At 43.6% G+C, this 72,089-nt stretch overlaps 1 protein-coding gene across 1 annotated transcript; it reads right to left on the bottom strand.

Moving 5' to 3' along the window:
• Positions 1 to 20,951: 20,951 nt before the first annotated feature.
• On the bottom strand, positions 20,952 to 55,505 carry LOC144827823 (urokinase plasminogen activator surface receptor-like). The gene is made up of 4 exons (XM_078685989.1): positions 55,430 to 55,505; positions 48,397 to 48,552; positions 27,370 to 27,519; positions 20,952 to 21,946 (listed from the first exon to the last, which is right to left on the bottom strand). Exons 1-4 carry the CDS (start codon positions 55,503 to 55,505, stop codon positions 21,822 to 21,824), a joined length of 507 nt encoding a protein of 168 aa, XP_078542115.1. The 3' UTR covers positions 20,952 to 21,821.
• Between the last annotated feature and the right edge of the window lie 16,584 nt (positions 55,506 to 72,089).

Here is a 72,089-nt window from a genome sequence, read left to right on the forward strand (position 1 = left end):
GCCCCCGCTGCCAGTCCAAGAGGCTCCTGCTGCCCTATGTCCCGGTCCGAGCTGTTCCTCCGAGGTCCACATCAGCAGCTGCAGGTGTCAGTCCAGAAAATATCTTCATCTGCCACAGTGCTGGCCCCTGTGTTGTCTCTTGATAGACACTGCAAAAGCACTTGCACCCGCACCACACCAGACCCAGGTACAACCGGCGAACCACAGTCAGCCCGTTCCCTCTCTACCTTTAGCAGGAAAAACTATAGCAGGATCAAGGCAATGGATGGCAGTCCATAGTAGGGGTCTCACAGCTGTTCCACCACACAGTGCGGGGGCCTGCGCCACTCTACTAGGGGCCTCAATATGACTCAGATGCCCCGGGATGCCTCAGTCCAGTCACCACCCCACTGTGTCCACAAACTACGTCCACAAGCATGCAGTCAAACTCTGGGACCTCCTCGACACAACAGCACCAGACGTCGCCTTCCTCAGCCCCGACAATCCCATAGCCATCCTGGACGGCTACAAGATCACCCGAAAAGGACCGCATCAACTAAACCGGAGGAGGAATTACCATCATCTACAGGAACACCATCAACGTCAAGAACAACTCCGAAGATGCCCTCACCACCGCCGAACACCTACACTTCCAGATTCACACCGACCCCAAGACCACCTTCAGAGGACCACTCATCTACAAACCCCCAGGCCCACGCACACAATTCAGTGAAGCCATCGCCGACTTCATCAGCCCACATGCCCTCGCCTCATCAGTCTACATCCTCCTAGGGGACCTGAACTTCCACCCGGAGAACAACAATGACAACAACACCACCACCCTGCTCGAAACCCTCGCCAACTTCTGACTCAAGCAATTGGTGAATACCCCCACTCAGTACGCCGGCCACACGCTCGACCCCACCTACTCTGCCAGCAGCCACGTTGCCTTCAGCCACTCCACCGGACTACACTGGACCGACCACAGCTGCATCCACTTCACCTTTAAGAAGACCACATCCCACCACCACCAGCAACAGATCCCCCGTAGGTGCTGGAGCAAAATCACCGCAGACCAGCTAACCACTTCACTGAGCCAGAACCCACCCATCACCACCACTGACACTGACACCGATGACGCAGCCTACAACCTCACACAGTGGATAGTCAACTGTGCCAACGCCCTTGCACCACTGAAGAAGCCTCCATGCAATCCCGGCAACAGGAATACAATATGGTTCACCGACGACCTCAAAGAATCAAAGAAATCCTGCAGATTCCTTGCGAAAACCTGGCACCGCGACCAGACGACAGAAACATGACAGCCCTCAAGAACGCCACCTGCAAACACCACCAGCAGATCCACACCACCAAAAAGACATTGTTCAAAGAACGGCTGGACAACAACACACACAACAGCAAGGAACTCTTCAGCATCGTAAAAGAGCTCTCCAATCCCTGCGCCAACAGCAATGATATCACACAGTCGCAAGACCTCTGCAACTCCCTCGCCACGTTCTTCCACCGCAAGATCGGCGATATCCACAACAGCTTCGGCACCCAGACTCCGCCCCCAGCCACCGAACCAACGCCCCCTACAACCACCCTCAGCGCCTGGATCCCAGCAGCTCCGTAGACACGGCCCACTTTATGAACACCGTCCACTATGGCTCTCCTTCCGACCCATGCCCTCACCACATCTTCAACAAAGCCGACACCATCATCGCTCCCCACGTACGGACCGTCATAAACAACTCCCTCACGTCCTCCACCCTCCCAGTTAGCTGGAAGCACGCAGAGATCAACGCCCTACTGAAGAAAGCCACAGCAGACTCTAAAGACCTCAAAAACTTCCGCCCCATCTCCCTTCTTCCCTTCTCGGCGAAAGTGATCGAGAAGATCGTCAATAACCAACTGACCGCATTCCTCGAGGACAATGGATCCCTCGACCCATCCCAGTTCGGATTTTGAGCCAACGACAGCACCGAGACCGCCCTCATCGCAGCCACCAACGACATCAGGACCCTACTCGACAACGGGGAAACCACCGCCCTCATCCTCCTCGACCTCTCAGCCGCCTTTGATACAATCTGCCATCGCACCCAAATAACCCGCCTCCACAATGCCGGGATCCAAGGCAAAGACCTGGACTGGATCACCTCTTTCATCTCAGACAGAACCCAGCAATTTCGCCTCCCTCCATTTCGCTCCACGGCCACCGACACCCACTAACCACACACACAACTTGGGATTCATCCTGGACTCCTCTCTCACGATGACCAAGCAAGTCAAAGCCATCTCATCTTCATGCTTGAACACCCTGCGCATGCTCCGTAAGATCTTCCGGTGGATCCCAACGGGAACTAGAAAGACGGTCACCAAGGCCCTCGTCACCAGCCGACTGGACTATGGGAATGCCCTCTGGACTATGGGAACGCCCTATACGCAGGAACTCCAGAAAAGACTCCAACGCATACAGAACGCATCTGCACGACTCATCCTCGACATCCCCCGCCACAGTCACATCTCAGCCCACCTGAAAGACCTGCACTGGCTCCCCGTCAGTAAAAGGATTACGTTCAGGCTCCTCACCCACACACACAAAGCGCTCCACGACATAGGCCCCGAATACCTCAACAACCCCCTCACGTTCTACACTCTAACACGCAAACTCTGCTTCACCAGCCTCCCCCTCGCCACCGTCCCACAGATCCGCAGAACCACCGCCGGAGGAAGATCATTCTCCTACTTGGCGGCCAAGACGTGGAACTCCCTCCCCGCCCACCTACGTCTGACCCAGGACCACCTCACATTCAGGAAACACCTCAAGACCTGGATTTTCGAGCAGTAGCGGCATTCCCCCCCCCCCCCCGCGCCATGGGACCCTCACGGGTGAGTAGTGCGCTCTACAAGTGTATTGATTGATTGATTGATTGTGGTACAGGGCGCTCTTCTCAGTGGGACCCTCACAAATCGCCACACTCCCGATATAACCTGGCACCCAAACAGGCAGGCTCTCCCAAGCTCAGTACTGCATCACAGGCGTGCGCCTACCTGGCGTGATAGCTCCACTGTTGTTGAGCTTCTCATTCAGCCACAGTGATAATGTGCATTTTGTGATGCTTGAAGGTGGTACCAGAAGCAAAAGAACTGCGAGGGCAAAGTTCTTCCTCAGTGCAGTGCGCCCCTGCAGCCCTCCCCCCGCACTAGTGATCTATCCCGTGCGCATACAGTCAGAGGCAGCAATGGCGGGCAATTCTGGCGTGCACGCCTTCACAAGCGCCGCCCAGCCACTCCAGCCTGCAGTGCAGGGGTGCCGTCCAGACTCACTCCGGGGTCCTGAGCAAGACAAGGGCTGCAAGCGCTGTCACGCAGTCGGAGTTGCCCCAGAATCCCCCGAGGCGCTGGGGGTCACGATGCATGTCGGGAGATGAAGCTCCGCTCTCTGCCCCACTCCCGGTCGGGGATCACGGGCCCAGTCAGCCGCCGGCAACTCTCTCTGTAATAGCTCCTGCGCGGCTGTCCGGAGTGGCTCCGGGGAATGCTTCATGCTCAGCGGGTGAGCTCCGATGGCCAGTACTGCATCAGGAGGGGTTCGGAAGCGGCAAGGCTGTCAGATTATTGAAGGATTATTAGGTGTGGTTAGGAGCTCAAAGTTCAAGTGGCCATCAAGCTCTGCCCACTTTGTAAATGTAAATGTCCAGTATTTGTAAAGCGCGAACAATTACCCGAAGGTATCAAGGCATTGGGGGTCATCAGGAGGTGTGCGCTATTGCCCAGAGTCACAAGGTGCTGGGCAGACCCCTGCCACCGGAGCCGGGGACGAAACCATAATCCCCAGCGTCCAGCGTCAGTCGCCCTAGCCACTGCGTCACACCTCTTCCACTTGTACAAAGTTATGCAAAAGAAAAATGCATTTGAGTGATGGAGCAGCAGCAAACCGCATTTGAATTAGCAAAAGAGGCTATTTAGCATGCTTTAGATTTATGGCCAGTACGAGAGGGAGATGTTGATCTAAATGTGACAGTGCAAGGATCGTATGTTATTTGTAGTTTGTTGCTAAATCAGGGGCGAACGAGGGTCCAGTTAGGGTTCTCGACAAAGAAATGGCCAGATGCTGGAGAGCAGTGCACTCCCTTTGAAAAAATGTTACGTCCATGCTTTTGGCCACTAGTGGATACTTAACAATTGACCCTAGGGCATGATGTGATTTTGAGACCTGGGATTCCGATAATGCGGTGGGTCCCCTAAGACCCATTGAAAAGGACATGCACAGGAAGCCAGCATAATAAAATGGAAATGGTATATACAGGATAGGACCCGCGTAGGTCCCAAAGGCACCGCAGTGAGCAGGTGGCACAGATGAAATTGGAAGAGACAGAGGTGTTGCATGATGTACCTGAGATACAGGAATCTCCAAGTGGGGTAAGCCATTTGACAAATTGTCCATGGAGGACAGGAAGCATGTGTGGTTTACTGATGGTTCAGCCAAGTATATAGGAGCTAAGAGGCAATGGAAGGTGGTGTTATACAATCCTGGACCCAGAAATTGTTGACTACTACTGGAGAAGGAAAGAGTATCCAGTTTGCAGAACTTTACTCTGTGTATCAAGCTTTGAAACAAGAACTGCCAGAAAAATTTCATATTTACACTGATTCGTGGTCCACGGACAACAGGCTAGCAACTTGGCTTCCCACATTGCATGCTTATAGTTAAATGATAAATGCAAAAGAGGTGTGGGGCAAGGAAGTGTGGAAAGTGATCTGGACCATGTTGACAGAAAGTATAGTTACTGTGTACCATGCAGATACTCATTGTTCTACCGACTCACTTGACTTCTGGTTTAATTCCCTCACAGATGAAAAAGCGAACATTTCAGATGCAAAAGTGGCAATGCAGGATTCTGACCTGGTTGGGATTGTGATGTGGGCACATCAGAAGTGCGGACACTTTGGAGAGCAGATTACTAGCAGGTGGGCAGAAAATAGAGGGATACACATTCCCCTAGACTTGATTAAAACCGTGATTTTGCAGTGTCCTGTTTGTCAGCAATGCCCAACATTGATCAGTCTCACAGATAGTGAGAGGTCAGCTTGGTAGAGGAAAATTGCAAGCACAGATTTGGCAAACTGACTATATTGGGCCCCTGCCAACTACTCAAGGATGTCAATATGTGTGCATGGCTGTGGACACATACTCTGGATATTTGCTAGTTTTTCCAAGTAAACGTGCAACCCAGTTGAATACATTGAGGACTGATTTTGTATTATGGAATTCCATTACAGATTCAAAGTGACAACGGATCTCATCTCAATGGTAGATTGGTGCAGGACTATTGGGTACAGCACAATATTGAGTTGATTTTTCACATCCTGTATTACCCACAGGCTGCAGGTTTGATTGAGCAAATGAATGGACTTTTGAAAGATCAATTGAGGAAGTTGTCTGATGGTACCTTGAAATGTTGGCGAGATCATTTGAATGAAGCTTTACAAATTTGGAATAACAGACCTTTAGCAAATGCAGAAACACCTTTAATGCGAATGTTAACTCCAGTGTAGCAAATTCAACCTCTTGTGGCTACCAATAACATCCTTTATTGGGAGAAAGGAACTCCACAAGACTGGCCCAGCCTACCTCAACAGATGGCTCTCCTTCTACGTCCCCAATCTCCAGCAACGCTCCGCGGACCTCTCACTCGCCACCGTCCCGCGCATCCGAAGAACAACCACTGGTGGGAGATCCTTCTACCACCTCACCGCCAAGACATGGAACACCCTCCCACTGAGCCTACGACAGACCCAAGACCTGCTGACCTTCAGGAGGCTACTCAAGAGCTGGCTGTTCGATCACTAGCGCCCCCCCCCCCAGCGCCTTGAGACCCTCACGGGTATGTAGTGCGCTTTGCAAATGATTGATTAATTGATTGATTCAGATACATCAGAGCACTTTGATCGACTCTAAAGGGCATCCAAGTGCTGGGAGGTGCAATTGATGCAGATTTTCAAGGTGCAATTAAAGTCATCCTACTTAATAGTGGAGATGCTGATCTGATGATACAATCTGGAGACTGAGTTACTCAAATGGTGATCATGCCAGTGTACGGAGGGGTAGTTAAGAAGGGGACCGCCCCTGACCTCCTCACTGTATGTGGGGAAGGAGGGTTTGGCTCAACTGATAAAAATCCAAGAGCCAAAGTGTGGGTAGAGTTTCCAAATAGACCCCTCAAACAGGCAGAAATCATTGCAACAGGAAAAGACAATGTTCTGTTGATAATGAAGCCAGGACAAGGGAAATGGGAGCATGTACCTGCTGGCAAATGTAATTTGCGAGAATTAGTAATACCAGTTTTTTTCCTGTTCGTTTAGATCACAGTGTGGCGTGTCTGTGCTCTGTTTGCGCTCGCTGGACTCCATTTGAGTACATGCAGGTGGGGCCTGGGGGGACGAGGAGCCCCTCACCCATAAGTGGCCAGACGACAACGCAGACTGACAGCAATGCTGACTTAGAGGGATAACGTTTGGTCATACCTGGCTCAAACTGTGTACAACAGGCTATACTTCAGCATGTCAAAAGTTGGACCTCCAATCCACATGACTTGTAACTGTGCCTACCCCTGTTGAAGTTTTGCTGCAGACTATAAATGTCACGAATGCAGACGGGGCGGCAGAGGAACATGATGTGAGATTCCATTTATCACTTTACGAATTCTGCCGCTTTTGCCCAGAAGCTACTGTTAATGATAGGAAAAATATGACCCAGGTCAAAACTTTCAATGTTACTGGAGGCAACATTTGGTACAATTTAACTTGCGACCCAACTAACATTGGTAAATGTGTTCAAATTCGACTTGACAGAAATTCACCAGTTATGTCCTGGCAGGAAAAGGTTTTATGTCAACATAGACACGACAATGTTTGTGCATATGTGCAAACCGATATGGTGTGTAAAAATATAGTATCTGCTGCAATCATTTCAGGCATGTCAAGTTGCCGGTAGGGTGGTTATTTTCCTGTGGGAATGTGACTTATACATACATTCCAGCAAATATCCCAGGTGGACCATGTGCCTTTACTAGATTAACTCTGATGATGTTCCTGTTAGATACATCATCTCATGCTCGAACTATAAGAGAAGCTGTTCAGCTTAACGAATATTGTAACTCTGAATTGCATTTATTATCGATATCTGAATTCATTAGTTTGGCTGCATCTATAGTAGGCATTCCAGGCCTAGCAATTTACAACTCCAGAGCTGTTAGTAAATTAGCATATCTTATGGTGAAAAATATTAATCATACATCCATTGCTTTGACAGAATTTTTATTAGACATGTGCAGGGCACGGAAAGCAATATTGCAGAATAGTGCCACCATTGACTATTTCATTTTCATACATGATCATGGATGTTCAGATTTTGAGGGAATGTGTCGCTTTAACCTTTCAGATCATTCTAAATCAATTCAGTCCCACATTAATACATTATACAAGATGGCTAAAGATGTCAAGCAGGATGTCAACAAGGGGTGGTGGGATTGGTTGTTTGGGTGGTTGCCAGATTTTGGTAAACTTCGCTCTATTATAGGTGTTATAGCTTTAGCGATATGTATTCTAGTTTCATTATGTTGCTGTATTCATTGTGTGTCTAATCTCCTATCTACGCTCTGTCCCCAGGTAGTTGGTTTTAGACCAATGTTATAGTAGTCATTGGTCAAAGAATGGAACGTTATAAATCATTGCTATTACATTTCTTGATATATGCTGATGGTGATAGTCCATGGTCATGGAATGGAATGGAATGAATATGCCACTCTTGTGGTTGAGTACCCCATAATGACCATCAACTACCACCATCTCAAACTGACTTTAGCGTGTTATTTTATTCTGGCCTTAATATAGAACGGCCTTACATATGCCTACTTAGTGAGAGCTGTTATGGAGTAGAACAGTACATTTTGATATGAGTTCTTATTATTGGCTTTGACATAGTCTCATGTCAATATTGTTCTCTGACTTTATCTTGCTTCACGGCAATGCTTGCTGTTGGTTTTGACATGGTCTCATGGCATCTTGCTTTCTAACTTTGCTCTGCTTTAAGTTTCTCTTTGTGGATGGCAGCGTTTGCATAACTGACGCCATGTTCTGTGCTCGCACGTAGCTGCAAACTGGGGAAGGCATGTTTTTCGCTCCTCATGTGTTTTTTACTCTTCACTTGTTTTTTGCACCTCACTAATCAGAGTGAACTGGATATTATCAGCTTGAGCGGGCAAGTAAGTTGCAGAAGATTCAGTCGGTGAGGTGTCCCTAACCAGTTTTATTCTATTTCTATTCTATTCTTTGCTATTCTCTGCTATATGTATATACTGCATTCTATTTTGACAGTTTATTTCAATTGTCCTTTTGATACTTAGGAGTCTGTCATGACTGATATATTTAACCTGCCCTATGAAGTATTTCATTAATAAATGTGTATGTGTCATTTTGCCTACATTTGGGTGTGCTTTTCTTACCCTGCCATAGGGGAGTGCTGGGTCTTGCCTCAGCCCTAGTGGGTGTTTCAGTTAGGATCTGCAAAAAGCAGATTAATTACAATAGAGAACTGTGATCAGCAAAAAGATTTCTGAGCACTGTCCCTGCCAAGGAGAGCCACATACTGACCTCTACAATTCTTATAAATTAGACTGCCACTTCTCCTGCATCCTAGTTACCCATGAGGAAATGGGTATAACATGTGTATAACCTAATGCTGTGTGCAAAGGATGTGTGTGGAAACTCTGCAACTTATGTGATGTACATTTTTTATTATTCTACATCCAAATGGTACCACAACCAAATGTTAATGAAACAGTACTTTCAGCAAAATCATATCTAATGAATGGAAAATATATCATTTGTGAATAAAACACTGAGCTCAATATTTTCCCAAAATATTGCTTCTATTGCCAGAACTGAAAGTGAGGTTATAGTTTGCAAAATTACAAATGTAGAACTTTGAATAACTTGGTTTCTCAACCAACTGCAACCATGAAATATAAGAACCACATTAGTTTTCAGTGGTTAATGCAAACCAATATGAATTCACGCCAATGGATCTATCTATGAGAAAGTATAGGGAAAAGAGTAAAAGTTTATTAAACTTTTCATCATGTAGAAGACATTTGCTTTGTGAACACAGTTGAATGACATGGATATTTTTATGTGCTTGTGAGAGCTGCTGCAGACTGGGGTCTTTGTGTGATAGGCTGCACCAGCTGGGTGTCGGAGTGGTTTGTCCTTGATGGTGTAGTGTGGTCCTTTTGTGTGTTGCCTGCACAAGCTGGGTGGAGGTGGCGGTGTGCTATGTCTGTGATGGGCGGTACAGTGTGGTGCCTTTTTCCTGCTCTGTACAATCTGTGCTTTATTGTGCGGTCAACTCCACTGACACAAGTTGGGTGTCAGTGGATTTGAAGAGTAGTGGAGAAGTGTGGCTCACTGGTTAGTGGCGGCAGACCTGGTAGCAGAGGTCAGCCCGGGACCAGGGTACAATTCCCAGCTCGGCGGGGTCTTGAGTCCTAAAATGTCCATGGACTCGACAATTCTCGCTCCGGTGCCTACTGGATTCACGGGTTCACACTCTGCGACTCTGGACAATAGCTTGCTTAATCTCCACAACGGCCCCTCGCGGCGGGATGCCTGGCTTTCACCTTGCAGATACCCTGCCGGGGTTATCTCACAGGGGAATACCAGGCAGGTTCCCTAAGCAAGCGCTTAGAAACCGCTTGGTGATTTTGCGCTATATAAATTCCTGTACATTTACATTTGAAGAGTGTCTGTGCTTGGTGGTCAAGTGTGGTAGGGTGAATGTGCTGGGAGTCAGTGTTTGATGCATTAATACTCCCCATAGTTTCTATGTTTATTCATGAATATCCCGATCTCACTTACAGAACACTTATTGAAGTGCCTGTGCTCTTACCTGGAGTTCTTGGCCAGTAGGGTCAACCAGGCAAGGATGCCATGGGAAACCTTAACTTTGCTATTCCTCAAGGTTGCCTCAGCGTTCTTGATCTGTGCCTCTGTGCTTACTGTGCTCATGATCATTTTGTGAACTTGTGGGTCTATACTATCCTCTTCCAGCCACAAACAGCAGTGGGATTTGATTTGGTGGCTCAATGCCCCCTGGCCACTATGCTGTACAGTTTGTATACACCCATGCTCACTGCCTGGGATGGCCTGCAGAAAAATGCCTAGCTCTACTGCCTCTATACACCCGCAATGTCACTTATTCAGAACCCTCAGCTTCTTAAGCTGGAGGATGAGGAGTCCTGTCCACGTGCATGTCACATGGGGCTTCTCTTATTCAGTGACTTCTACCTCAATGAGCATTTAATTATGACTCAAGGAAAGTGAGATTTGCCCACTGAGCTTGATGCCTTTCTGCATCACCAACCCCACACCACCTGCCACACGCTGCATGATATATTCCAGGCGCACACCCACACTTCACACTCCAGACCTTATACTCACTTCCCCCAATCCTCGGAGGCTTATAACCCACCTGCATAATGTGAGGCAGGTAATGGCACCTATGTGCATCCCTGGTACTCAGACTGCCTGGAAATTGGAAACAACTCCCACCATTTCCAAAGTGCAATCTTTGGCACCCAATCTTTGGCCCCCTCTCCAAACTACTGACTTACACATATTCATCTTAAGTTATTATATAGACTATACCACACACCAGCTCAATTGTACAGAATGGGACTTGGAGAAGGTGCCCAATGTCTGTGATGTGCCATTCAGGAGGCGAGCTTTCTGGCCGACATCTTCAGTGAGGTAGCTCAGATCACTAGGCATCGCCTGTAGTACACACCATTGGTGGCCCTGTTGGGGTACATAAAGGGGATGCTTCAGAGACTCAGAGACTCATTGCCATGCCAAGAGGAGAGTGGACATCCACTGGTGAAGGCGACCAATGCAAAAAATCAATGGTTGCTACAATATGATGTGTACTGTGAGGAACAGCTTAAATGCTACTGGCAACTCATGCTGTTACAGTCCAGGCCAAGGGCTATCTGGGGCGTTTTGTCCTACACATAGGATAGTGGAGAGCAGGTGGGGCTCTGGATGACGTGGATGACATTTCAGTCATGGGCACTACCTACTGATTGAGGAAAACCATGCTGGGGCTTAGTGTTGTGTCCTGGCCTCAACTTCTCATCTTACCCCTTGTACAGGCCCTCTCCCACTGTCTGAGATGGGAAATGTTACTTAAGATGCTCACTGTCACCTTCAACTTGGTTCTATGCTCATCCTTTCTACTGTAGTATGTGATTACATGGCGTGTGAGGCATCCTCACCCCCTCTGTCATCTCTCTCTTTCTCTATCTTTTCATCCTCTTTTTTTGGATGTTGTTGTAAAAATTATAACTAAAATAAATAAACCAAAAGCAATGGACTGACCCCAAATCAACTATAAGCATTGGTATTTAACCCAATACATTTTCGACAACTGACTTCTAAAAGCTGTCTGATTTGATTTAATAGTGCACATCTTTTTCCAATGGGACGTTTTTGGTGCTGCTCATGACAGGTAACTAGAACCAGAAAATGAAGCAATGACTAGTGCTGCCTGAAAAGGCAGGTATTTAAACCTTTCCTGAACCTGAGTAGGGAGGTGGCTGTTTTTAACATCAGGGGCATGCAATTCCAGTTTTGAGTCACACAGAGGACAATGATCCTACCCCCCCAAGTGGCCAATCTGTGAGGGGGGATTTCAGAGTCCTTATTGGAACTCGAGCGAAGGGCCCTTTCAGGATGGACCGATCTGAACCTGTCTTTGAGGTAACCAAGGCCATGGCCGTGGAGTGCCTCGTATGTGAGACCAAAACATGCCTCATATCATAAGGAGCTTTGGTTCCACCCCTTTGTTGATTTTCTTTTCAATTATTTGAATGTCAGATACTGGTCACGACTAATGGAGCCAGTTTTAATAAAGATCATGGGGTGTTGTGGTAAAAACATAGGGATAGACTTTGCATAGGGCGTCAAATGCAATTGGTAGGGGATTTATGTTGTTCTCACAAAAATGTCTAGTTGTAGAAGTGATCGAGAGGTCTGGTTTTGAGAGCATAACATTTAAATGTTATACATAAAATGTGGTTGTTTGTGAATGAAAGTGCAATTCCTTTTGAGAAGTGAAAGCACAGGCTGGGCTTTAATGTATTATGTTTTATTGTGCTGTCGTGGAGTTTCCAATCCAAACACACTCCCTGAATAACCCTTGAACTGCTTCACTTTTCCGGCCTCAAGCTCAAGTCCTAATGGGTGTACTTGATGCTGAGTTTAGTTCCAATAGTAAGATGCTCACCTCAAGACACCACAGGGAACAGACTCCAACTGTCACAGCTTGTGCCCAGTAACCCCTGACTTCCCTGAGGCCTTCAGCAAAACCTGTTCTCACATTCTTATGGCCCCCTTCCCTAGAGAAAGCTAGCTCTGTTACTGTCAATCTCCTCAAGGATGTCCTGCAAATGAAAAAAAAGAACGGTAGAGCAGTATTCCATGTGTGGCTGGACCCACAGGGCTGGACCATTATTGCATACTGTGATGTTTTGCTATCTTATGTCATGTGTATCCTTACAGGGCACTATTAACCAGAAGGGTATGCTGTTGCTGAGCCGGTGTGTGTACCTGTCCCTGCATATCATTGGCTGGTCAATTGAACATATAGGTCTTCAGCTTCTTGCTGAATGTTCGGGTGGTGGGGAGTTGAGTTGAGGAGTGTAGTGCATTGAATCTGTAAGTGAGGAAATGAGCATGTTTTTGCATCAGAGGCTAATGTGTATCCCTGATGTGTGGTGTAATGTGAGAGTTGGGTGGGAAATTAAAGATGAGTCTGATTGCTGAGTTTTGGATGGTTTGTAGTCTTCTAGTGAGTTGGATGATGATCCTGGTACTAAGGGTGTTCCCATTGACAAATTTGCTGGTGACTAGTGCATTAGGGACGATTTTTCTAGTGTTTCTTTGGAGTCATTTGAAGATCTTCCTCTGCATTTTCAGGGTGTGAAAGCAGGATACAGTGATGATATTGAATTTTTGTATCATGTCCATTTGGTGCAGATTATACCAAAGTTCCTGTACTGGGTTCTGGGTGTGGATCTGAGTTCATATGGCCACCAGTGAGATTTCTATAGTGTGGTGTTCTTACTGAAAATCTCTACTTCTATATTATCAGTGTTGTGCTTCAGAGAGTAGGCTTTCATCCAGTTAGCAACTTCTGACATGTAGGCAGTGATTTTGTGTCTTGTGTTGGGGGTCTTGCCCGAGAGTGAGAGTATCCCTGTTACCATGAAGGGCACAGACCACATTCCTGTCCCAACAGCATGTAGTGTGAACTTCCGATGTACACTACCCACCACGTTTGATAGATAATAACACATTGTACAGAAGGTAGCATCAGAGCATTATTTTTTAATTATATCAGATTGCACAGACTGTTTGACTCTTGGCTCTTTTTAACCTCAGTTATAGTTGGAAGGTTAAATAATGGGAACTATATTGGGGTGCATCAACAGTATATGCTTTAAAAGCATCTATTCACAAATAATTGCTGAGGACAGGCTGTCTTAAGAAGGAACAGTATTTACAAAGAGGTAATATTCTGTTCTCATGCAAGGACATCTTTCGCAACTGACCTTCTAGGTGCAATTAGGAGGCACTCTTGTTATTCTTTAGAGAGTTTCATGCACCCAAGGCCAGGTGATGAAATATTATATTAGTGAGTGTCTGCGTCAAAGTGCGTCAGGACTACTGTCCGGGTACACGTCATCAGTGTGAATTGAATTGTGGGTATCCAGTGTGCCATCACAATTTTAGAGGACAGACTGTGAAGTATGTTACTTCAATACCTACAAAACAGCAATAGAAATAAATGCAAATTTGTTCCTCACAAGACTTGTATGCACATGTTCTTGTAATATTGTATAGTTTTTTGCTGGGATAGTAGAAATTAATGTTATTTTTTTTTGCCAGGGTTGTCAATTTCAATCCTGTAGTCAGTGCACTCAGAGAAAGCTATAGAGCTGGACAGGAACCCATTAAACAATAGACTGTAGAAAAGTCTCAAAGCATCTGAGGCAAACAGCATCACTCATGTGAATTAAGAAGATCATAAAGGTGAGACACACACATTACTCCAATTCTACTGTGCCCTCCATAGCGGGAAGCAATGCTAAGGAAAATGCCCCATATGATCCTGGCAGCCTTGGTAGTGTACCTGGTATCCCTTGGGTGAGGATCTGCCAGTCAGGGAGCTGCTAGAACCAGATGTGGTGACTCTGGTGGTTGGCCACTGGAGTGTGGACTGGTCCTGCGGCTCTGACTGGATGTGGCTACTCATGAGCGTGAGGAAGTGGTGGTGCCTGAACCTAACTCTTAACTGGAGCCCAGGCCGGAGGAAAGGGGATGCAAATAGCCCTGAGCCCCTCTGCTGGGGTGCTTGAGAAGCCCATCCGCAACCACTTTTCCGTTTGGATTAAGATCATAAAGGTGGACAACTACATCACTCCATTTCTCCTGTGCCCTCTGTAGTAAGAAGCAATGCTTAAGAGCATGCCCCAAGTGAACCTTGCGGTCTTGGTGGTGTCTTTGGTATCTGCTGGGTGATGATCTGCCAGCCAGGGAGTTGCCAGAAACAGATGTGGGGACTTTGGTAGTTGGCCACTGGAGTTTGGACTGGTAACGTGGCTCCGACTGGGTTGGGCTCCTAGTGAGGATGAGGCAGGGGTGGTACCTGAACCCAGCACTCAACTGCTACCCAAGCTGGAGAAAAGGGAAGGTAAAGAGCCCGAAGCCCCACTCTTGGCATGGTTGGGAGGCTCCGCCCCAATCATTTTAAGTTTGGCTGCAAAAGCTGTTGTGACCTTTTGAGCTGGGGCCTCCACTCCTTTTAATGGGGAGCCTATTAAAAGAAGACCTGAGGCAAATTTTTCTAAGGCCAGACAAGATCCTGTTGACAACTTCACATGAATGGAGGGTGAGTGTGCTGTGACCTCCCCTGGTCTATAGAGGGGAGGGACACTGTGTGGGACTTAATGAGACCCTTGGCCTCAGACCGCCCTCCTTTCTATCTTCTAGCTGCCTCCTGGGGTGGCAGCATATGGTTTCCCCCTGAGGTCTAGATGGCACTAAATTGACTTTGGAGGACTTCAGTGATGAACCAAGGCTATAGTGATGCTGCCCACCCTCCATACTCTTGCTTCAGACCGCTGGTGCTACCCCTGACTATGGTTCTCTGGGACAAGTGGGTGAAAATGGACAAATACACTGCCTCCAAGGGGGGAGAAAGGATTGCCCAGGGAAGGAGACTCTCATGAATCAATACCACACAGTGGATACACCACTTCCCCCAATAAGTGCTGGAGACCAAGATAAGAGAGGTTAAGCTCAGCATAGCCCTACTGTGACAAGACCGAGTAACAGATGCGAAGGATAGAATTTCCATGCTGGAAGACATGGTGCAGGACTCTCCTTTGAAGTATCACCCTATCTCACGATGGAGCAGAGGAAGCTGAAAAGCAACTCTTCACAAAAATATCTTGTTTATTGGGTTCCTGGAGGGAGAAGAGGACATATCACCAGAAACATTTCTGGAGCAGTGGATCCAGTCCTATTTTGATAATGTTCCTGCACATAACCAATTATAGGCAAATTGCTGTTTCTATGTGTGGTGCCCAAGGCAGCACACATGGAAACAGTAAAAATAAGGAGAAATAAAGTATTTCTCCTTGCTTCGTCTGTTTAAGACCAGGTTTATCCTGGTCTTAATTTTAGCAGTGCCTCCTATTTACACTGCTTTTGTAAATAGGAGGCAACGTCCAAATCAATGGGTATTGCGGGAGGAAAGGCCCACTGCAACTCCCATTGCCCTCCTCATTCACACTAAGTACAGCGTGAAAGGGTGCCTTATTTATAAGGTAAGGTCCCTATCACCATCACAACATCACTGAAGATTGATATGGTAATAAAGTGAGGATGAGCGGATGAGGCATAAAACACAGTCTGCAGAAGAGAATGATGAATGGCGTTCATTTTTATTCCTCAATACATGGATGCAGTTTAGAGATGCAAGTAGGCAAATATGTTCCTAGTTACAAAGGCCATAAATTCAAGTTAATCCATCTTATTTACAGAAACCCAGTAACATTTTACACAGATGAATTCACTTTGGTAAACACATACTGCCAGTTCCATTTCATACTGAAAGAAAACGTGTGCAATCATTGAACCAATATCAGTCACTGTTTGCCATAAGTATGGCAGGGTATGCTCTGACATGAGTCCCTTGCTCACTTTGCCACTGTATTCAAGCAAGCCGGGCTGAAGACAGCTGAAATGCCAGAAACCGGTCCTCGGTAGCTTGTTTCCGGTCCAGGGAAGGCATGGCTTGGCAGTTCGGGCTGGACTGTTCCCATGAGGCACAGGGTCAGAATGATTTGCATATGGCCATGTCTGAACTGGGGTGGCAGAGTGGGCTAAGGAACGGTGATGGATTAAAGTCAGATCTGTTGACTGGGTATGAGTGTTTGATTGGTGCAGATGCTCGGTCCATCACCACCCCCTTTTTTACCACTTTGTTTGCCATAAGTTGGCAGGGTATGCTCAGACGTGAGTCCCTTGCTCACTTTGCCACTGGATTCAAGCAAGCCGGGCTGAAGACGGCTGAAATGCCAGAAACCGGTCCTCGGTAGCTTGTTTCCGGTCCAGGGAAGGCATGGCTTGGCAGTTCTGGCTGGACTGTTACCATGAGGCACAGGGTCAGACTGATTTGCATATGGCCATGTCTGAACTGGGGTGGCAGAGTGGGCTAAAGAATGGTGATGGATTAAACCCAGATCTGTTGACTGGGTGTGAGTGTTTGATTGGTTCAGATGCTCCGTCCATCACCACCCCCTTTTGTACCACTCTATTTTCAGCCAAAGGGCACATGTTACATTGTGCGCACCTATAAAAATCCTTTGGTTTGTTAGGTAACCAAGTTTTGTTGGTAGTCTTTGGTGGATGGTAGCTCGTACAAAGTATGTCCATTAGTGTCTTGCTTCTTCTATGTATTATTTTAGGTTTTTGTGTCAGGTGTTCAGTCAAAGATCCATATTGAGGCTCAATTTATCATGCATGTTCTTTTTCGTATGTTTCGAGCTCTTCTTTAAAAAACTCCCTCTTGGAGTTTTGATAATTCTCTTTTTCGCTTGTCTGAGCATATCCTTAGGGTAGCCTCTACTGGCAAAGCGGGTTTGTAAAGTGTCAAGTTCATGATGGAAAATATCGTCCTCACTACAGTTTCTGCGTGCTCGTGTCATTTCACCCAAAGGGATTTCTCTAATTTGTGCTTGGGGATGGGCGCTGGTAGCGTGTAGCACAGAGTTACACGCTGTCTTTTTTCGGAAAAGTCTGGACAGGATCTTGGGACCTTTGGTATATATAGTAATATCCAAAAAATCTATCTCCGTAGTGCTGAAATTTGATGTGAATTGCAGGTTGAAATTGTTGTTGTGTAAATATTCAGTTACATTTTCAAATTCAAACTTGCTACCTGCCCAGATGAAGGAAATATTGTCTATGTAACGACCCCAATATATAATATGTGCTGTCAAATTAGGCCTTGACAAGGAAGTAACTGATGTGTGTGTCGCTGGTGTAGTGTCAGTGCCACCCATCACACAATTTACAATGTTGCTATGTAGAATGCCCCCGGAGTGCGGGCTCAGCCGAGGGGTAAATGAGGATACGCAGGCCCACTCGGGGTCAGGGATCAGACATGCCAACTGTTGTGTGTGTCGCTATTTCCGCAGCATAAACCAAAGGTCTACCCTCAACCACATGGTGAATACAGCCAGGCAAGAACTCCACATCTGTGTCTGCCCGGTCCTTATCATAGGCATACACACACATAGCCACCCACCTGCACTGTGTTGTTGTCAGGCTTGTGGACATGCACAGATTGGCATGACAATGGTGTGCCGTAGGGGTGCAAGTAATGCAACCACACTGTGCACACTATTGAGTAGGCTCAGGGGCGGGAGGAGCAGCAGTGAGACTACATTATCAACATTGATGCCACTCATTTGCAACAAGCACTACATGTCATACAGGAGTCACAAAGTCACACATATCACACACCAATGAACCAGTGAGTCTGTTAATACATCATGCAGAAAAAACTATTGACTGATGTCTCTCTGCACTGTCACAGGTGATCAAGTGCGCTTTGTTGATGACACCCCTCCGAGCCCCGAACACACAGGCCTAGAGGCAGTACAATGTGGCCAACAAACACACCAGGGGCATTGCGGAACACACATTTGGCATGTTGAAGTCACGTTTCAGGTGCCTGGACGTCACAGGTGGAAGGCTCCTGTGCAGCCCAGACATTGTGTACAAGATGATTGTTGCATGTTGTGTGTTGCACAACATATGTGTACGCAGCAATGGTCCATGGATACAAGTGCCAGATGCATCGGACGATGATGCTGAAGATGAGGCAGGTGGACCACACCCACTGTAGCCACTGCAGGAAAAGCCTGTAGGAACACGATCATTGACAATTTCTTCACCTGAGCACATCACATTGCAACAGTCCTTCGCAATCATGGGACAGTACAAAATGACCACAGGCACAGCATTTGCAAATAAATGCATTCCAAAAAACATTCCCTGAGTGTATGTCACTCATCTGTACAGGCACATCACTCAGACAAGTGTGAGTTGAAATGTAGTGCTAACAATTTTATGAGATGTTCATAGATGGTGGGTGTGTCACCTCTGTCCAGGGAGGCTGCTTAGGGTGTCGCATATTCAAACTGTCAGTTCTGTGTGTCACAGTTAGTAGGAAATCCCACTCTGTTGCATTGATATGTACCACCATGATGAATGGATGCCCCCTGTGACTCAAGTCCCACAACATGGGCAAAATGTACGTAAGTGAGAGTCACTGCCCCTGCATTCGTCCATGCTTTCATCCTTGATTGACCATGAACATAACAAGTCTGTGTGCAGTAGGGGTTGCTTGTCCCTCTGCAATGCGAAGGGGAGATCAGTTTCACAGTGTGTTCCATGCATGTTTCAGCATTGGCACAGTTTACATGCAGACTGCATGTCAATGTACATTTTGACTGTGATGAGATGCCTATTTAATGGGGGTCAATGGTCATTTGTTCTACCTCATGGATGTGGGGTTGTGCTCGTACATTGTTATTTCGCGTTTTTTTAATTCTGCTTTTATGGTGCATTTTCCAGCAAGACGCGTTGAAATTGCAAGCCTATCACTGGTTATCGCTTATTTTTGTATCGCGATTGGCCTCATAGCTACAATTTTTGCGTTTGTGTTTCGCGTTTTTTCAGCATTGCGTTAATTCTAACACGGTCATTTGACACGTTATCGTAAAACTATCGCATGGTACCGCCATTTTGAGAATACCACTTTAACAGGGAGTTGTTTTCCTGCTATAGACTGAGATGTGAAGAGTTGCGTTAAACTAATTTTGTGATGGTTATCACACGTTCTTGTGAATATGCCCCTAAGTCAGAAGGCAAAATCCTAGACCAGGCCAACCTGCTTGGTGTATACAACCTCGAGGTTCTATACACCATAAACCATAAGCCACAAAGTGTGCTTAGGTCCCGGTGTACCATGGAATATTATTGCCACTCAAATGTACTTAAAGTTTTAAAATGTTATTCCTCTGGTTCTCCTTATTGGATTGTGGTCATTTTCATGACATTTCCTTTTTTTAAATGTTCTTGATTTATTTTTTATTCGATTTGGGTTTTATATTGTTCGGTATTTTGAATGTATTACTGTTTCAGTACTGCATAAATAATTTATGCATTTCCTTAGATTGAGCCTGTCTGCTCTGTGTCATTGCTACCATGGGTTTGAGCTCATGGACATTAGTGACTCTTGCAGGACACCCTGGCAGTTGGTGTTAATATTCCTTACGGACGGCGACTGTCAGCCCCATATAATAATACACTTTGTTACAACAGACCTGAGAGCAAAGGGGCATCCCAGAATCCTCTGCAGTGTTATATAAAAAAATGCATATTTGGACTGTGGTGGTTCAAGGGGGCTAAGAGCACTGCAAGAACATTGGTTTTGTGTTCAGCGCCACACAGGTGCAGCAGCAGAAGCACCCTCCCCTCCCAAAAATCCAAGAGCAATGTTAATTTAAAATTCAAAAGAGCAACTTAAGTCTTCCAGGTCATTGGATTCCTGATCTGGGGAGGATTTATTTTAAACATTTAGAAGTAAATGGAATATAACTATGTTTCCACTTTATTTGCTTTCTGATTCTCCACTATAACCAATCTGTGCAACAGGTGGGTAAGACTCTGCCACATAAGATGCCCTTTTTCAGCAATGATGTTTTTATTTCTTTGTTATGGGTCACTATCAGACCAAGTAAATTCTTTTTCTTTGCCACATCATAACGAGGAGCTTTAAATGCTTAATTCTGGGATCAGCATAAAAATGTTATAGCTTAATCAGCTATCAGTAGACCCAGATTTCCAAACTGGGACTCAGTTGTTGAAACTCTAATGATCATCTATACTTTCTTAGAGACAAATTCATGGGAAACCTTAAGTTCAGCCATCCTTCATTGGACTTCAGAGTGACGGCAGGCGTGCTTACCGCCATGGTTCTATGTCAATGAGGGTCTCATCCTGTCTTTGACATTACCTGTTCTATATGGGTGTCTATTTACCTTTACTCCTTTTACAACCCCTCTCCCATCAAACACACAACCAATAGCTATCACAGACCCATAAAAGATGCAGCAGTGTCAACTTAAGTTTATTAATTTTTTCAATGTAAATTATTAGGCAGTTTTATATTATGTATGCTATGGGGTTTACTATAGCATAAATCAGACCAGTCAAAGGATTACAAAGCACATATAAACTCATAACTCTATGATCTTCTGTTTTGTCGTCATCAACACAATGTGGCGGATATTTTCCATGATTTTATATTCCAAGAGGTGTTTAACTCTCAGGCCAAGAAAGAGAAACAAAGCAGGAATGACTGGAAGCACCTGGTAATGTCCCACTGATAGTAGATGGTTAGTTAGTTGGTTATCTCCTGAGAGCGTCTCTGATGGGCATCATTGTTGAAAGGAAGCAGGATGACCTCAAGCTGAGGCCCCAGAGGCTGACCCAACATTTCCAGCCGCATCTCAGATGGGAGGTGAAACCTTGTCTCTCTGGTTCAGGCACAGATGTGTTCATAATTAAACAGCCCTTGGTGGTGGAAAGAAAGTGACGCAACTGAAGGAGCCAGAGATTAAAAGTCAGCCATTTTTTGAGCAGGTAGAAGTGTGCTACACTCTTTATGTATCACATGTCAACACAGGGACTTGATATGTAATCTGCATGTATATTTATTGCCAGGATATACATTTGGTGATGTGATTTAAAATAGAGAGGTAACACTAGATTTCAGTTTCCTCCATGGTTACACGTGAAGTCAGCATTGGTATCTCAGCGGGAGGAGCACCTTCTCTGATCATGAGCCAATATCTGTGGGTGGTTCAAGAGACTGGGCGTGGATCCCTCAATGCATCAAGCAGATGAAACCATCTCAAACACCCAGGAACCAAAGATGGCTTAATATGGAGGTTGGTGGTCTGTAAACAGCCCAAACAGTACAAAGCACATTGCCTACATGTATTCCCAGGGAGGCTGACAGGGGTTCATCTGCTTCTTTCTTACAGAGTTTCACTTCACAAGTCCAGACTCTGCATGCCAGGTACTTGTAACACTTCAAAAGCTGGGGTATTACTGCATAAGAGGTGTACTTAATGGTCTCAAAGCTTCTCAGCAGGTGAACACAGTAAATCATAAGTGTAGGCATGCGACCCAGCCAGGTAAAATGATTGACAGAAGTCTTGAGAGGCACATCCTTTCAGAAAATATTGTTGCACTTCTTCACCTGCAGAAGAAACACAGAACAGAATCAGTCATTAGCAATGTTGTTACATAAAAGTTTGTTTTCCATTTTGGAAATAATTCATGCCCATCCCAGTTCCAAAGTCCCCAAGATCTCAGATTAGCAACTAATACAGATGCTGCAAATTGTTAGAAGCAACCTGGACTGGATTCCAGGCTCTGGGATTTCAGGCTGAATTCTGACTGTCACAAAAGGTGAATACATGTCCTTATTGTGGGAACTTAGAGGGCTGCATGAAACAAGGAAACTATTGGCCTGACAGTAATAATTTCAGCGTTACACTGCCAACAATAAATGTCAATCACCCACACTATTTTATGGAGTTTACCAAAGGACTCTTTTTTTATTTACCGCTTGTTGGAAAACTTGTTCAACCTTTTCTTTTATAATAAATGTTTTTTCAACTGATTACCAATACCCAGAAATGCTCAGTTATTTTTCAGAAAATCTTATAATGAACTGTACCACATTCATGACAGAAAATACAACTTTGTTTATTGCAATTGTATATTTCTTTATGCAAGTCTCCTGGTGTTCTTGAATATTCAAGCATACTTCTTAAAATACCACTTCACCTTGGTGATGAGCCCATCAGTGAGAGTAATCAAAAAATCCATCCTTGTAATTCATCATGTTACAATCCTCTATGTTCCCAATGTTATACAGTGGCAATATTTATGATCCACGTTTATTTGTGCTGGGGATACCGCAGCAACAATGCACTCATGCGGTTCCAAGAGAACATTTGGAGGAGACTGACTGGACTTTGACACCCTGAACAACTTGAACAGTGTGCTCTATATGTATGGCATTACCTGAGAGAACTTGTCCTCAAAAATAGCAGACACACACACACATGTCCACAATGTAGGTATTGTTTCTCTTCATGCTATTGTTGCTGGCTGTCTGTTGTGTCAGTCTGCAGTGGTGAATTCCAGGACCTGCCAAGTTGAGTATGTAGCTGTTCTTGTGTGATGTGTTCACTTAGGCTATATTGTATGATGGACACTTAATTATACCCGCAAGGTAATAATTGCAGGGACTGAAAGTGTTACATTGTGTGTCTTCTACTTCTGCATCCTCTCATCTCTTCCACCATTAGGCAGGACTATCACATATTATATGAACAGCAATGCTCTGAATTAATATTGATTAGGTGGAACAGAATTGTGCCACTGACCTAGATGCACCCACTCTGTAAGGCTCTGGATGACTCAGACAAGAGCAGGGTCATGCCCCTAAACCCAGCCATGGCTGCTGAAGTCCCTGGAGGGAACAGGCCTCACAGACATCTGGGCATGCTTTGAGCCAAATCACAGGTCCTCCACTTTGCCCTTGAAGCTCTGGAGCCCACTACTGCCCCTTCTCTGTACTCGTCTCTTCTTTGCTATATCTGGACGCGGCCTGCTGCCTTCTGCCTGCCGGGCACCGGTGATTGCTGCCAGTGCTGCACAATGACATTACATAATGCTAGTTGTAAACGGCCTGACTAATGTCTCCACAGCCCAGCACAGATGCCCTGTGCTGTTCTACTAGGTGAACACTGAGAATTGAGCCTTTGGTTCAGCAGTGTCTGCCATAATGATTAAAATAATGTTTTAACATATATAATAAAAATCAGGGATCTGCTTATATATAACAATTCTCAACCTTGACAAATGCCCTGTCCTAATTTGAAAGTGGGCGAATTGAGACGTGTAAGGAAACCTATATTTGGCCTAGAAGCACCAAGGGAGATCAACAATGACCAAAAGATGGTATGGTTCACTAAATCAAATGCACTAATTAGATCGGAGAATCAAAGATACCAGATTGTAAAAGGAATAATAATTTGGTGTAGTGAATCTTTTGAATTCTTGATCCAGACCAGTGTCTGTAAAATTCTTTATATTATAGCAAGATAATTCCACCTATATATAAGTAAAGGAAGGTGGCAATGTGGTCGCCCTTCCGGTGGTCTCTCTACATTCCTGCAACCTCCTCAGTAGGATCCTGCTCATCTTTCTCACAGAGGTGTCCAGGAGCAAAACAGGACAATTATTTTAGGGCCTTTTTAATCACCTTTTTTTAGATTGATACATTAATAGCCCAGGAGGGTGGCATAAAGTTGAGAGGAACTACATTAAATACACTTGTTAGAATAGGCCCCCATAATTTAGTAGGAGATTTAAAAGCATCTACCAGCCCCCAGCACTAGCATGCGGAGCCAAAAGGACCTCGCCTATAGTGATATCCAGAGGAAGGATTCCTCATCTATACATCGCCTCACAACCTTCTACACCATTGTCCAGATTATTCTGTTTGAATATTCCAGAGAAAGATCTGCATTCCTGGCCTCACAAGAAACAAAAGAACAGAACTCAGGAAAAACACATTTGTTTTTAAAAAACAAAGCATTTGGGTATCCCCCCAAAAACGTATTATTATTATTTCCTGCAGGTAAACTCAGTTTCAACCAAGCCTAGTTCTGGAGCGTTTTCTTCTTTTGGGAAAGGTTGCGTTTGTATTGTAAGTGAAAAGACTCAATAACCATAATACCCGGGATGAACAACTTAGGGCTTGTTTCAGACACTGGGAGGACTGGGTATAAACGATCCCCTACTACTTCCTCCATTATCCAATTGTGAACGGGTCAGAAGAAACTTAATAGAACTGCTAATATGATTAAAGTTATCCATCAGCAAATTAGGAGTAACATCATCTTATATATAGAAACAAATTTATGTTGAATTGCCTGTCACTATTTCTTGTAGTGGGATCGCAACCTGCCCCCTTAATCTATACACCATTAGGCCATTCATGTTTCTTACCCCTGGAAAAAAAGGTAATATAATGGGGTCATGGTCACTTAAAACAGACTAGTACAATGCTAGGGATACCACACAAATTGATTATAGGAGCAGAAGTCAATACATAGTAGATGACTGTTGAGACATTTATTCCTGAAAACAAAGGAATCTCCTTCCCATTAATGTCTGGTCCACATTTTAATAAATGTAAATCATGCTTTGAAATACAATGAATCTCCTCATTTATTAAGGCAAAAATTAACAAAGCCCAACCCACCCTGATTAGTTTATCCATATACACGTGTTGCCGTAAAGGACAAGCCTGAATGTTAAAATTGGGAGCCCAGAATAATACAAAATAATTATGGATAGGGTATAAACATTCTTCAAGGCCATATTCTAGTGCTCTTTCTACCTTGCTACATGTAAAATAAAAAACATTGTTATAAAAATTCACACACCTGTTTGCCAGATTATTGCTGGTACCTCCAGAAACACACCTGGAAACTCTGTTGCTTCAACATCACATGCTTCAAAGTTGCCATGTATAAGATCCACCTTAAATCTTTCCTGAGCACTTGCTGAAGAGTTTGTAAAACGTCTGTGGGCAGCTAAGGACCCTGTCCAGGGTCAACTATTGAGAGATGCTGCACTTGCGGACAAACTTAGGGAGCAGTGACATCCTCCTCCACACTCCATACGTGGGGAATAGGCATTTGCTAAAGAATGCCAAAATAGAGCTTATCTCTCTATGTACATCTCAGTAGAGGACATGTTCTATAAACTGAACAAACTACATTAGGAGCAAGGAGAGAAAGCAGCAAGGCTCTTGGGTGCTCCTCTTAGACAGCGGTAAGCCGCAGTCCCACCCTGGCAGTCGGAGAGTACACAGATTACTTTACTCATGCCCCACAGAATATCTTTAACACCTTCAGGATCTACTACAGAAAACTGTACATCTCTAAATTCAATAACAATGAAGACAGGGTGTAGTGAAGGCAGGGCCCTGCTTGCAAACATTGCTATGTTAGCATAAGCTTATTCGAAGTTTAAACACCATTTTGCCATTTGGCAGCTTTTGCACATAACACTTCATGTGACTGTTGTAAGTTAGACTGCTTGAATTTCTTCACATGAGAACGGCTTGTTTTTAACATCCCTAGACTCACATGGCGACCTTAGCCAGTAAAGTGCGTACAGAAGCTTCCAAGGTTACCATAACAAAGTACGCTGTTATCCGGGCTGATCGGCCCACGCTCTAGACATAACATGATCACAGCTGCAACTAATTGAAATTCTAGCGCCTTTAATATTGCAGTGGATGCATGATTGGGGCACTTGGAGAAAATTCTGCCAGTTCTGAAAAATGCATCTTTTGTGTGTGAGGGAGCGACCTTGTGGAAATGGTTCATATTTGTTGCCAAGGAGTTATAACCTGCAAATAGTGCTCTGGTAGGGTTATTTGCTAAAATAATTCAATTATGATAGTGCCTATACCTGGTTTGCTTTCAGATGCCCTTTATACATCCTAATTTATGAATTATAAGATTCTTTTCCTGCCTCAGATACAATGAAGACCCAGCTGATAATTGAGCCTGATGACACTTTTGTTGTGCTGGCCACAAGCTATCTGGGTGTAGAATGGATGGGACAAAACATACATTCCAGGTGTCTTAGACACAGTTTCCCAAACACTGCAGTCGTTCTGAAGCTTAGCCTTAGTTTAGTTTGCCCTTTGACCATGTACAGCACCTTTGTGCCTTTTTGTCTAGGTTTGCACTATACAAATACCACATCATCAGGGTATATTTGGTCAATGAGAGATGATTTCTACTATATATTTGGTAAAACTGTGAACACTGAAGATAGTCAGTTGGATGTTATGTAAATAATTACAATTAATTAGTATGAACAGCTTTTAGGGGCAGATTATGATGATGGTCAAATGAGCGCCCGACTGCCATCATTACGGGAGCCGGACTGACTGACAGGTAGTTGGTCGTCCTGCCTACAAAATTGGGATCTGAGCGCTGTGAGAGCGGTCGGAAACATGTTGATTTGTATTGAGGCAAGAACCAATGCAAAGAGGCATGTTTTCAAACAATCCTGCTCCCCTTGGAAGGCACCATGTGGTGTTTGCTACACGATGAAGCGATGTTTAGGGGTGCACCAGAGGTGTCCGAAGCGGAGGGCCACAGGGGATAGAGGCCATGCTAGGGGCCCCAAAAAAAACTTTTTGCCGGCCTTTTTTCACATTGGAAGAACTGATATGAGTTGGCTGGCAGAGAAAGGGGGATCACAATTCAAACAGCGGATCCTTCAGAAGGAACTGACTTCATTGTGGAGAAAGTGATCGGACCGACCGCCCAATGGGATCCTGGAGCCTGTTGGAAGTTGTTGGTCAGTCGCTGGGCCAATGGGGTGGGGCCAACTGCATCCTAATGCAACAGTCTGATGGTGGTTAGAGATGTCAGTGAGACTGACACTGAGGGCAAGTCGGTGTCAGTCCCACCCACATCATAATCAGCCCCTTAGTGTAAAAGAAAGGACCAGAAACCAAGAAGATTTGTGCAGTGGGATATATAACTCATAATTACAAAAAGTGGTTTATCTCACCAGGTCTTGCGCCAGTTCCAGAGAAGCTGGAACAGGTGTTTAGATCCCCGGTACACTGAACATCTCCAGCCGCTGAGCAGGGGTCCACAGATTCGGTAGTGAGACAATCTTTACATTTATATCCATTGGGGGTTTCATCTATAGGAGGCACTGAAATAACAGAACAGGAATTTAAAAGTGTATTTCTATTCATAAAAGTGATGCCAAGTTGATGCTAAATTCTCCCACCCTAACAGCAATAACATTAAACACCCCACATTGTATGAACATAAAACTAATGTTAGGTTTAACTCATGAGGCACAGATTCGTTTTACTTTATCCTTGCCCAGAATAACAATTATTTTCCTTTAACTGCTGTAGAATTGTGTGTGCTTGAAGTAACTACTATACCTGAACCGTTGCATTCTCCATGTCCAGGAGATGTGAGGACAACAACCCATCCACATATCAGCCATGCACCCTTGAGGTTTGAGTAAATAGTGTCAATGCCAATATATTGAGTGTGTTTTGATGTTACCAGTTGGCCCATGCTCCATGCCCCAGCATACAGATATTTTTAAAGGAAGGGGACAGTGGGCTCCAGATTTTAGGCAGCACATCATTGCAGGCACCACAATGGACAAACAGTAGGAGTATTGATTTAATCTTCAAAAAGTAATAATGTTACAGGTAAGTGAGACAATTGCTTTTGAATCTCCACTTTCTTGTTGACATCTTTGAGACTATGAGAAGGTGGCTTCATCAAAATACTACCCGCCCTCAGAGAAACAGGTGTATCATGGAAAAGAGACACAGTGGCAGGAGGATGTGCAGCAGGTTGTGCTTTCACTTCTTCTCTAGCCCTTCTTTTAAGGCAGCATCTGAAGCCCACACTGTCTTTACTGGCAGCTTCTCAAAAACATTCAGAAGCTAGTGAGAAGCTAATGTCAGAGTAAGTTTGAGATCCAGGCCCTATTGACAGAATGAAGAGAGTGTCCTGTGGTTGACAGGATCTTTATCTTTAGATGTTAGACAAAAGCCCCAAAAAACGACAATATGGGGTTAACGAGCATTACCCACATTAATCATATCTAAATTAACTGAACCATGAAGGTCTTTGTCATGAACATATTCTGGCCTTAACATCTCACTTAATGCATGCATTATGATGCATATGGAACCTTTAAGGTCTACAATTAGTCTAGGAGGGGAACTGGTGAAAGGTCTCTATGATGAGGTTAGGCTAAAATGGGTCTCCACTGGAATAGCTAAGGTGCCCCATGCAATAATTGCCGTTTTACAGATGTTTAGCACACGTTAAGTGATCACTTGTTTGCAAGCACAACATTCTGGAATCAAGAAAAAATGCAAGTTTACTTTCAAGCTATACAATGATTTATGCATCGTTAGCATCACTATATCACTATATCAGGTGAGATGAAAGGATGACATCCATGTAGGTAGTGGACTGGGGTGGGTGGGATAGGCCTGAGGTAGGATAGAGGACTCCCTCTTTGACTTACTCTTTCTCATTCACTCATTCACTGACTCATTCTCTTATCTATTTTCCTACTCTCACTTTGATTCACTTACATATATGATCGGCTGGTGTTCTTTTCCTTGCGGCATTTCTACTTGGGCTCCAGTTCTACTTCTTGCGACACCCGCTTCGCGGGTGCCACTCGTCGGATTTACAACCTTGCCGGCCTGACCCCTGAGGACACGGGGAGACTTTGCCTGCTTGAACTACTGAGGGTCAAGAGGCGGGACTGCGAGGACCAGACTGCCCAGCGCCGCTGATCGGCCGCAGCTGGTCCTCTTTCCGCCCCCTCTTCTTCAAAGACCGTGTGCTACCTGTGGGCAGTGGAGCCTCTTACCGGCTGGTGTTCTTTTCCTTGCGGCATTTCTACTTGGGCTCCAGCGCTACTTCTCGTGACACCCGCTTCGCGGGTGCCGCTCGTCGGATTTACAACCTTGCCGGCCTGACCCCTGAGGACACGGGGAGACTTTGCCTGCTTGAACTACTGAGGGTCAAGAGGCGGGACTGCAAGGACCAGACTGCCCAGCGCCGCTGATCGGCCGCAGCTGGTCCTCTTCCCGCCCCCTCTTCTTCAAAGACCGAGTGCTACCTGTGGGCAGTGGGAGCCTCTTACCGGCTGGTGTTCTTTTCCTTGCGGCATTTCTTCTTGGGCTCCAGCACTACTTCTCGCGACACCCGCTTCACGGGTGCCGCTCGTCGGATTTACAACCTTGCCGGCCTGACCCCTGAGGACACGGGGAGACTTCGCCTGCTTGAACTACTGAGGGTCAAGAGGCGGGACTGCGAGGACCAGACTGCCGAGCGCCATTGATCGGCCGCAGCTGGTCCTCTTCCCTCCCCCTCTTCTTCAAAGACCGTGTGCTACCTGTGGGCAGTGGGAGCCTCTTACCGGCTGGTGTTCTTTTCCTTGCGGCATTTCTGCTTGGGCTCCAGCGCTACTTCTCGCGACACCCGCTTTGCGGGTGCCGCTCGTCGGATTTACAACCTTGCCAGCCTGACCCCTGAGGACACGGGGAGACTTTGGCTGCTTGAACTACTGAGGGTCAAGAGGCGGGACTGCGAGGACCAGACTGCCCTGCGCCGCTGATCGGCCGCAGCTGGTCCTCTTCCCACCCCCTTTTTAGACACCTCGTATATCAAGGTCTACCAGTGACGTGCACACGGGACGCGCGCAGGACACAGACCGGGGCGAAGACCGGGCAAAGAGCGGGCCGTTTGAGGCCATTCGAGAACGTTAGAGACTGGACTGGGCCATCCCACTTATAGCAGGAATATCCCCATTTCCTCTTTTTCGCTTCTATTAGTTCATCTGTCCTCTCCCAGCGTCCTCTAGTTGTATTGCTCACTATGAGTAAAATGGAGACGAGGAGCAAAGCCAATTCGGCAGCCAATGGACCCACGACAATTGCCCCTACTCAAGGTAAAATTGATAACTATTTTTTGAAGGCAGGATCCCTCTTGATAGATGACATCACTCTCTTAGAAAGACGCATTTCGCAAGAAATAGAGTGGGTTAGGAGGTCATCGATGGGTGCTATATCGATGGCAAAAACTCCTGAGGATAGGCGGAATATAGATAGTTCACAGCTTGGTGCTTGTGGAGGGGCCCAGCAAACCACTAGCATAGACCTCTCTGACGGAATTCTAAGTGATCTTGAGGACATGAGCCTTCTCTCATTGCCACTGACACAAATTACTCAACCACCAAATATAACAAACATGGGAGAAGATACTGATCTAACCACCCAAAGCCCTATTCCATCGAGGGAAGAACCCCCCTTAACAACTGACACCCCAAATGTGGCAGGGCCATTAAATCCAGATCGGGGTTTAAGGGAGGGTGCCATACAAAAAAGGAAAAGAGGGAAACAGAGTAATAAGGAAAGGAAGGGAAAAAAAGCGAAGGTAGGGCCAACATACAATATACCCAGTACAGACCTTACTACTCAGGATAGAACTTCACCCGTGATATCGATTGACTCTCCCCAGCAACCATCTAGTGACACTCTCACTGATCTGCCACCTCCCACCACTGAACACAATCTTGAGTTAGCTGAAGAGGATATAACATTAGCAGACATAGGGAAACTCTTTAAGTCAATCTTAAGCCCCTTAGAAGCCCGCCTGATTAAAATGGAAGCGAGGTTAATTAAAATTGAGAAAACCGCACTACAGATTATGGACGGTTGGAAACCTGGGGCTCCTGGCCCCATACTTTCTAACACTGATCCAAAACATAAAAAGAACTCCGACCCTCCAAAACTTGTAAAAAATACCGAGGCTGTAACAACTGCACTGGGTGCTAAAAACCCTAAATTACATAGCAATCAACCACCAAATTTAAAAGTTAAATCATCTACGCCAGTGACTTCTGCAGGTGTCTCCAATAAGCAACCTCCTACTGCACAACAACAATCAGCTTCAGTCACCGATAACACACAGTTCAATACACAACATAAAAGTCCTTCCAAACCCCCCTTGATTATCATTCAAAATGTCCAAGACCTTAATAACTTAGTGGTAAAACCACAAAGAACAGTTACTGTTAATCTCCCGCCTGAGGTAGCTCCATATACCGTCATTCTAGCCGGGGCTCCCGAACTAAAATCGGATACAAATGAGACAGGGGAGTCATTAAAAAATAAAGTAATCAATTGGCTTTCAACACATAGACCTCTTCCCAGAGGTATGACCAGCGATATTCGCATGGTAAGAAGAGTCTCGTGGGTAGGCAAGAGACCCAAAACAATCAGTGGTGACTGCATACTGGTGAGCTTTAAAGAGCCAGGAACAGTCTCATTTATTTGTAGTTCCTTTTTGGAGGATGAGGGGAATACCATTCACCCAGTCCCTCTTTCGTTCTTCTATCCAGCAAATGAACATGCAACCAATGACCAGAGAAGAGGATACCATCAGAACTCACATGGAAATTGGGAGGGCAATCAGGGAAGGATCAGACCCCCCTTTAACCAAATGCGAAGACCCCCTGATCATCCGACTATATACAACAACTTCCAGGGGTGGGAGACTGCAAAGAGAAGAGGAATGGGAATGGGTGGATTTGATAGAGAAGTGCCTTGGCCTCCAAGATTCTACCAGCCACCACTTCTACCACTGTCTAACCGATATGACTGCCTTGAAATGGTGGACTGACATCTGGCCTCCGAAGAAGGTGTATACGGACAAACACTAGGGTGTGATGAAGGCAACCTTGACACCACTAACTCTAGGGAGGAGATATCTACTACTAGGAATCTAGACTCACCCCAACAGAGAAAAGAAAGGGGAATTATTCTGGAGGGTCCATTTATGGCTGAAGGGCATAAAGATATGGCATCTCGCACAGCCCACATAAGTCAAACGGTCAATCAATCTCGTACGCAGACTATCCCACAAACACTAAATTTGCTTTCTTGGAATGTGGCAGGCCTGGCCAACAAAATAGACTCGGACATATGGGCCGAGCTAATACATCCAAAAAGCGTCTGTCTCTTTCAAGAGACTTGGGCTAGGGACGAGACCTCCTCTAGGGGTTTCCAGACATTCTCAATTCCAGCTACCTGGGGTGGGAGAGGCCGACCATCTGGAGGCTTGGCAACCTGGGTGGCTTCCGACTTAGGCTGCTTAGCTTCACGATATATAGTAGACTCGGAAGATATATTGGCCGTTCTACTTGAATGGCCGGGTCCCTTTAAATTACTAGTCATAAATATTTACTCCAGGCCTGTCCCAATAGCTACTACCTCTAAAACTATAGAGGTATTGTCACGCCTCCTAGAAACCATCCCAGGGGATATATCATACCTAATAGGGGGGGACCTTAATTCACATTTTGAACCATTGCCTGGATCACTTGATGGACCCTCCCTAGAGGAGGATTCAAGTTGGCAGGTTCCTCCGACAGAAGCACCCCCTCCTAGAGCATGGACACCGCTAGCCGTTCAAATAAATCCACTAAATCTCACCTACGGTTTGAGAGCTTGTAACGGCCGCACTAGGTCTGACATCCCGAGCAAATGTACATTTAACAAACTAGGGAGGGAATACAGATTAGATTACTTCCTGGTACAGATGCATGTATGGAAAAGGGTAGTGGATTTCAAAATAACATCTAGGCAGGATAGTGACCACAACGCTTTAGAATTAGAATATGCCATCCCCTGCTCGGAGGTGAATGTGTCAAGTGAGCAAACATTGAGAGAGGGACACCTCCTGGACAACAACAGGAGGAGGATAAGATGGGAAAAGCTTGCCTCTAGCGAAGAGAAGCTAGCCTCTCTCTACGCTGGAATTATCCCTATCCTCGAGGAGGCCTTTTACCTATGGAACCTAGACTCCCTAAAAGATACTAGCAAAGATTTAGCACAGGTACACGAACACCTAATCAGGAATCTTGAAGCTGATCTCTTTAGTACCAGACGACCCAGAACCCAGGGACCTACCAGAAATTCTTGGTTCAATAGTATTTGTCGACTGGCTAAACGAGATCTCCTATCCATCATAAAAGAAGGAGGCCCAAGGGAAGAGATCCGCTCTAAAAGGAGGGCTTACAAAACACTTATAGCTAATGCTAAAATAGAGTGGGATGTACAGCACTGGTAGAATCTATCGGAGTCCCTAGCCAAAAGAGACTCCCGTAGATTCTGGAGAATAATTAATCATGGAAGCGGGGATCTTCCCACGGCAATTGAGCCCAACATTGCAGCAAACGTCTGGCAAGAACATTTCCAGCAGCTATATTCCCCCGAGAATGAGGAGTTAGAACCAATATTACCTACTATTCTTGACACATATACCTCTGACCCCTTCACCATAAAAGACATTAGGGTGGCGATAGCAGGGCTTTCCTCTGGAAAGGCGCCGGGCTTGGATGGGGTGCCAGGCGATCTCTTCAGGCAGGAACCTGGGATTTGAGCACCCTACTTTATGGTCTTATTCAATGCAGTGCTGGGGGGAATGAAAATACCGGATACTTGGCTGGGAGCGGAGGTGGTCCCGATATTTAAAAAGGGGTCGCCTCTGCTCCCCGCCAACTATCGCCCAATCAGCCTCATTGATGTGTCCCAGAAACTGTTCGGCAGATTAATTCTTGATAGGCTGCAAAGCTGGATGGAAGAGACCGACATTCTGAGCCCTCTCCAGGCGGGGTTTAGAAAAGGAGTCTCAACAGTCGATCAAATACTTAGATTGAACATTTTGTATTGGAAGACGGTACATCTAGAAGGTGGGTCACTGTATGCGGTCTTCGTGGACCTCTGCGCCGCCTTCGATTTGGTCCCTAGGGCTAAATTGTGGGCGGTGCTGGCTGATCTGGGTGTCCCTGGAGATATCCTACAGATCCTAATCAGGCTACACACAGACAATTACGCCCGAGTAAGATATGGAAAGGGCGGTAGGCTGACAGATAGGTTCCCTGTCCGAAGAGGGGTAAGGTAGGGCTGCGTGTTGGCGCCGACCCTGTTCTGCCTATTCACGAACGGGGTGATAGAGCATTTGAGCAAGATCCCCAATATTGATGCGCCACAATTGAACAGTAGCAGGGTGCCAGCGATTATGTTCGCGGATGACACCCTGCTGCTGTCAAAAACACCAATGGGGCTACAGAGAGTCTTGAGGGGGTTCTTGGGGTTCTGCAATGAAAAGGGATTAGAAATAAACCCCTCTAAGACTAAATTCATGATTCTTAATCATAAACCCAAAAGCTGCCCAAATCCCCGCCTGGGATCTACAATCCTAGAAAGAGTTTATGAAATTGAATATCTCGGCATAACCCTCAACCAGAACCTGACCTGGTTGCCTCACAAATCAAAAGCAACCACAAAATTAATTCAGAGGGCTGGTGCCATTACAAGAATCGCCAAAAATCACCTCTTCGCCCACTGGCACCTGCCATACACATTTACAAAGCCCAAGCCGGGGGGGCATTACTTATGGGGCAGAGTTATGGGGACACACACCGCTACAGACCATACAAGTCGCAGAAAACAATTTTATTAGGCAATTGGCTGCTCTTCCACCTAGCACTCCTCTTCTCCCACTCAGAATGGACTTGGCATTACGACCAATTACGGAGGAACTGGGCCTCAAACCCTTGACTTACTGGAGGCGCTTGTGGAGCAGCCAGGATCTAGTACACTATAGAAGTGAATTGCAAGACCTTCTCAGATCAATCCACATGGCTAAAATCCCATGGCTAAAGTATATAAGGGACATGTGTACGACCCTTGGAGTCCCAGAGTTATGGTCCAATCCGGAAGTAATGTCTGCAAGGCTCCCGAGAAAAGAACTTTCCAAATTATTTTACAACTTCATGCTCCAGAAATCTCTGAGTTCTATACGGGAAGGATCCTTAACCGACACATTTATCAAGGCAAAAGACATCTACAGTCTTGAGTACGTCTTAGACGGTATGACGCCAGTGTTTGTAAGGAAGATCTTTATGCAATGGAGGTACGGTTCTCTTTCCCTGAGGTCCCTTACCAAATCCTGGGACGGCTACATGGACTCGGAGAACTGTCCAGCATGTAACTATAGGCTGGAAAGTGACCTTCACGTGGTCCTCTTTTGCAGAGCTTATAGCAGAATCAGGAGCTATTGGCTGGTCCCCTATTTAAGGACCCTGGGCTTCTGAACTTATGCCCCAGCCTACAGAGTGCTCAAAACAGACTTAACAGCTCCAACTGTGTTCGTAATGGCGAAATTTCTGATGGCAATGTGGAGATTACGAGCAAGAATTATAAGGGACGCTGACGCTGTATGATCTCTTGGATCTCAAACCAAAAATTTATTTATTTTAATTAGATTGTAATCGTGATCTGGGTATTTTAAAACACATAGCTTATTTCATAATGATTTTTAATGTTGGCATTTATTTGTACATCTTTTATGATCTCTTATGATCGAAATAAAGATTATTTGAATTTTAATTTGATATATGATCACTATCATCGGTTCTCATTCACTGAAATCTATGCACAATCACACTCACAAACACCCACTCTTACTGATTCTCACTCCTTCAAACACATGAATATACAGACCAACTCACACACCCACTTCCTGTCACACATTCACACTCACACACACACACTTCACAAATGCACAAAGCAACAACTTTGGAATTATCTTTTTTTCTTATCTTGGTTTCTCCTTGGTGACTGCTAGCAGCAGGGTATGAAACTATCACTGGACATAGGAAGTAGAAGTGCATGATTACTGCACTGCAAATGAGCAACCAGGCAGGACAGAAGATACCCATAGAAGACACGTATTAAGCCATTTCCCATTTTCTAATTCCAGTGCAAGAAGAAATTAGGAGAGGTTTTGGGATCCAGCCCCTGCTGCCCGGTGTCACTCCTCATTAGTCTAAGGAATCCACTGTTGAGTGGCATGACAGACCCATTTTAGGTGATATACTGCAGTGCCTGGGGCTTGCACACTACATCCACTATATGGAATGAATTGTACCTGTGTGAGTCGAACATAGTTCGATTACCACCTACACATGTGCAGTAAAGACATCTGCTTACACAATGAGATATTCTTAAACAGCATTTATTAGGTGGATTGTGAATTAGCCCCCTCCTCCACCCCCTATAATCAGGAGCTTCAAAATGCCAAGAGGGCTGACCTGTGTTGTGCTCTCAATAAAACAAGTACATGAAATGAAGATCAGCGTGACCATAAGTGAGAGGCAGTGTGATGTGGCTCACAGGAGGCAGGTCAACACCTCGACGCCCCTATCGATGAGATGAATTATTACTGCTCCATATCCAAAAGGACACTTTTGAGGACTGAAATAACTGGTCCAATGATCATTGCTGGGGATTAGAGCTGAAGCTTGCATCTCCTTTCCTCCTCGGCCAAGGTGTTGACCAGCTTTCTTATTTTCAGTTTCCTGCTTCCCACTTAGAGACCTTACTACATGTGTTTATTGTGGGAATCAGTACTCCTCCCTTAATGTTTACTTTTATTAGCGAACATGGAAGAGCAGGGAGATCAAGTGATTTCTGATTCATCTTTAAGAAAACTCCTCACATTGGAAATCTTTATCTCTGGTCAATACCTGTGAGAACAGATTTGATGCCGATGAGAATCCTGTGGGGAGCTGTGTTTAATCAAAATCTGAATTCCCAGTATACGGTTACCTTGACAAGACATTGGTTGCTGATTACGTGGAGTTGAGGTTCCGTGAATTCCGAACCCGTTTCATAAATATCGTCATATCATGACGATTTTGGTATCAGCGGACCGAAAATGGCGCGTATAATATATACGATTATTTTCATCATGTTCGAGTGACGAGATCACCTTGAAATCAGGGATTCCGTTCTGAACCCTTGGGTTCCATTTTGTGTATGGCAGCCATTTTTTGGTTGCCCTCACATAGGCCGATGACTAAGGCCGAACGAGTCCTTGGGACACGTACACCTTTAGCTGACTTCTGTGTGACCTGGGCAAGCTGACTCCGTTGCCCGAAGCCAAACCTGTTAGCCAGTTCCTTTCCCAGCAACTGGTCGAGATTGAAGATCAAGGCACAGGACATCATAAACTCTTTATTGCACACAACTATGTCTTATCTGACTCACACCTGTCTCTGCTCCTTTCTTTATGACTCGTTTACGATGAGGAGGTGCCCGTTTTTATTAGGGGTCCGTCCGATTTATCTGATGAAGAGTTTTGGGCCGGTCCGGGTAATTAATGGTGGGCTGGACAATGAAATGTGGGTTTGTCATGCAATTCTTTTGTCGTGTACACATGGGAGTGGTCAACTGTAAATAAGGAATGTTTGCCTGAAGCACAATATTTGGTATAAAAGGGATGACGCGCTTTGTAAGATTGAGCAGTCTCCTACGAATATACAGCCATTGTACTTCGTGGACCTCTGTTACTGGTTGCAGCCAATAAATTTGATCTTTGACGTCACCAAGAAGTTGCCGCGTTTCTGTAATTCTGAGACAGGTGAATCCAGAGATTCCGGGTGTGTCCCCTGGCACCGCTGGGTTCTAAATAACCCGGTTCTCCAATTGGCGCCCAACGTAGGGCGACTTCAGCAGTACCGGTCCAAGCCTGATGATCATGAGGAGCTTCGTGTGAAAATTCTGGAGGAAGGCCAGCCACCTCATCGACCCCTGTATGTCGTCGTGGTCCAAAAGTCTTTGCTGCGAGGTTCCCCGCTTTCCGACGGCTACGAAGGACTGCTGCCCTGACTGTCGCCCTGTCTTGGAGCCTTAGACGATTTGTAGAGCAAGGCGATAGACGGGTCTTCTGGTGATGTCATCGATACCTCAGTTAAGTATGAGTGGAGAGTCTCCCAGTCCTTAGTTTTTGGGTATCCCCTTGGGATCTTTGATTTGGGACTTGCAAGTACCAAAGCCGAGGGACTCGTGTATTCACGAGACTATCGTATTCGATAATCCTTTGAAGTTTGAAGCTAGACTAGTGAGTGAAGATGCCTGGTCTTAGCAGACTTGGAAATTTGTTTTGTCTTGGTTGTAATAGGGATTCCTGATTGGAGGACTCGTGTCCGGTTCCTCCGATTGGAACTCCAACCTATGAGCTCTATGTGAAGCCCTATCACGTATAATGAAGTATGGGTTAGGTACACTAGGAAAGATGGTGTCCTAAAATGGCCCCAATATGGTAGTTTTGAAACAGAAGTTCTAGATAATTTAGAGGTTAAACTCTTTAAGAAGAAAGCCCGGCCGGCGATGTTTAACTCTTTCCGCCTATGGCGAAAGGAGGCCAAACGGACAGAAATTAAATTAGCGAAGAGAAATAAGAAAGAGAGAGGTATCTTGATAATGCAAGCTGCTATACAGTTTAAAGATAACGAAGAAGAACAGGCGAGTGAGCAGTTGCACAGGCAACGTAAGATGGCGATTGATAAATGCTACCCGGCTTTGCCGCTTCTTCAGCAAGATGCAGCGAAGGAACTTGAGAAAGATCCCTTGATGTCACATTTGTTGAGTTCGCCACCCCCTTATGCGCAGAGTGCTACAGCACCTCCGCAACCTTTAGTTGTGCAACCTCCAGTTGTGCAGCTTCCTGTTATTCCACAGCCGCCAGCTCCTCTTCAGTTGGCCACTACTCCTCTGGTCAAGCCTTCTCAAGGGCCACTGGCTTTGCTACCTGCTCCGCCTTTAATTCCTGCGCCGCCTGCGCCTTTTTCACCTATTCTTGCTACCTCCTCTTCTACTGCTCCTACGTTGACCTTTTCTCTGTCCGCTTTATCTCCTGACCTGTCGACCTCTCCTTCTTTTCGACAGAGAATGACCAACACTGTTACTAGTCTTTTGTCTCCTTTCTTTGGGTCGCATAGTACGACCCCTGTTTCAGAGCGTAAGCAGTTGCGTAGCCAACTGCCTGATTCTCGAGAGAGAGAAATATTGGATTGTTTGGCGTGTAAATGGGTTACTCGTCCTTTAAGATGCGATGTAGAGTCTGTTATGGATGTCTTCCGTCAATGGGAAGCACAGAAGCAGAGATAAGTTTTCGATAAGGTGTGTACTTTCCTTCGTGAAGAATGGTAAGATGATGACGTGGGACAGACTCCGTCTGAGTTGTTCCATATACAGGCTGAGTTTGCGAAAGGTACGATTGTGGGTTCCGATGTTGAGAAAGCAGTTGCGACGTTGTTGTCGTTTAGGAGCGAGTCTCTTTCTCAGCCGCTGTTTGAGCCTGATCCCTCTGTTAGGAGAAAGGTGAGACAGTACCCAATGAGAGAAGTTCCTCCTGTATGGAAGGAAGCAGTCCAGGCTGATGCCCCTAATAACATTGATGCTTTACCGGCTCATTTTCAACGTGTTTGGGTACATGTTCCGTGGAAGCATGCAGAAGTTTTGGCCCTTAAACAGACTTTGCCTGACCCCAGTAAAAATCCTGCAGGGTATTACAAGGAATTATCACAGACCGCAGACTCATGTGTTATGAATCTAGCGGATATAGACATGTTGTTTGGAAATGTGGTTCCACAGCCTTTATGGGGATTGATTCATCATACGGATCATGCGCAAGAGTTAGGTGATTCATGGGTTAATATTGCTGCTGCAGATGACCAGCAAGTTGGTGGTGCTAAACCTGAGCCTTTGGTAGGAGAACTTCCTGGTAAGATCGTTACTTACATGAAGACTTTAATGCCTGCGATGCGTGTAAATTGGGATAAATTGTCTGCGTGTAAACAGAAGAAAGAGGAAACCGTGTCTGATTTCTTCACAAGGTTTGAAGAGACATTTATCGACAATAGTGGTCAAGACATGAGTACTGAAGGTGGTCAACGGTTGTTCGTTGACAAAAGTTTGTACATAATTTACTTCCTGAATTATGTAAGAAATTGAAGGATTCAGAGAGTTCTTGGGCCGTTTCCTCTTCAGCACAGATATTGGCTACTGCACTTTACTACGAAAATAGGGATAAAGTTGAGAAGGATAGAGCAGACAAGAAAACCAAAGAGTTGAAGACAAAGGTGCTTTTACAGCAAGCGTATCAGCCCCGTAATAATCAGCGTGATTATCAGCAGCCTCAGCAGTTTCAGAGAAACTCGCAAAGGTTTGAGTCTCCTCAACAGCGTTTTCTGGTAGGCCCCAATCAGTGTTCATATTGTAAGGAAGAGGGTCATTTTAAGTATAGTTGCCCTATTTTGTTACAGCGTATGAATGGTGTTTCGGGTGCACGAGGTCGAGGTGTTCAGCAAGCACCTAGAGGTAGGGGACGTGGAGGTTTTCCCCAGAACGCTCATTCCTTTCCTCCACAGAATACGATGAATAGTTTTAATCAGCAGAATGGTGCATCTGGTAGGACGACTCAGTACTATGCTGATGACTACTATGTTGAAGGTGAGAATGTGGATGGTAATGATTGCTAGGACAGCCATGGACAAAGAGAGGGAGTTGTTTCAGTTCCAGTAGATCAGAGTGGACCTTATGTTGAAGTGATTACATCAGGTGTGTCAGAGCCTTTTCTGTTGGATACTGGTGCTACGAAGAGTTCTATCATGCACTCTAAACTCCCTGGTGCACCTTTGTCTGGCTTAACTAATGTTTCAGTAGGTTTTTCTGGCGCCCCAGTTAGAAACCCGATTTCTAATTCTTTGTCCCTTTCTGCTGGACCTCGCGAATTCGAAGCACCCCTTATTCTGACGATAGGTTGTGGTGAAAACTTGTTGGGATTGGATCTGTTGAAAAGATTGTATGCGACGTTGTATTGTTCTCCTTCGGGGGTACAACTTACACTGGGTAAGAAAGTGGTCTCTCCGATGTATCTGTCGAAGGATAAACTTCTGACAGAATTGTCTTCTCTTCCTGATATTCTTTGGGCGACTGGTCCTAACGATGTAGGTCTCTTGGAGATACCGCCATATGTTGTGACGTTGAAAGCGAATGTTAAAATGCCACGTATTCCCCAATATAGGATCTCTAGTGATGGAGAAAGGGCATTGCTAGCGATTATCCATGATTTGATTGAGAAATATATAATTGAAGAAACAAGAGGTAATGTTTGCAATAGCCCTGTTTTACCTGTCTTGAAACAAACTGATTCTTCTCAGCCACCTGTTTACAGGTTTGTGATTGATCTTAGAGAGGTGAATAAGATAGTTGTGCTACAGTTTCCTGTTGTTCCTGATATCACTGCCTTATTGACAATGATTCCAGCTTCGGCCACTTGGTTTTCGGTGATTGATTTGAAGAATGCTTTCTTCAGCATCCCGATTGCCGAGGAGAGTAGAGATATTTTCGGCTTCTCTTTAGGAGGTTGAAGCTTCTGGTTTAAGCGATCTCCTCAAGGCTATTGTGAGAGTCCGTCAATCTATAGTCAGGATTTGAAAACACAACTTGATGTGATTGTCTTACCTGATGGTGCTTCTCTTCTTCAGTACATCGACGATTTGTTAATTGCTGCCGATACAGAGGAAATTTGTAAGAAAGCTACTTTGTCATTGTTGCGTCATTTGTCTGATTTCCATCACAAAGTGTCTCTTTCGAAGTTACAGTATTGTCGACAAGAAGTGACCTACTTAGGTCATCTCTTATCGAAGGAGGGAAGAATATTGACCCCAGAAAGAATTCAAGCGATTGCGAAAATGAGTGTGCCAATTACACTGAGAGAAGTGCGTGCTTTCCTGGGTATTACGTCATATTGCAGACAATGGATAGCAAATTTTTCTTTGCTGGCCAAACCGCTGGTGGCATTGACCTGTAAAGATACACCGAATCCCCTCCCGTGGTCTGAAGATTGTCAGAAAAGTGTTTCCGAATTGCGTAATGCATTGTGTTCGGCTCCTGTGTTGGGTACCCCCGACTACAGTAAGCCTTTTACGTTGTATGTTTACGAGAGAGAGGGATGTGCATTGTCAGTGTTGACACAGTCTTTTGGGGACAAGCAACGTCCATGCGCGAATTTCTCGTCGACTTTGGTTCCGGTAGCTAGGGCGTTGCCGAGTTGTTTGAGAGCCACAGCGGCAGCCGCTGTTTCTATTCGACAGTCTGCTGGTTTGGTGATGAATAATACGCTGGTCGTGATGGTCCCACATGCAGTGGATACTTTGTTAAACAGGGCCAAGACACAGCACTTAACTAGTGCTCGATTGTCAGGTTATGAGCTGACACTCCTAGCGAGTCATGTGCACATAAAGAGGTGCAATACGTTGAATCCAGCCACGTTATTGCCGATTTCAGTAGAGACAGATGTTGTTGAGCAACATGATTGCTTTCTCAGGACAGAGGAAGAAACAAAAGGGAGAATAGATCTTAGGGACACTCCTCTTGCGAAGTGTGAGGGTACCTTATGGGTGGATGGTTTGTGCTTCAAGCTTCCGAATGGTGATACGACTGCGGCATATGCTGTTACGACTTTGCATACGATTGTTGAAGCTGCACGTATCCCACATAATTCAGCCCAAGCACCAGAGTTGATTGCACTTACGAGAGCGTGTGTGTTGTCGAAAGGAAAGAAAGTGACCATATATACAGACAGCTAGTATGCGTTTGGTGTGGCTCACAGTTTTGGACGTTTGTGGAAGGAACGTGGGTTCCTTATGTCACATGGGACAAAGATACAGCATGGTCAATTGGTGAATGAGCTCCTGGAGTCACTTACCTTGCCGTTGCAAGTTGCGATTGTGAAATGCAGTGCACACAAGAAGATTACCGATGACGTTGGTCGCGGTAATGCGTTTGCGGACGAAGTTGCGAAAGACGTGGCAAGGGACGTGATGAGTCAAATGAATGTTACGGGTCCGGCGAGATGGGTTCCGGATAGAGGAATGTGTGAGGATACGATAGAGAGTGTGAAGTCGATTCAAGCTGAGGCTACAGAGAAAGAGTTGAGTGTGTGGAGAGAGAGCACGGGTAAATTGGATGCGATTAGTTGTTGGATTGAGTTGTCAGAACATCAGCAATGGTTGTTACCCGATTCGTACGTGCTTGCAGTGGTTACGATGGCGCATGGAATGGCTCATATCAGTGTGAAAGGGATTTGTAAGTTGTTGGCCCGAGTATGGCAAAATGCTGGAATTCCTAAGTGTGCAGAGAATGTGGTCAAGAATTGTATGGTTTGTCTGAGGTACAATCCTGGCAAGGGAACTCCAACTCCAGCTGGTCATTTTGCTCCTCCGACGTATCCGTTCGAGGTTTTGCAGCTAGACTTTATTCACATGGAGAGATGCAACAACCTAAAATACATACTCGTGGTTGTTTGTGCTTTCTCAAGATGGGTAGAAGCATATCCCCTGAAAGATAATACTGCCTTTTCCACAGCTAAAGCCCTTGTCAAAGAGTTTTTCCCTAGTTATAGGTTGCCGAGAATGGTCTGGAGTGATAATGGGAGTGAATTTGTGGGTCAAGTGATGAAGAGAGTATGTGAAGGGCTAGGAATCCGCCAAAAGTTCCATGCTGCAAATCACCCCCAATCAGCTGGACTAGTAGAGTGCTATAACGGCACTCTTAAACTCAAGCTGGCCAAAATACAAGCGAGCTCTGGTCTTAAATGGCCTGACGCTTTGCCATTAGCACTGTTGTCTACAAGGATGACTGTACATTCCCGAGTGGGACTTAGTCCCTATTAAATCATTTTTGGTCGCCCGGCAAACATATGGGGAGTGCCGAGGCCGACGAAATTCAGCGAGATTGAACACCCTGTACTGCTTGATTACTTGTATGATTTGACGGCTAAATTGCGTGTCTTACACCAACAGGTTCATGATACACTGCCTCAGGCTTCTGAAGATCCAGGACATGCCTATGATCCTGGCTCGTGGGTGCTGATCAAAAACTTCCAGCGAACGAAAAACGCTGGATTGGTCCCTACTTAGTGCTGTTGTCAATGCGATCTGCAGTACGAGTGCAAGGAAAAAATAACTGGATCCACGGCGTACACTGTAAGAGGGTCCCTTTGCCTCTGCCGTACGACCGGTGGGTTCAGGAGGGTATTGCTGATTCTGAAACTGAGACTGTGCCTCGTTTTTTCCCTTTTAGCGACGCTCGTTTAATGGGGACAAGTTCTGAGCGTGAAAACGACAATCTTCTGCAAGGAGCTGTGCCATCGTCAGTTCAATTGGACACTACCGAGGCTGAACTCTTGTTCTGTGACCAGACATTGCCCGGGAAGGGCCGTTATAATTTGAGACCAAAAGTCATGGACAAATAAACTAAAGAGATTTCCTTTTATGATCTATTTTTGAACATTCAGCTCTCCCATCTGAGAAACTGTTTTGACCGATTTTTGTTTTTCGAACCGCCGTCCGGGTTCAGCTGTAGGGTCGTGGCGTCAAGTCTTTGGAGTGCAGCCCAAGACACAAGGTCGACCGTTCTGATTGGTCCTTGGGCGTTCCCTGGACCGACAGACGCATTCCTTAGCACTGAACACCCTACCTCCGCGAGCAGCACGGTTAGAGGATGGAGTTTTTCAAGATGGAGAGACCTGTTGAAGAAATGAATTTTAAAGCCAAAATGTGTACAATCATGAGCAGAAAATGTTTTTTAATATTGTGTCTTTGTATGTTGCTTAGCGTAATGATGTTTTTGATGAGATATATAATATTCTCTTTTCAAGTGACGTTTGCACCCACTACACAGCCCATACCTCCTTCTACTGTTTCCTCACATTCTTTTCACCCTCTGCCTGAACATGAGTCCATTAGGAGATTGGAATTCGCTAATAACTCCTTCGTCCAGCTTCTGCACCAACACCAATTAGTAGTGAACACGACTAACTGTTGGGTGTGTGGTCTTATGCCTCATACTACTGATAAAGGTATTCCTTACCTGTTTCTGCCATTTAGCTACAATGGTTCTGTGTGTGCATACAGAACGATGTTCATCTATGCTCATGAAGTCCACCCCCTACGTTCTGTGAAGGACAATCTGAAGAATAGTGCTCTAGTTAAGGGTATAGTCGATATGATTAGAGGAACTATCTCTTATGAGACTATCCCGAGAGATGAGACACTAGCGTATATTGGATGGAACGTAACCGGATATGGAGTTAGTCTGAGTGAGAACCAGCGAGCGAAAAGACCTTCCCCGATTTGGATCGTACCCCATCAGGGTCATTACTGTCTGCAAGGTAATGGCAAGATTCCAAGATCTCAGCTACGGAAGAGTATCTGCACTGAGACGTATGTTTTTGCATCCCAGACTTCCCCATCGTTTCTAGCAGCTAAGGGTACCTATTTTGTCTGTTACGATAGAGCGTACACATGGTTGCCCCCTGATTTCTCGTGCACATGTTTTGTATCGTTCCTGTTGCCTCCCACCTATACAGCTGCGGCAGATTACCACAAGACAAGAATTGTTAGAGGTGTCTTCAGTAAGGAAGATACTGCAGGACAAGAATTAGGAGATTTTTTGAAGGGTTTTCTGCCGTTTTGGGGACCTATGGTTAACAGCAGGAACATACGGCAATTGACGAGAGTGGTTGAGTCCACCGTAGTTGAAACTGCCGGTGCCCTTAGTAACTTGACTGCTGAGCTACAGTCGGATCGTCTTATGACTCTCCAGAACAGAGTTGCGTTAGACGTCATACTTGCAGACCGAGGTGGGGTATGTAAAGTGATCCAATACAGTTGCTGTTTTCATTCCAGACAACGCTCTGACAGTGTACCAGGCCATTTCCAAACTGCATAAGATCTCCGAATCTATACACGTGGATAAAGGGGATTGGTCGTTGATGGGATGGTTTTGGGAACTGTTATCCGCCTGGGGATGGAAGATTCTGATGGTCATTGGGATGATCTTAGCCGTCCTTTTCCTGTTCTGTCTTTCAGTGTGCTCCTGCTATATGTGGCCTATGTGCTACATCGTGTGTAAGGAGACCTGTATCGAGAGATGTGCTAAGTAATAGGATGATGCTACAGCAACATCTCGATGACCGGATGAGTATAGACCTAGATTCAGACTGACCTGGGTTTAGGTTATTGCCTATGTAAGGGCAAAAGGAGGGTCTGAGGTTCCGTGAACCTGTTTCATAAATATCGTCATATCATGACGATTTTGGTATCAGCGGACCGAAAATGTACGAGTATTTTCATCATGTTTGAGTGACGAGATCACCATGAAATCAGGCATTCCGTTCTGAACCCTTGGGTTCTATTTTGTGTACGGCAGCCATTTTGTGGTTGCCCTCACATAGGCAGATGACTAAGGCCGAACGAGTCCTTGGGACACGTACACCTTTAGCTGACTTCTGTGTGACCTGGGCAAGCTGACTCCGTTGCCCGAAGCCAAACCTGTTAGGCCAGTTCCTTTGCCAGCAACTGGTCGAGATTGAAGATCAAAGCACAGGACATCATAAACCCTTTATTGCACACAACTATGTCTTATCTGACTCACACCTGTCTCTGCTCCTTTCTTTATGACTCATTTACGATGAGGAGGTGCCCGTTTCTATTAGGGGTCCGTCCGATTTATCTGATGAAGAGTGTTGGGCCCGTCCGGGTAATTAATGGTGGGCTGGACAATGAAATGTGGGTTTGTCATGCAATTCTTTTGTCGTGTACACATGAGATTGGTCAACTGTAAATAAGGAATGTTTGCCTGAAGCACAATATTTGGTGTAAAAGGGATGACGCGCTTTGTAAGATTGAGCAGTCTCCTACGAATATACAGCAATTGTACTTCGTGGACCTCTGTTACTGGTTGCAGCCAATAAATTTGATCTTTGACATCACCAAGAAGTTGCCGCGTTTCTGTAATTCTGAGACAGGTGAATCCGGAGATTTCGGGTGTGTCCCCTGGCACCGCTGGGTTCTAAATAACCCGGTTCTCCAGAGTCAATCTATGTGAAGGTTGATATTATTGGCCTCTGTGTTGTGATATATAACTGTCAGAGGTGTGTATACTCTTGATTTTGGGGTTACGAGCTGGGGAAAGGATGTATGATATAGAGTGATAAAGATTATTTGTGAGAAGTCATGCCTCTAGCTAAATCAAGCTCCATGTATTTCACTAGTTCCATCACTTACAGCTAGCTCATGCACATATGGTCCACATCCCCTCAGTTACATTAGTCAGAAACTCAAAGTATACAAACATTGCACATCCCATCCATTATAAAAGTTGAAGCCACACACTATACGTACATAGTACATCCCCTGTGTCACAGATGTCCCAGTCACACATTGAATGTATCTTGCACATCCCCTTAGATGTCATAGTCACTCATTGTATGACCCTTACATATCCCCTTAGTCACAGATGTCAGAATCATAGGCTGTATGTACCGTGCTCATCCTCCCTGTTAAAGATATCATAGTCATAGACAGAACATACCCTGAACATCCTATCTGTTACAGATGTTGGAGCCACAAACTCTATGTATTCTGCCCATCCCTCCTGTTACTGTGTGCACCCTGCACAGCCATGTGTCACAGATGTTGGAGTCACAGACTGTATGCAAGCTGCACATTCCCTCTGTTAGAGGTGTGAGAGTCACAGGCTTTATATACCCGGCATTTCATTTCTGTTACTGAGCATACCTTTGCTTTTTATTTCATGGTATGTTATGTTATGTTAGAGATTTTCATAAAGAAAAAAACAGCTGCTCGAATCAGTATTCCCAGAGCTATCAAGAGAATAAATGACAGATGTGTCCAATGGATGGGACATCTTGGAGACTGCGTGGAGGGTCAGGTCATTAGATCTTTGTGCTCCTGAAGCGGTATATGAGTGAAAACATGTTGTAGTACAAGAGGACTTTAACTTGTGGGCAATGCAGCAGGCCTTACATTCTATCTGTCTCTTGGATGGTAACCAACTCAGTTGTGTGAGAGCCAGGCATCCCCTCAGTTACAGATGTCAGAGTCACAAACTGTACGTACCCTATACCTACTGTATATTACAGAAATAAGAAGCAAAGACTTCATGTACCCTAAAGATCTCCTCTAGTACATATGTAGGAATCACAGACTGTACATACCCTGTACACATCCTCGGTTTCTTATAACAGAGACAAAGACTGTATGCATTCTGCATGTTGCCTGTGCAAAGGATGTCAGAGCCATGAACATACATACCTTGCACATCTCCTCCATTGCAGAAGTCAGAGTCGCAGCAAGTTCTGCTAATTCTTAAAGAGGTAGCTGAGTTTTTAAAGGTTAAGTCTCTTTCGCAGACTGCTTTGTCGGTTGGATCCAGACAGTCCTTGAATGCAGTTAGAATAGCATTATTCCCTGTTGGCAAAATGCATATTGTGAGTTCCATAGTAGACATGAGTAAGCAGTATGGATGAAACACCTGCCCCCTGGTTTGGTGAATAAAAATAACTCAGAAAATATTTTTCAGCCAACGGCCATTTTATGTAGGAAGAAAAATTCCTCCACATCTCGCACCTCCCACAACCATGCTTACTTAATGGAAATCTCTCACTCTCATGCCTTTATAATTGTAACCTCCCATATTTTCTGCAAGAGACTGTTTGCAAATAAGTACTTTGAAAACAGGCAAGCAGGAGAACTGAGGCTGGCAAGGTTGAGATATTTATACCAGACTGCACATATTACTGAATCACAAGTAGCTGCCATGTGGATGCAATGGAAGGGTATTTTGAAGGTCACAGAGGAAGGTGACCACCAAAGCATGATGGCCAGAATCAGTTCTTAATTTGTGCTGGTGTTTTCTGGTGCTAGGCACCTGCACCTATTTCATATCAGCGGCACATATTCATGACAATTCACCACATGTTGGCTCTGCCATTCTATATTTAAAAAAGCATATGAGCAAAGTGTTTAACAATTCAGTATAGGATTAGTAATATATTAATACCAGTGTGCTTACGCAGGCCCATTCTACTGCTTTGGCTCATATAGTATAATCCAAATTGTCATACTTTTAGGACTGTAATAGCATAAAGGTGTTGTTGGTGTGCTGGCAGCACTGACAGGGCCTGCAGGTAGTGCAATCAGCAATGGCCTCTTAAGAAATATCTTTGGCTGCTGTAATCATTATTGTACAAAATGAGCACTGGCCATTATGTTGAGTATTGGGTCACATTACCAAAATGTGGCATGTGGCACTCACCCAGTGTGTTGTTCTCCAGTCCTTTGACGCAGTGAGTGACGTCAGGAGAGCATTGCTTGAAGATCCCTGAGCATTGGCTGCTGCCGGCAGCAAGACACTGCTCACAAAGAAGGCAATCTACTGGAAAAATAAATGCATTCTAGAGATGTGAGTATAATTGTGCTATCTATTGAAAGAGAGTGAATTACATGTAAAAGAACAAGTATAGATGTTATAGCTTTAGAGTAGGGCCCCGTAAACTCTGTGCAGTGAATTGATTTATGAATAAGGGGAAGCCAAGAATCGTCTGGGGCTGTATCATACATATGGTGCATTTCCCTTGTTTGCACCAGGCACATCTTCTTAACCCCTTCGATGCTGATGACGGTCCCCAGCCATCATGCATCACGGGGCTCGTGTGCTGATGACGGCTGGGGGCCGTCATGAACCCGTCCACAACGTAAAACGCCGCACAGGCGCTGAATCGCGGCCGCGCCCAAGGTGTTAAATGTGCCATATTAGGATGAATGGCAGCCGCAAAATCATGCTGTGCTGGGAGCCCTGAATTAATGGGAAAACCAGAGCGGCTGCTCTGAAGCTGCTCCGTGTTTCACCGTGCAGGCGGATACCTGTCTGCACTTTTAAGGGAGATTACAAATCCCCTTGCAGGCGGGTGCAGTGAGGGGGTCCATGGGAGCCCCTTTCCCGTTCATAGGGCTGCCATCTGGGGGTGCACTGACAGTGTTTCTGTCCCTGCACCACATCTGCAATACGGCACGGGTGCAGAGTCGAAGGGATTCCCTCATTTGATTGTGCCAAACTCCCATGCAAATGTGTGAATGCCCTCTGATGATAGCACTAGCGCGGTATGTGTGCCAGCGATATCGATATTACAGAAGGGAATGCACAAGTGTCCGCGGCCTCTTCTGTAATACCAAAGAGGCAGGAGTGCGACAAGCAGGTGCGAATGCTCGCTGTGCCCCAGGTGCACTTCTGTGATATGACACCTTGTACACAATGGTACAAATACAATGGAAAATTAAAAAATATCAGAGAATTCTAGCTGTTTGGAGAATAAGAAAGTGAAGGAACATGAACAGAAAATGGGAGAGATGAGCAGCAGCTGAGGGCAATAATATTATAACAGACTGAGACAGAGAGAGAATGACAGGAACACAGAAATGGAAAGAAAGAGAAAGACACAATACATAGAAAAGGGAAAATGGAGAGGGGTAGAATTAGTTAAAGATAGAGGGGCAGAGTTACTAACATTTGAAACAACACATAGCAGCAACCAAAGCTGAATTACAGTGTTGCATCAAAAGGCAGAGTAGAACAGCACAATATCTCCTGATCTTGCTGCATTGTGCCAAGCACACACACATGCACCATAGTGCAAAGCAGCGAGTGTGATGTCTCACATAGGTTTTGTACTGGAAAGCTACCCTTCCTGTAAAACATTTCCATGATTAGTCATAGACAAAAGATATTGCACATCTGTGTGAGTGCTGTGCATCACAACTCATTAGTAAAGAGGGAAATGACTGGGGAAACAAAAATGATATGTCAGATTACATGTATTTGACGTGTCATGTGATGCAATAAACACTGCAACCCACACATGGCATTTTAAATCAATGGCATTAATGCATTTTATGAGTCAACTTACTTACTGTACTGTCAAGTAAACCAATGAACTGAAGCCATAACAGTTTTGAGATACAACACACATTGTGGCATTAATGCACAATGCACAAAGTCATAATAGCAGAAAAATAGGAATCCCTGATATGTGAATAATCTAGAGAGGCCACCGACGCAAAATCAAGTTTCCTACAGTCATAAATGTTCAGCTTAAAAGAGCAACAACATATATCTAATGTGAGCATAGCTGTCTGTTTTCCAAATAAGCTGTTGGAGTGAAGTTAAAACCTTTCATATTGGGAGACGCGCAAGCGCGTCAAACAAGATGGCCGCCGCGTCTAGGCTCCGAGAATTCGTCAGCCCGTTTTCCTCAAAAACGACGATTTTATGTCAAAATTTATGAAAAAATGAGGGCGCTTGCATGCTAACCTGGATTCCTACCTGGTATGCGATTTTGGTGCATTTTCCATCGCCTCCTGGTTCCTGCTCCCAGCTAAACATGAAGGTATTGCCTGCTTTCTATGTCCAGGGGGCGGAGTGCTTCTCAGGAAAGGGCCTGGCTTGGGCCTAGCCACGCCCACAGTTCGATTTAGCTGCTGCACCAGTGACTTTCAAGTGTTTTTCACTGCTCTCTTCACTTATTTACTCTTTTAATTCACATTTGTGTGCTGTTTTACACATTTGTGTATTTTTTTTCGACTAATTGTGGATTTTTCACCTCACAATTGAAAATAAAAATCCAGTCAACAATAAAAGGAGACAGCAAGTTTCCCCTCCTCCAGTTAAGTCTAAGGTGGTGGGGTCATCCGAACCTTCTCTTTCCTTAATTTTGGAAGAAATTAAGGCATTACGTTTTAATACTGACGCTATTGCCTCTGATATTAAAAATGTGCGCAAAGATATGGCTTCTATGTCAGTGGAAATTTCTGATAATTCCATCAAAATACAAGATAATAAAAGTAAAGTGGACGCTTTCAAACCTCTAGTTGCTAAAATTCTTCCTATGCACGTTCAACTTTTCAACTTTGGGGAGAGGGGTTGGCCTAACGGCTAAGGCGCTCGACCTCGGACCTGGGGAACTCGGTTCGAGTCTCGGTAACGACGCCAAAAACCCCCTGTGATTCTGGGCAAATCACTTAATCTCCCCGTGCCTAAAAAATGAAAGTGTGTCCTCATGTAACGTAACTGGTGCTATGTAAAGCGCTCTGATAACTGATTCGGTTCGGTTCAAGTTCGCGCTATATAAAAAACTCTAAAAAAAAAAAAAAAAACTTTTGGAATTGGAAAATCGAAATAGGCAGTACAACCTTCGCATTTTTAGTCTGCCTGAAGAAGTTGAGGGTTCTGAATGTCGACTGTATTTGGAATCTCTGCTTCCTGGTCTTTTGAATCTTAAGTTTCCAGAAAAATTTGAAGTAGATAAAGCCCATAGAATCCCTTCTCATCGTAACCCTCGCCATACTTAACCTAGGCAAATATTATTTAAGGTACTGCATCATCACCATCTTGTCTTGATAAGGAAAGCTGCAAGAGACATTACCTCACGGTTGCTATACATAAAGAATTCTCTACCTGTCGTCCACAACTTAGGAGTCTTGGTTTCAAAGATGGACTTTTTGATCCTTCTACCATGTGCATATGGAAAGATAATTTTTCCAAATCCTTTCAACGTCCTGAAGCACTGAGGCAATTCCTTGACCAACAAGCTCCACTTTCAATGGATACTCATGACCCTAACACTTGACTCCCTCTAGTCAGAAATTAATTGACACATTTATGACTAATCTCTATCTTTATGGGCTTCAACGGTTCTGGCCATGCTTGTAGAACGTGTGTGCGTTCCTAAATTTCTATTTATGTTTCTTGTTTGTTCTTTTCTCCCTATTTTCTTTTCCTCCTCTTTTGTTCTTAAATACAGAGTTGCTATTTTATTCTGTCTCTCAATTATGCTTTTCTCCATCTCTTCTTGTCCCAATGCCTTTTTTCCTTGTTTTTCTTTTTATAATGGCTAATGTTCACAATGTTAAAGTTGTTTCTCTTAATTTGAAAGGTTTGAAACACCCAGTTAAATGTACAAAATGTTGGCATTATTTAGGCAGTTGTAAAGCTGATATTTGCTTTGTTCAAGGGACTAATATTGAAGATAAGATACTACATTATATGAATAAAAAATGGGTTGACACTATTGTTTCCTCACAGGCTAATGGAAAGAAAAATTGAGTTTCTATTTTCTTTGCGAAACGGCTCCATTGTCAGGTTTTGAATACAATTTCAGATTCTGAGGGTAGATATATATTAGCTCAAATTACAATTCATGATCCTATTTTACAGCGGATGATCCCACTTTTTGGTCTGCTATCACTACTAAAGTTTTAAAGTTGGGTAACGTTCCAATGATTGCTGGGGGTGATTTTAATGTTATTGCAGACCCATTGTTAGATAGGATGTCTGCAACTAGATTTCGCCCCCTAAGGTGTTTCATGCCTTTAAATTGTATACTCAAACCACTAAATTAGCTGACATTTGGCAGCTACACTTCCCTACTGAAAAATGTTTTACCCTATTCTCCAACCCTCATAATTCCCACTCAGGAATTGATTATTTTTTAATTTCTCCGTCTCTTATCCAAACTGCAACTACCCCGGTTATTGGAATATTGACATATCAGATCATGCTTTAATTTCTTTTTTTTTTAAATATTTCATCCAATTTTACTAAGCAAACCAGATGGCGTATGAATACTGGTATTGTTCTCAATGAGCATAATAAACCTAAACTATTATAAGCTATTCAAGACTATTTTTTGTTTAATCCAGAAAATTCTACTTCTGTAATCAATAGATGGGATGCATTTAAAGCTTACATTAGAGGTGCTGCGATTTCTAATATGGCTCTTGAGAGCAAATTGTTCAATGCGACTATTAAACATTTGGAGAAACAAATAGCAACATTTGAGCAGTTACTTATTACTTCTTATAATCCCCAATAAAAAATGTAATTACAAAAACTTCGTTATGAATACAATTCCATCCTTAGTAAAAGAGCTGGGGTTCAACTTGCTAAATCAAGTGCTAGATTTTGTTTCAATTCCAATAGGTCCGGCAAACTCCTTGCAAATTACTTACGCATTAAAAGAGATACAACCCAGATTACTTCAATTCATGGTCCTCAGGGTAAGATTGCATTGTCCCATAATGATATTGTTAAAGAGTTTCTTGATGTTATTCCAACTTACATAACAAACCAGAGTTATGTGACAGTTCATTAATTGTTGACTTTTTGAATACTTGTGACTTACCACAAAGTTCTCCCTCAGATAGAACTGGTTTGGATTTGCCCATTACTAAGGATGAAATTATGAAGGCCATTAAATCACTTTAAAAGAATAAATCTCCGGGCCCTGATGGTATCCCTGCGGAATTTTACAAAGAATTCCAACCTCACCTTTTACCTTATTTATTTCAGGTTGTTTCACACTTTAGCTCTTCTGGTACCATTTCAGGCTCTTTTGCTGATGCTTTAATTATTGTTCTGACCAAGCCCGATAAAGATCCTACACTAGTTTCCAATTATCGTCCTATATCCTTAATAAATCAAGACTGTACATTATATGATAAAATCCTTGCCTCTAGATTAGCTCCTGTACTCCATTCTATTATTCACCCAGATCAATCAGGATTTATGAAAAATAGATACTCAGCTAATAACACTAGAACCCTATTACATGTTATTGAACAAAGTCCTACCCTTCTTGTTCCCGCTGTGGTTATGGCTTTGGACGCAGAAAAAGCCTTTGATAAAATTCATTGGCAGTTCTTATTTCAAACTTTATTGTCATTTAATTTTGGTCCCTCTTTTATTCGTATGATTTCTGCGTTATATTATGCTCCCACTGCTCATTTATTTATCAATGGCCACATTTCTACTCAATTCTCCCTTTTTAGAGGAATGGGACAGGGTTGTCCCCTTTCACCGCTTTTATTTCTGTTGGGAATTGAACCTTTTCTTAACTATATCCGTAATTGTGCTCATATTCAAGGTATTACCATTAAAGATGTCACTAATAAAACTTTAGCCTATGCAGATGATGTGTTATTGTTTATTAGTAATCCAATTTCATCTGTTCCCTCATTATTAGACATTATTGCCAAATATTCTGCAATTTCAGGTTATAAACTTAACGTTAGTGAAACAGAACTTTTCCCTTTAAATATTCTTTGTACCTCAGATATGTTACCTTCATCTGATATTGTCTGGCAAGAAAAACAAACTGAAATATATAGGTATTTTATTTTCATCCTCCTTATCATCAACATTAAAATTAAATAGTAATTTTATATTTGATTACGTTAAAAATAAAACTTCAGGGGCGTGGCTTAGGAGCCTTCCGAGATGGCCGCGACTCACGGGAGCTCCGCCGGGACGTAGGAGTCCGACCTGCCTCCAGGACTTCATTTTCATCTTCGGACCCGGAGTTTGGCATTTTCCGGCGTCGGACAGGATGCTGCCTGCCTTGCTGCCACGACAGTCGCTTTTTGTAAGCAGTTCCTCCTCATTTTAATGTTTATTGCTGCCGCTCTTCTCAGCAGCGCCGCGGCCGCCATTTTGTTTTCGGCGCGTCCGCATTTTCCCGCTTCTAACCGTCTCCTCATGCTTTTACCTCACAATACCTCAGTAAACCCTCTACTTATCGGCCATAAGGTTGGTTTATTCCTCTCTTTGCCCTGCTTTTGCCGTTTTTGAGTATAAATGACTCTCATGGGTGTTTTTTGAGACAGAATTCGCAGTATTTATCTTTATTTTCACCAGTTGGTTATTCACAAGCCTATATCGACTACGCAGTGGTTTTTCCTCTCATTTCTATGATGGCTAAGGCACGTACTAACCGCAATGGGTCTTTTCAGCTGAAGGAAACAAATTTGGAGGACTTTAATCCTTTTAATGTCTTACAAAACTCTCCAGAGGATTCTCTCACGGACACTGTTACTTCTAAGGGGTCTGCTTCTACGGTGTCCCGCTTGACCACTAAGCAAAACACTAAAGCGCCCCTTAATGTACCAAATGCATCCTCGGTACAAGGCAAACGAGTCAAGGTGAATCCTCCATCTCCACCTCCTACATCATCCTCTTTGGCTTCCTCAGATCTCATTCTTGAAGAATTACCGTGCCCTTAAACCCCAGATGGAGGAAACTAATCTGAGTCTGCTTAACTTAGAATCCAACTGGTCCATCACTGAACAGAAGGTCGGAGTGTTGGAAAATCGTGTTGATCTTATTCAAGGACTTACGGATCAGATTCCGCCCATGTCTAAGGAGATTGCACTGCTTAAACAACAGGTGGAACAGTTAGAAAACCGCAATAGGCGTAATAATTTACGCATTTATGGCTTAGTAGAGGGTTTGGAAGGTCCAACACCGATTTCCTTTTTTCAAACCTTTTTGCCAACGCTTCTTGGCCTACCTGACTCTCCAGTTCTGAACATTCAGCGAGCACATCGTCTTGGTCCAAATACTTCGTCTTCAGCTTCTTCTCCTAAGCCTAGGGGTGTTATTTTGTACTTTCTTGAATATACTGACCTCCTTCGTGTGCTGCAAGCTGCTAAACAATGGGGGAAAATCATTTGGAATGGCTCTACACTATTTTTTGCTCAGGACTACACTAAGGCTACGGCGGATTGACGTAAGAAATTCTTTGATATGAGGCCGGCGTTGCGCAGTTTGAATGCGAGATATGGTTTATTCCATCCATGCCTTTTCAAGGTGACATATAACAATAAAACTACCACTTACGAAGACCCTGCTCTTCTCCAACGTTCCTGAATAGCTGCAGAGTGGATTCAATGGACATTCCTCAGCCATGAAGTCTTTTGCCTCCTTAATTTGAGTTGTTCGACTTCCTTGTTCTCCTTATGTCTCCTGTAATGTCTCTCTTTATTGGTGGTTTTTGTCTTTCATTTTGTTGATACGTATTGTTTGACGTAATTCCTCACCTTTATGGAGATTATAGCTCTGCTTGTGTTCTTTTGTAGGCTCCGTAGTAAGTTTTTCCCCCATTACTCAAGTTTTTTCTCTCCCTGTTTTCTTCTTTTCTAGGTGGTTTCGTATATGGTCCCAAATTGTTTTTTCTGCTGAGATGTTTCCTGGGGTTGTTTCCCTCTCTGCCGTCTCGTCGTGGAGTTTTCCCGTCTTTCGTTCCATCTCCCTCATGTGGCTTCACCATCCCTATTTTTTCTGTTTCCCTGTGGTATGTTTTTCATATATTGTATTTCTCTTATTTTTCTTCTGTACTCTTTCTTTTTCTTTTTAATCCTTTTTCTCTCTTTTCTCTTCTTTCTCTTCCTTCTCTCTTTTTCTTTTGTCCTTTTCACTCTTTACCTTTCTCTTATGCTGCTATCATCTTCTTTTCTATGCTACTTTCCTTTCTTTGTTTTCCTTCACATTTCCGATCTACATTCCTATATCTTTTGCTATTATTGCTACTTTGTGGTTGAATTGTATTTTATGCTGGTTATTCCTGTTATTGTTGCTACATATTGTGTTATTAGAGTTTGTTGATAAGCTTAAATGTCTATTAATGTAATTTCTTGGAATGTCAAAGGTTTGGGGTCCCCAATTAAGCGACAACGTGTTCTTTCCCATTTAGCACATTTGAAGGCTGATATAGCTTTATTGCAAGAAGTTCATGTTAAAGATGTTGAAATATCTAAGTTACGCCGTAACTGGGTAGGTCATGTTTTTGCCTCTCCAGGTTCGGGGAAACGTAACGGGGTTGCAATTTTATGTCATAAACGTTTAAACATACAACTTCTTTCCCAGGATATGGATACGGATGGTAGATGGGTGGTGGTTTCGTTATTAATTAATAAAATTCCTTTGACCATTTTCAACTTATATGCCCCCACTGTTCCAGACAAATTGTTTTGGCCATCCATCCTTCAATCCTCTATGAATTATACTGATGACTACTTTATTCTTGGAGGAGATTGTAATATGATTGTAGATCCATTTCTAGATAGTAAATCCACGTCTCGTTTCTCCCCTTCTCAGGTTCATACTCAATTCACATCCACTATTTCACAAAGGTCTCTTGTTGATTCCTGGAGACTTTCCAATCCCAATTTACAAGAATATACATATTTCTCACCCGTTCACTCCTCTCAATCAAGAATTGATTATCTCTTTATTTCCAAGAGTCTCACACAACATATCACTCATTCTGACATTGGGTCCATACTAATTTCCGACCATGCCCCTGTTTCATTAGGTCTTGATTTACTCCCTCCAGTTAAAGGCACACGAAGATGGCGCTTTAATAATGCCCTCCTTTTGGATACATCTTTTACCTCCGCTTTCCTTGACTTGGCACCACGCTTTTTTGCAGAAAATGAAACACCACACTCTTCTCCTCAATTAATTTGGGACACTTTTAAAGCTGCTTCTAGGGACTTTATTATTTCTTATGTTGCCAAGAAACATCGCCTTGCACACCAGTCTTTATCTTCTTTAACTTCTCAGATTAAACAATTGGAGCTTTCTTATCATTCATCCAAGTCTCAATCAGTCCTTACTCAACTCATTAATGCTAAACTTTCTTTTAATAAATTAATTACCAACTCGGCTAACTTGTTTTTACTTAAGTCTAGCACTAAATTTTACTCTGCTCAAAACACAGCTGGGAATGTTCTTGCCAACTATCTTAAAGTCAAAAAAGAACGAACGAAAATTGATTCTATTGTTTCTTCTTCTAATACTATACTCCATAAAGATGAGGATATTTTGAATGAATTCACTGCTTTTTACCAAAATCTTTATACTCCAGAATCTCCTCCCGTACCCTCCGATATTGATCGGTTCTAATCCTCTATTCCTCGTCCTCAATTAGCTGATGTTGATTTTTCCTCTTTAGATAATGATATCCTCCCCAAAGATATTTTAGATGCCATTCATGTACTTAAAAAAGGTAAGGCACCGGGTCCCGATGGGTTTTCTTTAGAATTTTACTCTCATTTTTCTTCTTTTCTTGTGCCCAGACTTTACCAATTATTTCGCTTTTTTATTTCCTCTCAAAAATCCGAAGGTACTTTCCAAGAAGCTCTCATTTGTCTCCTTCCTAAGGACAACAAAGATCATACCCTTTGTAAAAATTATAGGTCTATTTCTTTAATTAATTTAGATTACAAAATATTTGCTAAGATTTTAGCTCTTCGTTTGGATAAAATTCTTCCACTCCTGATAGGTTCGGAACAATGTGGCTTCATTAAGGGGCGTCTTCTCTCGGATAACACTCGCCTTTTCTTTAACGTTCTTAGCAGGTCCCCACTTTCAAACATTCATTAGCTGCGATTGCCTTAGATGCAGAGAAAGCTTTCAATAGAGTTCATTGGTCCTTTATGCTTTCTACTCTCTCTTGGTTTGGTTTCGGCCCCAAATTTATATCTTATATCTCCCTATTATATTCCTTTCCTAGGTCTTTTATTTTTGTTAACGGTCTTGTTTCTTCTTCTTTTCCCCTTTTTCGTGGTGTTTGTCAAGGCTGTCCTCTTTCTCCTTTACTTTTTATCCTTGCTTTAGAACCATTTTTGTCAAGAATCAGATTAAATAACGATATCTCAGGTTTTCCATATGGAGACACGCAATTAAAGCTATCTGCTTATGCAGATGATATTCTTCTGTTTATTTTTCATCCTCAAACATCTATTCCGGCTTTTTTAGCCGAAGTTTCTTCCTATGCAACAGTCTCTGGCTATAAACTTAATGTTGATAAGTGTGAGATTCTCCCTCTTAATAAATATTGTTTCCATGCTGATTTTTTACTTTCGTCTTTTCATTGGAGTCCTAATGAAAATCAAATATTTAGGTCTTGAATTTACTCCTTCTATCAAAGATACAGTGGCTTTAAATATCAAAAACTTAATTGGCATTATAACAACCTCCACGACTAGATGGCACCTCCTCTTTTTATCCTGGTGGGGCCGATTAGACTCTATTAAAATGATGTTGGTTCCGGTTATTTTATATTTTCTTTCTAACCTTCCTGTTAATCTCCCCAAGTCCTGTTTTAAAACCATCTATTCTGTCCTTTCCAAATTTCTTTGGCAACACAAGAAGGCTCGGATGTCTTTTACCAAACTTAAACGTCCCAAGTTTCTAGGTGGAGTTAACTTTCCGGATTTCGCATCCTATCACTCCTCATTTTTCCTTTCCCATTCCACTTCTTTTTTATTAGACTCGGAGTCAGGTTTTTCCTCACTTCCGATATGGGTTGCAATTGAATCCTCCTTCTTCCATCCTTTTACTTTCAAAGAATGTATTTCTCTTTCTCGCGTCCCATCTAAGATGTCTCTTCCCATTCTTAAAACTGCTAGGAAACTCTTCTTGCCTTTTTTCACTAATGGTATTGACGATCGAGCTCAATTTTTGCAATCTCCCATATGGTACAATCCTTCTGTTACATTTTTCTGGAAGGATTGGTATTCACGTGGTCTTTTTTTGGGTTCATCAATTCTTTCAAGATGGCCTATGCCTTCCTTTCTCCTCCCTTCAATCTCTTTTTGCTCTCCCTCCTTCCTTTCTTAATAAATATTATCTGTTACGCGTGGCTCTCCAAACGTCATATAATGCTTTTCTTACTCCTTCTTCTCCCCCTGTACCCTCTTCTCTTACTCTTCCTTTCCTTCTGTCTTCACCTTCGGCTTGACAAATTTATTAAAAAATTCATGATTTTTCTCTAGTTAGAGATAAATCCACGATAGAACAAGTTTGGGAATCTGACTTGGCTGATACTTTTTCTACTTCGTTATGGCATGACATATGGAATAAAATAAGAAGATCTTCTAGAGCAGCTAATACTACTCAGACTTTATTTTATGTTTACAATAGGCTTTTGATTACTCCTGCCCGATTGCACATTATTGATTCATCTATCCCATCCACGTGTTGGTCCTGCTCCAATCCATATGCAGATCTCAAACATATGCTTTTCACTTGTCCACTTATTCATTTATTTTGGTCTAAAGTATGGCAGCAAATCAATTCCATTTTTTCTACACACTTTCCTTATTCTATCACTCACATTTTCCTAGGTAGCGTATCTGATAAATGGTCTTCTCTGACCATTAATACTTCTATTATCGACCTGCTCTTGGCGGTGGCTTTTCAGCAGATTACTAAATCTTGAAAAGACACATCAAACGTCTCTTTTCAAGCTTGGTGGTATGGTGTCTGCTATAATCACAGATTGGATAGAGCTTATATCTCCCCCCTCTCTCTTGCTATTAAGCGTGACCTCTTATGGCTACCGATTACTAATTTTCTTGATATTTCTGCTTCTTCCCGTTCCTTACATACTCCTGCTATTGAGGAAGTCCCCAAGCCTCCATGATGTTGATATTGTTTTTATAGAATTGTATGTTTGTAATTTATACGCATTTTTTCATTGTTTTCAAAGTTTACAGTGAAGAATTTTACTTAGCAACGTTTATCTTTTTAGATATATCTTAAGCACCTTGCATAATGATCTGTTTTTGTTTTCCTGCCCCATTCCATTTCTTTCTTTTTCTCTTTCCTTCTTTCTTTATTTCTTTCTCTCTTTCTTTTCTTTTCTTTCTTTCTTTCTTCCCTCCCTTTCCCCTTCCTAATATTGTGCTATACTACTTTATATTTGATTGCTGTTTACTTTATGTTATGATCATATTGTATGTTTTCTGGTTGTAATCTTTTATAAACTTCCTTTAAACTTAAAAAAAATAAAACTTCTAGATGGTCTTCTCTCCATCTCAAGTGGTGGGGGAGAATGGAAGCTATAAAAATTAATATTTCTCCTAAAATATTGTATTCCCTTGCTATGATCCCCACTCAATTTCCATTAAAATGTTACAAAGATATTGATAAATTGTTGTCTACATTTCTATGGAATAATAAGCCTCCTCGAATTGCTTATAGAAAGTTAAAAATACCGAAATGTAAGGCAGGATTTGGCATTCCTGACATTTTTCTCTATCACAAAGCATTCATAATAAAACAAAGTTCCTTGTGGTTCACTGTTTCACCTGTAGTTAAACCTCCTATTTGGTTTGATATAGAAAAATCACTTGTTGCTCCTTATCCATTACCCTCCTTGCTCACAATGTCTCATAAATCTACTGTTGTGTGCCATTCATCCATACTCAAATCATCAAGATTAATTTTTAATGATTTGGATGTAAATGTTGCTTCTCCTTTAAGTTCTACAATGGATGTATCGCTATGGCACAGTGCTATTATTAAATTGAATAGAAATATGAATTTCTGGAATTCATGGATTAAGGCGGGCATATTTTACCTTAAAGACATATTTTGTGATAATGCTTTTATTCCTTTTGACGATTTACAATCAAAATTCAAGTTGCCTAAGAATGATTTAGTTAAATATCAATCTCTATGCAACTCAATTTTAGGCTCTTTCCCAAATGGTGTCCCTTCTACTGTTACAACTGATTTGATAATTTATCTTCACGCTGTTTCTACATCTTCAAATGCTGTGTCTATTTTATATAAACAACTTGCTACTTCATTAGGTACCAATATTAATATAATTTTAACATTTTGGAGCAGTGAACTTTCCATTCAAATATCCAATGCCTCTTGGAAAGCAACTTGGCTTAATAGCATTTCTGGTTGGTTACCGGTATCTCTCTACCAGACTAATGCATATATTTCTTTTAATACCTTATGGACACCAGTACATCTGCAGCGTGCTAAATTACTTCCATCTGATGTTTGTTGGCACTGTAATTTACATCCTGGGTCCTTACGTCATATGTCATTTGAATGCCATATAATTTCAAAATTTTGTTCTGAACATTGGGACGTTTTGTTGAAAATATTACCTATTAAGGATGTTCTTTCTTATAAATTGTTAGTTGGTAAATCAGTTGTGCTTGTCCATCCACTTCAAGATTCCGAAGCAAAATTGTTTAATTTCTTAATTTCGGCTGCGTTAAAATCCATCACTTTTTGTTGGAAAGATGCTTCTTCTCTCTCTGTTCATGCTTGGTGGTCATGGATCATTATCACAAGAAGAGGTGCCCAATTAACATTACAGGGAGTTAATCATAACCAGCTTTCTTATCAATCCTTCTGGTCACCTATTGATTCATGTTTGCAGTTAAAACAATAGTTTTTCACTATTTTTCTTCTTTTTTTTCTTCACTATTGATGTTTACTCAATATTTAGATGCTAATAGTAACTCTTCGTTCCATATATGATGATATAATGTGTACCCTCTCCCTCTCCCCATTTTTCCCTTCTCCTTACCTTGTTTTTATTTCTCCCTTGATTAATTATTTTGCTAACTGTAATTTTTTTACCTATTTTGAATCGTTCATTATTTGTATTGATCAATTGATGGGGTTTTATTGATATATAATGTATTTATGTATTGTCTTTTATGTCACCTTTTGAAAATTCAATAAAATTGTTCTGATCAAAAAAAAAAAAAACTTTCATATTGACACTTAAAATGTAACTTGCTTTTCAATGTGTATGCTTTCAGGAGAAAAGATTGCAAAACTGTTTTCAATGTGATATCTTAATTAAGACTTTAATTTTCCAACTTTTGGTGAGAAGTTCTATAAAATATCAAATTGCAGCACACATGTAATCCTCTATGGAATAGGTTGGACAAGCAAGATTATGTTTCCCAATGAGGTAAAACTTATGATAAAATATGAAAGCTAAAGCTCAGTTATCATGCAGCATGAAATATTTCACATACTTAGGTCATCTCAGATCAGGCAAAATCTGTTTTTCAATATTATTAGCACACAATCGGGCCTGGCAGGATAACAACTCTAAACTCATTTGCCTTTGAATAACCTTTTTTGGACACAGGCTAGATAAAGAGTCTAAATTCAGGACCTCCAAATTACATCCTCCTTTGAATAGCCTTTTTCATACACTCTGAACTTGAGGTGGGACACAAGTCCCATGTCTGATGGACCCTAAGTCAAGGAACAATTAGACTTGTTGGTACATATTTTGTTCCTTATTTCATGACAAAAAAGGAAATCTTTAGAAGCTAAGTTACACTGACGTAACGTCCTGTAGGAAACACCTGACAATTATAAATCTTCAATCAGTATTATTAGCAATGCCTGAATGGTTCTACCACTTCAAACCTGACACAATCCCAGCATCAAACCACCTGAGACAGATAAAGAAGTTAGGAAATAAAAACTGCCTGAGAGGGGACTCTGAAAATAAGACTGGGAAACATTTGCTTCCACCTGTGTCTTGACACTGTGGACACAGACGGCTTATGAAATGGCTGGTTGAACTAGCCACTTGCTTCTCCACACTCCCAACTTTAAGGCAAATATATTTTGTTAATCAACTTATGGAAACTGTGACAACAGATGGTCTGAAGGTGACTACCCTCAATGCGGCACCTGTTGCAATGTTTGAGACCATAACTGACTGCATTGTCACAGGGAGACAAGTCTCAGGGTACAGGGCTAAGAAATGTGGCAGGGTCTAGCAAGGCAGAACCTCAGGCAGACCCTCTTGTAAAGCTGGGCACCCTCTGAATACTACACATCGCTGCAAATAATTCTACTTATAGCCCACCTTGCAGCACACCAAGGGGGGTCCCTAGGACAACACCACATTTTCAGTTTGCGGGTGGAGATTCCTCTGCAATTACAGGTTGTCCAAAACTGAGATAAACAATGGAACATACGGGGAAAGACAAGGACAAAGGGCAATCATATGATAGTAGATAAAGTCAGCTGGGGACATTTCAACTTACAGCTAATTTCTGGAGAAAAGTAAGCTCAGTCCTGATTGTTACTCTCTTCAAATCTATGTGCATCTATAAGTTAGCCCAAAAAATGAAGACTGTAAAAGGGCACGCTCATCTTACCTCCAGTTATCAGTGCCTGGAGCACGACCACAGCTGCAAGGAAGGTCCTCATGGTGCAAGGGAGTAAGGAGTTGTGTGATGGAGTCTCTGTGTCTGGTCACCTGCCTGGGTCCACTGTTCAACTTGTGCTCAGGACATGTCTTTTATACTGTCACAGAAGAGGTGGGGCGTATGATACCTGCCCTCTATACACAGGATGTGGCTGAACCCTGTGTGTATGTGTGTGTGTGACTGGGTGCACTTCTCTGGTTACTGGCATCACTCCTTAGAAATGAATTAGAAATGTATTAAAATAAACTGTATGACATGATGTAAGGTAGAATTATTGAGTAAATAAGAAATGGTACTGAGGCCATGCTTATAAGTGCAGAGCTCAATTCCATACAAACAAACAAATATAAATATGTGCATGAATCATATCTATTATTAATATAATTTCTACGCAGGGATATTTAACACGGGGTGGAGGATTTACTGCTTAAAATAAATATCACACCTCTGACAATTTAGAAAAGTAGAAGCAAACATGAAGACTTTGGGCTGGTAACTACTGCATCCATATGTGTGCCACACTACAAGGGCCATAACCTTGAATAAGAGGTATTTAACCAACTCTGAAAATACTGATATATTTGTTTTGTTTTTATTTTGTGCAGTAAATACCTCATCCCATTCCATCCTACCATTTGTTGTGACTCCTGCTAGATATGGTGCAGAAACTGTTTTGTTGCATATTATATCAATTATACATTCATACATTTAAATAAATCTGCTAATTGGAATTCTACCACCTTATATCTGAGGCAAAAGAGGTCTAAATCCATTACCATGGTTAATGAAGACGCAGATAGCATGCCTAAGAACAGGCTTGTATCACAATTAAATTTCATATATTCTCCTCAGGTTTCCTTGTTCTCTGGTTTCTTGCTCACCGTATCAGCTGCAGTAACAAACTGAGGAGTGCCGAGACAATGAGTGTTTTTACCTCTTTCTGGCATGCACGTCTTGGGGTCTTCAATGCTGGTAATTGAATGCATATTCTCATTTAACTCATTCCGTGCGGAGCTGTTTTCCCCCGCTGTGCTGGTGGGCGGGGGGGGGGCGCACAGTGGCCCCATGCTCATGACGAGCTCAGCTCATCATGAGTGACGGCGATCCGGTGCTCATGACGAGCTGAGCTCGTCATGGCCACACCCGTTCCCATGGAACGCTCAGCACAGCAGGGGAATCAGCCCAGCATGCGAGCGTTCCATTTAAAAGGCGCGGTCATGACGAGCTGATCAAAACTGGGAGAAGGAGATTATCACTCTGACTCTGTACTGCACTTGAGCTGTGACTGGATATTTCACACTGCTCAGGTGAAGCACTTGCGTTGTTTGTGAAAGCATATGAAAGAAAGTTACACAAGTCCTCCCAAGCCTTGTGCTAGCAACTACTCCTATTAGGGGTTGTTTTCTTATAGACGTATCAAAGCTTCATAATATCATTCATGACTCAAGCAAAAATTAATAGTGGGGTGAAAGTCAAATAAGCGTGGTTGAAACATTAATGTTTCTTAAAAGTTATTGGACGAATCTTTCAAGAAGTTAACAGGTTATTGACACACTTAAAAACTTCTAAAACAATATATTAAGCAAACATCTTCAGTCAACAACGTAACATTTTATTGACACTGTAGCTCACTATTTTGTTTGTCAAAGTGTCAACGTTAACCAATTCCTGTTTTGTAATTTGGCCATGCTCAGCACTACTCCACGCAGATCGATTGATCAGTTTTCCCAGAGGTTTTGTGAAAGCTAGAAAATGGTAGGATGATTGTATCATGATCATTTGAGGGCTAACCTCAACATAACATTGATTGATTTACTCATGTCAATTGTTAGAAACAAAGACATAATCAATCATGCTCTGTGTATTTCTAGCATTAAAGGTATAGATATTACCTGAGCCATTCAAATTACTTTGGGAGGCTTTCACTAAATTAGCTGTCAGCACATCCACTGAACACTCTCCTTGCTTGAACTTAATTTGAAGGATACTACTACACACAAATTTTGGGTAGAGAATAGATTATTTGCCCCAATTAAATGTTGTTATCACCAGCAAGAATACCAAAGGCTTCTTTTTTAGGTTGAGCCTAGTGTTGCAGTGCATGCGTTGCCCGCTTTGCAAAGCATGCACTATTCAGCATAGCTTGGAAGATTTGTGTATGCTCCGCTCTTAAATGCTGCTTTCCAATTGATTTTAGGCTTGTTAGTCCCTCCTTATGATGGTCATATCATAATTTCTGTCCTTCCATGGCTACTGGCCCCTTCACTTTTACTGTTGCACAGCACTACTTCCTTCTTGTGCGCCTCCCCAAAGTCCATGCCGTCCTTGCACGAATGAGAGTCCTATTGCATTGCAAATGCTTGTTTTGAGCAGCTTCAGCTGCATACAATATTGGCGACTGCGCGAGCATTTTTTTAAATTAAAATCAGCACTACTGCGACCGTGCTTTATCTTTGGCAGCTGCGTGCGTTTGCTACCTGTCAATACATTATAGAGAAAGCATGCTTCCTTAAAGGTAGCCCATCCCTAGAAAGCGCAGCACCCGATCCCCATGGTGGGCTCGCTGGGCGTTCACTTCCATAGGAGGGGCATGCACATAATTGTTGGTCACGTCGAGATCAGGTGCCGCGCTCACCAGGAATGGGCTACTAGGGTCAAGATTGCTGTTTTTCCATATTTAGCAGCGCTTTGCGCACTTTACTTGTGGTATGTGCACCTCAACAAAACTTTTTTGTTAGTATATTTGTTAAACAGCAGGCACACCATTTTCGTTTCATGTGCCTGCTCTTTGGGTGGTGCCAGGGGCGTAACACAGGTCCCTGCAGCCCCCGTGGTACGAGGGGCCCTCACCCTCCAGGGGGCCCCATCAGCACCGCACTTCTGCTGGGGAGCTCTAGATTGAGTCCGGAGGGGGCCCCTTCACGTACCCTGCAGGGGGCCCCCTCCAGGTATGTTACGCCGCTGGGTGGTGCTCCAGGGAGATGGTGGAAATAGGGACCACTGCATGGACTAACAATATGCCTGAGCCCTTCCGGGAACACAGCTGCCCCTGGACACTCTGCACCAGGAGAGTGTGATCGCGGCTGCCTTAATGCATTCACAGCATTGCAGACGCGGCATGAACTGTAAATGTAAATGTAAATGTAAATGTAAATGTAAATGTAAATGTAAATGAACTCACTATAGTGGCTGTGCCCCTTCCGTTCTTTTTACGGCAGCTTCAGCTGCTTGCAATATTTGCGACTGCATTTAGAGTCTTTTTTAATTACAATCAGCATAAAGCTTTGGACACATGTGTCAACCCACAAGCATGCCAATAAAGCATTCTTATGTTGTCATGTATTTCCCCTACATTCTGAAATGTTGTTTCACAAGTGAGCTTACATTTCAGTTGCAATTGTGCATTGCACCAATAGTGTGTTTTCGTGGCAGCTATGCCACTTCAAAGTTTGCACACGTGCAAAAACTTGGAACCAATTTACTTTGAACAGCTCGGGGTGGCTGATTTTTCGCGCTCATGAACATTTAAGGGTTTGAGTCATGCATACGAGGTTTCTTGCCATTTTGCAAGGTAAACCTATTTATCCTGGTGTTCTTGTTCAATCTGTATTCTCTTGAGCCTACTATTATTTTATTATTTTATTTTTATTTTTTATAATATTTGTATTGGTATTTTGCACAATACATGAATAGAAAACGTTGTGACATATAACGTATAGGAAGTTTCACGGTCACGCCAGTTGGGGTATGCGCTTTACATATGTGTTTGCCCCTCGTTTCGGCAGCCGACATACCCAAGTATTTGACGATTGTAAGCTTTTTTGTGTAAGAGAAGAATTGACTTTACAAATACCTGTGTTTTAACTGTGGAAGATACCAGGGGGTACTTGTAGTTCTATGCTTTCCCCAAAAACCATGAATGCATAAAAGAAATACAGCCGGGATAACTTGGTAAAGACCTCAAAAACTTGGGGGCAGTGCTTAGTGACAACCGTAAGGGCATACACACATGTTTCTGCCTGTCTGTGCCTCAGGTGTTGGCCCCTCCGACTAACACTCCCCTGTCTCCTGAAACAATATTTTAAATTCACAGTTTGCCCCCAAAACACACTCTCTGTCTCATGCACATTACCATTAAACCCAGGTCCTTTTCTCCACCCCAAACTCTGCCTGTCTCTCTCTTCTAAAGTTTCTCATTTTCCACAACCGCCAACTCTGCCTGTCTCTGTCTTTAAACTCTCTCTCTCTCAAATGCACGCTACCCCCGCCGATGCTCCCACCCAAAACTCTGCCTGTCTCTTTCTTCTAGTTTCTCCTCTCCCTCATTCCTAACTCTGTGTTTATCTCTTTTATACTAACTGCTGTCCCCCACATTCTCTGTTGGTCTCTAGTTATACTATCCCATTGACCCCACTTTCGGTCTTTATGCAGAACTCTTTCCTCTCCCTATGTCACACTGGTCCCAACGCTGTGCATAAAGTCTACCCAAACTGTGTTAGCTTTTTACTCAAAATAGCTGGACTCCCCATTTCATGCCCCTACTCTAAATATGCTGAATCGCTAAATACGTTCTAGGTCCCAAAGGTGAGACCGATTGCATTGCAAATGCTTGTTTAAATGAGGAAGGAATAGAAGATGCTGGAACATTCCAAAGGGTAACGTTTTTGTTATAGAAATTGACAAGCAGAATAATACCTTTCTTAGAAACGGTCAACTAATGAGCTTGCAAACATATTCGGCCTGTGGGATGTTCTACTGTGGCACAAATAAAAGGCCGAAAAGACCCAAATATTAGTCTACCTTTAGATCTTCCTGAAAAAGATAGAACAGGAGTCAAATGAGGAGTATCCATCCAGGGCATGTTGTTGCTAGACGAGGTTTTTGGAAGTAGTACAACTTAAGTATTCATATATTTTAACCAATCCATATTTTGCAACTTAGAGTAAGTATTTTATTTGCATAATTAATTAAAATTGTTGCAATTTGTACAGACAATAATTACAAATTAATAGAGAAGCATTAATCGGATTTAAATAAAAAAACTGTTAGCACATAGGAAAAAGGGGGTAGTTGATTTTTGCAACTTAGAGTCAATACCAGCTGTCTCCCACGGCAATAGCATAATGTAAACAGTAATAGAGTCTCTTGTGTGCTCCCCTCCTAAGTTAGACTCATTACTAGCCTCAACAACAATAAAGGGGACACTGTGTTCCCTACTGAACCAATATACTTGTCTGCAAGTAAAGCATGCACTGTAAGTGCTTTCTTGGAACATTGTGACATAACAGGTTTGAAGAAATTTCCTAAGTGTATGACACAAATCCCTGAGTTAGGGATAAAATCAGAAATGAAAACAGAGATTGTTTCCTAGAAAGCAACTGTCTCTGAAGTTAAGAATTATACAAATACCATCTTTTTGGGAGTTTCCAAAACAGCTTAAATTCCTAACGATGAGACATTTGTAAAAAGTAGACCTGAGTGAAATTTACATTAGGCAGTACCGAATTCCCATAATTTTGCGAATGTCGTGTTTCAATTCAATTCAAAAGTCTTTATTTCGATTGGAGTTTTTACAATAAAAAAAAGTACATATTAAAAACACAACAAAATTCCTAGAAAAGGTTATCACATACACATTTCTTACAGATAAGTTAATAACGTTTCAGTTTAAAAAGACAATTGATGTCTACTTGTTAAATCTAAGGTCAGGGGACAATCGATATTTGCCCGGCGGTATCGCCTCTTTAACCCATGAATTATTAATCAATGAAGAGGCAGGCGCTGGAGACGGGAAGGCAGGAAACAAGGTTTATTCTCTCCGGAGGAGAACACATCAGTTCAAACAGCAGGTATCGTTCTGAGGTGCTCTAACCGCATCTCTGAGGCCTGGCCTCTTATACACAGCTTTATTGCTTTATTACATATAACATATTCATGGCAAATGCTTTGATGTACGGAAAGACATTCTCGGAATCCCCGCTCCAAGCCCGTTCCCACACACATATACAGCAGAAGTCCCCACCCCGGTCACGACAGGTGATGATTATCGCGCAGCTGGACATTCCGCCGGTTCACGGAATGTGGGGGTTTGATCGGATCTCATAGGGTGGGGGCGTTGATCAACTCGAGGGTCCTTTGATGAGGGAAGCTTTCTACTGTACGGGGAGGGGCAATAAACAGTATCGGCAGAGCTAGGTGTCGGCCTGGGAACGAGGAAGACAAACGGGCACACAGGAAAAGGGGTTTTGTATCAAAAAAGGGCCTGGGACCATAAAAGGAAGGAAGGGAGGTGTCGCGCTGGGGACAGGATGGGGTTCTGAGGCAGAGCTGCGCCGAAGAGGGGTTTATGACCCAAGGCATGTGCGAGCGGGGGTTGTCAGAGTGCGGGCTTTGTGAGGGAGGTGGGCTATGCCGGGGGCCAGTGGCATGCAAAAAGGGTTGTTCTGATCGAGGCACCTAAAATGGCGGGTGCGCACGACAAAAAGTGTGGCATCAGGGAAAAAAGGCAAGATGGCGCAGATAATGTTTACCAGACTGTACTAATTTTCCACAGTCCTCCCTTTAACATATCCAAGACATCTTGCTGGCCTATTTCCAATTCATGTCGACTGTGGTGGTCATAGGAAAAGAAGTAGGTACCCAGGTAAAGGAGTTATAAACATTACATTTTAAAATCTTTCATCTTAAATAGTGGGCGAATTAGCAAGGCACTATCAGGCGATCTATACACCAAAAGGGAGGGTCACACGACAACTTGCGGAAACAACACTCACAGACATTGCCATCCCCAGCATCACACAAGAGGATAGTGACATCCTGGAGCTTGACCCAACGGAGGAAGAAATCCAACTGGCAATCCAGGCGCTACAATCGGGTAAGGCTCTGGGCCCTAATGGGATACCGATAGAGTGGTACAAGACCATGGCTGCTGACCTCGGTGCCCCACTACTGGCCATGTATTTAGAGAGTAGGGACAAACTGGAGCTGCCGCTAGACCAGCGCACGGCCACGATTGTAGCAATACCCAAGCCCGGGAAACCACCAACGGCGTGCACATCGTACCGCCCGATATCGTTACTGAACGTAGAGGCCAAAATTCTGGCTAAACTCCTAGC

Source organism: Lissotriton helveticus, chromosome 4_1 (assembly GCF_964261635.1).
Source record: "Lissotriton helveticus chromosome 4_1, aLisHel1.1, whole genome shotgun sequence".
Lineage (NCBI taxonomy): Eukaryota > Metazoa > Chordata > Amphibia > Caudata > Salamandridae > Lissotriton > Lissotriton helveticus.

Bases quoted from the DNA above. Each gene is read 5' to 3' on its own strand.
- LOC144827823 (XM_078685989.1), bottom strand. From the start codon at position 55,505: ATGCCAAACTCCGGGTCCGAAGATGAAAATGAAGTCCTGGAGGCAGGT. The intron at 27,520-48,396 runs GTATGTATGTTC...CTGTTATTTCAG, and splicing joins CAATGGAGGAGATGTGCAAG to TGCCTCCTATAGATGAAACC. The intron at 21,947-27,369 runs GTGAGATAAACC...TTTCTTCTGCAG, and splicing joins TGGAACTGGCGCAAGACCTG to GTGAAGAAGTGCAACAATAT.